Source organism: Carex rostrata, chromosome 6 (genome assembly GCF_964058835.1).
Source record: "Carex rostrata chromosome 6, lpCarRost1.2, whole genome shotgun sequence".
Classification (NCBI taxonomy): Eukaryota; Viridiplantae; Streptophyta; class Magnoliopsida; order Poales; family Cyperaceae; genus Carex; species Carex rostrata.
The window spans coordinates 9,548,932-9,621,020 of NC_135923.1; the positions used below are offsets into that span (position 1 = coordinate 9,548,932).

General features: G+C 36.1%; 5 protein-coding genes, 1 long non-coding RNA gene and 1 other non-coding gene across 10 annotated transcripts in view; 4 read left to right on the forward strand and 3 right to left on the reverse strand.

The window, feature by feature from the left end:
* The first annotated feature begins 31,400 nt into the window (after positions 1–31,400).
* Positions 31,401–34,085, forward strand: LOC144555169 (pyruvate decarboxylase 2-like). The gene is made up of 6 exons (XM_078303405.1): positions 31,401–32,101; positions 32,218–32,381; positions 32,484–33,134; positions 33,243–33,360; positions 33,459–33,647; positions 33,756–34,085. Exons 1-6 carry the CDS (start codon positions 31,580–31,582, stop codon positions 33,924–33,926), a joined length of 1,815 nt encoding a protein of 604 aa, XP_078159531.1. The 5' UTR covers positions 31,401–31,579; the 3' UTR covers positions 33,927–34,085.
* A 1,784-nt stretch (positions 34,086–35,869) lies between these two features.
* On the forward strand, positions 35,870–36,821 carry LOC144555759 (uncharacterized). Of its 2 annotated transcripts, none has more exons than XR_013512100.1 (3): positions 35,870–36,015; positions 36,124–36,278; positions 36,605–36,821. It is a non-coding gene; the product is annotated as an uncharacterized LOC144555759 (long non-coding RNA). The 2 variants fall into 2 exon arrangements; XR_013512101.1 differs by having other exon boundaries at positions 36,614–36,821.
* Positions 36,822–39,244: 2,423 nt separating this feature from the next.
* Positions 39,245–43,339, reverse strand: APTX (APRATAXIN-like protein). Of its 2 annotated transcripts, none has more exons than XM_078304244.1 (6): positions 43,175–43,339; positions 42,972–43,090; positions 41,912–42,741; positions 41,289–41,802; positions 40,524–40,694; positions 39,245–39,754 (listed from the first exon to the last, which is right to left on the reverse strand). In XM_078304244.1, exons 1-6 carry the CDS (start codon positions 43,215–43,217, stop codon positions 39,416–39,418), a joined length of 2,016 nt encoding a protein of 671 aa, XP_078160370.1. In that variant the 5' UTR covers positions 43,218–43,339; the 3' UTR covers positions 39,245–39,415. The 2 variants fall into 2 exon arrangements, with proteins under 2 accessions (XP_078160370.1, XP_078160371.1); XM_078304245.1 differs by having other exon boundaries at positions 43,182–43,306.
* Positions 43,340–43,439: 100 nt separating this feature from the next.
* On the reverse strand, positions 43,440–43,511 carry TRNAH-GUG (transfer RNA histidin (anticodon GUG)). The gene has a single exon. It is a non-coding gene; the product is annotated as a tRNA-His (tRNA).
* Positions 43,512–46,648: 3,137 nt separating this feature from the next.
* LOC144555722 (uncharacterized) lies at positions 46,649–47,694 on the forward strand. The gene has a single exon (XM_078304128.1). The coding sequence runs from the start codon at positions 47,097–47,099 to the stop codon at positions 47,523–47,525; it is 429 nt and encodes a 142-aa protein (XP_078160254.1). The 5' UTR covers positions 46,649–47,096; the 3' UTR covers positions 47,526–47,694.
* A 20,219-nt stretch (positions 47,695–67,913) lies between these two features.
* ATERDJ3A (DNAJ heat shock N-terminal domain-containing protein) lies at positions 67,914–71,086 on the reverse strand. Its single transcript, XM_078303406.1, has 6 exons — positions 70,890–71,086; positions 70,167–70,222; positions 70,010–70,083; positions 69,019–69,881; positions 68,535–68,894; positions 67,914–68,282 (listed from the first exon to the last, which is right to left on the reverse strand). The coding sequence occupies exons 1-6, from the start codon at positions 70,971–70,973 to the stop codon at positions 68,010–68,012; spliced, it is 1,710 nt and encodes a 569-aa protein (XP_078159532.1). The 5' UTR covers positions 70,974–71,086; the 3' UTR covers positions 67,914–68,009.
* A 524-nt stretch (positions 71,087–71,610) lies between these two features.
* The window catches only part of LOC144555105 (ARM repeat superfamily protein), an 8,415-nt gene continuing 7,936 nt past the window's right edge, over positions 71,611–72,089 (forward strand). Inside the window, exons 1-2 of one of the 2 annotated variants that reach the window (XM_078303325.1) lie at positions 71,611–71,941; positions 72,060–72,089. The exon at positions 72,060–72,089 is cut by the window's right edge and continues 80 nt beyond it. In XM_078303325.1, coding sequence (XP_078159451.1) covers positions 71,801–71,941; positions 72,060–72,089 — 171 coding nt within the window. In that variant the 5' untranslated portion in view covers positions 71,611–71,800. The remainder of the gene's footprint in view (positions 71,942–72,059) is intronic. The other variant, XM_078303326.1, reaches the window with a different exon arrangement.

Sequence of the window (72,089 nt, forward strand, 5' to 3'; positions counted from 1 at the left end):
TATCATGTTACAAAAAAAAAGCTTCAGTTCAATTAAATTATCAAAAGAAACAGAATATTTCATAGCATCATAAAAATGCGAGACAATATATGGAATATCATTATCAAAAACTGCATTCATGCATGTTCAAGATTAATAGTTCACAGCCAACCTCACTGCTTTGACATATCCACGGTCAAACTTAAAAGTCTGCTCAAATTTAAGAAGTAAATAAGATGAACAAATAAAAGAAGGCTTCTGCACATATGGCATTCACCGGCAGCTTGTAGTAAGCAACTCCCTGTGAAAAAACTACCGGGTTTGATCTTCAAGGCCAGACGCTAGGGGTGCCACATGAGCCTCTTTGAAAATTGGGCAACGGACCCTTCTCGCGATCTCCTTCCACCGGATCAGCTCTGACATATCTGGTGTCCAGCCATCCTCACTGGATTTGTCCAGTGCACCCACCTGGTGCACCTCACGACCAAAGAACTTCTTCATCCAACAGCTCTTCTTCTTTTGACTCGAGGATGACTTAATTATTCTTTCACAGTGTGATGATCCCATGAATCGGCTCCTGATGGTGTTTTTCACCTCTTTAAACGCGTCAGATATGGCACCATGAACGGATGCTACGTTATTTTTCTCCGTCTTGGAATCCGATTCCACTTGCACCTCACCAGTAATACCACTATCACTGTTCTTTCTCTGTGTGATGAACCCTATGCACTTCATTGTTCTTTCTCTGTGTGGTGGGCCCATGAGTCGGCTCCTGACTGTTTTTTTCACCTCTTTAAACATACCAGATATAGCTCCATGCACAGATTCCAGGTTATCTTTCTTTGTCTTGGAATCCGATTCCACTTGCACCTCGCCAGGAAGACTAATGTCAGGATTATTTATCTTCAAACTTGACAGGTTAGTTGCTTGATTTGTCTTGGAGGTATTGTGCTGGGGGACGAGTGTGGAGATAGATGCCCGGCTCGAGCTTGGGTTAGAGGATCCAAGCTTGAGTTTGGTTAAAGGGATAATGGGTATTTCCAAAGGGTTGGGCCGGTGATAAACTGTCTTAGATAAACGTGTGCGTCTCAGCCAAGAGTTCGGATCGTCTTTGTATAGGTCCTCCATTGATCAAGTTCTCTGTCACAGGTTAATGCTCAAATCAGATGGGAATGGAGAAAAAGGGTTGAAGAGAAGATTCCCTCCTGAAATTTACAAAAATGATCAAATCAAGAATCAGCAGCTTGTATTCATATTTTTTACTCTTGTATAGGGTACCATGAATCTAAAAAATTCCTCCATTTTCACTTAACAGAAAAAATTTCAAAGCAAGCTAGAAAAATTCTCCTTCAAACAATGTTAAAATCAATCTTTTCCCACCGCAGATTCGATAGGGACCATAATTTATCAGATGCCTGATATTAAATTTCTGAAAAATTGAAGCAAAAGGATGGAGACAGAAGCAAACCTGACAACCAGTTAAGAAGAGGAATTGCTGTGCTAGTACGGTGAATAGAGAAGAGAAAAACCTAGCTTTCTCTCTGTGCTATTTATATTGGCTCTGGCAACGGAGCTATTTTTTGACGTTCCAAAAAAAGGAGAACTATTTTATATATGAAGTTCAACCGCCTTTCCTTATTTATCTCTCTGTTTAATCTCCATTCCTCTGAATAGAAAGAGATTTCTTAGCGTTCAAGTTTGTTTCCAAAACTAATAACGTTCCACACAATTTTTGCATGTCTACTCCTCGTTTTGGTAATAACTGAATTTAGTCCCACGTTATGAATCTAAGAATTGCAGGTAATATACATAATTACCATGCAATTGGATGAGACACTGAAAAAATAGTAAAACAATAACAAAGTATAGAATACCAATTAAAAACTTTTAACTAATTAGCAAACTTACTCGAACATTATTAATTATGGGTCATGGCATGGGCAAATGAAAGAATATACATATACATATATATATGTCAGATAATATCTCCTGAAGCTGATGTCAGATAATATATATATGTCAAACATTAATTATTTCTACTAATATAGTTAAAGACACTACGCAAATTTGTTATAATAAAATATTATATCAGCACAAATATGATAAAAATTGGAAGTGATCCATCCCCATAGATCAATATTTGGATTTTTTTTTTCTTCTACGGTTTAATTTAAGAAGCAAGGCGCGGTTGTCTAACTGGTCAAAACCCTATTACCAAGCTGGTCAGAGCAGTGTAAAGAACAAGAATCCATTTTTTAGTATTAGAAAAAATTATGATACGATAAATGTTGTCGTTTTACACTTTTATTCCCCAAAGTGCACCTCCAACAATGTAGATACTTTTTGCGAGAGAAAAAGCAAATTTATGACGGTACTCCCTCGCGAAAAGTACCGTCGCAAAAAGAAAAAACTAAAGAATGAGAGTAGTCCGTCGCAAAAAGTCACTTTTTTATCCTCGCGAAAGATGTCTCATTCTTGTGCACAATGCATCACTAGTCACAGCCCCAAAATGCATTAATTTTATATCTGAAAATAACCCCCTAGCTGTGTAGAGACAGATTGTACAAACAATCTATATGGTTCAGAAATCAGAAAAGCTAAAAGAACTACGTAATACAATTGCGAATATTTATGCAGAAAACACAGGTAAACCTGTGGATGTTATACAGAAAGATATGGAAAGAGACTATGACTATTTTATGTCGGCAACAGAAGCTCAAGATTATAGTATTATTGATCGAATAGCAAAATTAAAAAAAAGAAAACGAATAAAATCTGAATGATTTTTTGTAAATCTATTTCAAAGTCTAATTTTCCTTTTTTGAATATGGAATACTCCATATTCAAAAAAGGAAAATTGAGAAAAATAACATCTGATCAAAAGAAAGAAATTGGATTCTGTATAGATATATACACAATATGCCAACTATATACACAACTTCTTAAAAACATAAGACAGCCAAAAAAATGGTAAGAAATCTCCCGCTGGATGTCAGGACTTTATAAATTGCTTCGGCACAGAACAAGAAACGATCTCTCCAACGCATAAATGGTTGTGAGTTTACGATTCCAAAATTATATGGGTAAAAAGGGAACACTAACATGAGAAAGAGAAGGTTATAGAAACATTAACATGAATAAAAAATACATATCTTATTGAAAAACTCAAAACATAACGCATAAGACAGTATCCTCAAATTAAGTCATGAAACGAGAGATATTTTAAAGAACAACTTCAACATATATAGACATAATTACCAAAATTAAAGGTCCGGGCTTGGTACGTAAAGAGAAAATGGAAATGAGAGGCACTTCACTAATTATGTCCACTATATTGGAAGCTGGAAGAATTAAGCGTCTGTGATAGAGTTGTAAAATAGAAAGACTATAATATGAATCTTTATTTCTTTATTCGCTCAACATCTCTGTTACACTGCCTTGATATATAGGCATATGCTTAAAGCTCAATTACAACAGTGGTTAGTCTAACTAGCTTAACTAATTCTGTTACATGAGTTGACTAATCATAACAGAATATCTCTAACAGTATTCAGTTATTACCCCCCCTCAAGCTGAGCATAGGGGTGTATCTATGTGAAGCTTGTTGCGGAGCAAGTGAAGTCTTGGAGCCGGGAGAGCTTTGGTGAAGATGTCAGCAAGCATATCCTTTGAACAAATGAATTGGACAGCAAGCTTCTTAGAGAGGACCTTCTCACGAATGAAGTGGAAATCAATTTCAATATGTTTCGTTCGCGCATGAAAAACCGGGTTTGAAGCTAGAAACGTAGCTCCAAGGTTGTCGCACCACAAAATCGGTGGTGAAGAGAGAGGTACCCGAAGTTCCTGAAGAAGTTTTTGAATCCACATGAGCTCCATGCAAGCAATTGCCATACCACAGTATTCAGCTTCGGTACTAGACCGGGACACGGTGTGTTGTTTTTTGGAGCTCCAAGATAGAAGATTTGAGCCTAAAAACACGCAAAACCCCGAGGTAGAGCGGCGGTCATCGGGGCACCCGGCCCAATCGGAATCCGTGTAGGCATGAAGTTGGAGCGAGGATCCTTTGTTGATATGAATGCCATGATTGATTGTGCCTTTAAGATACCTCAAAATGCGCTTTACAACATTCCAATGATCCTCGGTTGGAGAATGCATAAATTGAGAGGCTTTGTTTACGGCATAGGTAATATCGGGCCGTGTAATGGTGGCATATTGAAGGGCCCCAACCGTACTTCGATATAGGTAAGGATCGGCCATGGGAGTGCCTTGGTGTTTAGAGAGAGTCTCACCGGTTGCAATAGGAGAACCACATGGTTTTGCACCATCCATTTTGGCACGAACAAGAAGGTTGTGAAGATAGCTAGGTTGAGAGAGATGGAGGCCATGTTGAGTGGAAGTAACTTGAATCCCTAAGAAGTAGTTAAGAGATCCAAGATCTTTAAGAGAGAATTGAGAGGCAAGAGAAGAAATAAGGGAAGTGACCATAGAAGAATGAGAACCCGTGATGATAATATCATCAACATACACGAGTATAATGGTGATAGATGAAGAAGTAATAGAGATAAAGAGAGACGGATCAGATTGTGATGCTTGAAACCCGAGAGTAGAAAGGGCGGTAGCAAGTTTGTGGAACCATGCGCGCGGAGCTTGTTTGAGACCATACAAGGCCTTTTTGAGACGGCACACATGTGAAGGGTGTTGCGAATCCGAGAAGCCCGGTGGTTGAGCCATGTAAACACATTCTTCAAGATCACCATGAAGAAACGCGTTGTTGACATCTGTTGGAAAGGCAAGCTGGCACAGTAGAATTATACGAGATCTTTCAGAGAAGGAAAACTGAGGTAAAGATAGGCAACCGAGATATGTATCCAGAGGCATATACTTGGGGATGAAGGCGCCTAGATCTCACCTGTATCTCTGGCTGAACTTCTAAATATAGCTGATTATTTGTTTCTTTATTTAGAGATATGTAAAAGATCTTAATATAGTTCTATAAGTAATGCTAGCATAGAGGAAATTGTATAACAGAGAAGATAGTTGTGTAATACTGTTTTTTCCAATGAAATAAAGAAAGGGAGGGAGGTTTGGGGAGTCTTGTGTTATTTAGATTAATATTTTGTTATGGTATCAGAGCCAGATTTCGGTTCTCTAGTCTGCTGATGGCTATGCCGAAGGTGGACTAGTGGGCTTATCCTGTATTATCTTCCCCATTCCAAGGCACTCTTTGCTTAACTCATAAAACCTGTAGATTAGTTCAATCATGTCAGAAACAGGTCCAATAACTCCTGAGGCTAGTGGTGAATCCAATTCCACTACGGCCTTGCTAGAAAAACTTACTCAAATGATTAGTCTACAACAGACTCAAATCCTTGCACTGCAACACTCCTCACAACCATCACCTATTACCCATGAAGGGCATGTCCATCCAAACCCAATTGATGTAAAGTTCGACGGCACTAATTTTGGGTTGTGGTCCCAAACCGTTGAACTCTATGTCAAGGGCAAAGAACGAACAAGGCATCTCACAGGGGCGCCTCCACCACCACTCCCAACAGACCCAACATACCGGAAGTGGGAGACCGACGACACAATTGTGAAGGGTTGGTTGATAAACTCACTCGAGACACGATTGAGAGGAAGCTTCATCAGAAATCCCACTGCTAGAGATGTCTGGAAAGCGGTTGCCACAACCTTCTACGACGGCAACGATGCCGCTCAGGTACTAGCATTAAATAGAAAGGTATTCCGTACAAAACAAATAGGAAGGTCAGTAGAAGATTACTACAATGAATTGCAAGGGTTATGGCAAGAAATTGATTTCCGACGGCCTAATCCTATGGTATATCCCGAAGAGATTGAGAAATTTAATAAATTTATACAAGAAACTAGGGTATATATGTTTCTAGATGGACTGGATGATAGGCTTGACCGAGTGCGAGCGGATGTAGTGCAAACTGTTCCGTTTCCCACGGTTGAACAAGCATATGCAAGAGTTAGACAAGAAGCAACACGGCAAGGTGTAATGTTGAAGGGCGGAGATGAAGCATCTCAACCATCGGTGGCAATGATTTCAAAGGGATATAAGCAACCCGAGGTAAAACTAAACTTAAACAGAAATTTTTCTAATCAGGATGGAAAGCAGGGTTGTACTCACTGTGGAGGACAGAAGCACACAAAGGAGAATTGTTTTCATATTATTGGGTTCCCAGAATGGTGGAAGAAGAAGCCACATGATGGAAGGAAGGGAAAAGGTGCAGCCCATATAATATCATCTCAAAACAGCTACTCGGCCTCAGCCCCACACGCAGTCCAAAACAACCTCTACTCGGCCTCAGCCCAAAATAGTGCTGCTGCACCCACATACCAGCGAACCACACCCCAATTAAATCTGGAACCTATTCAAACCAACGCCACCCAGGAAGCTGCTGCTGCACACGCTGTAGCAAGTCATGAAAATTCCAACCGGTGGGTAGCTGGGTCCAATTCTGGATCCGGAGGTAAGGTAAATGGTCAAGGTAACAATTCAATCCCTATGAAAATTTGTGATTTATCTTCTAAAAATATAGACATGCAAAAATGGGTAATTGACTCTGGGGCAACGGACCATATGACAAACTCGGAAAGTGAGCTTATTCACCTAGACAAACCAAATAAATCTGGGATTATAAATGCTAATGGGGACACTTATCCAGTTGAGAAAATGGGACATGTACAAGTTTCAGAAACAATGACTCTCAGAAATACCTTGTTGGTTCCTTCTTTATCCACCAAGTTAATCTCAGTGGGTAAGCTTACAGAAGACTTAAATTGCGTTATTCTAATGTTTCCGGATTTTTGTGTTGTTCAGGATATCCTAACGGGGGAGACCCTTGGGCGTGGTTCTAAGAGAGACGGATTGTATTATTTGGACAATGTGTTGGGAAATGCATACTCTACGAGAAGTGATTCAGCAAAAATAAGAGAAAAAGTATGGTTATGGCATAAGCGATTGGGGCATCCGTCGTTTGGGTATATGAGGAAGTTATCTCCAACTTTATTTTTCGGTTTAGAGAATGAAAATTTTGTGTGTGAAACGTGTATTAAAGCGAAAAGCCATAGAACTACATACCTCCTAAGTACTAATAAATGTCTTCATCCATTTGATCTTGTTCATTCTGATGTATGGGGTCCTTCCCCGATTGTCTCTAAATCTGGGTGTAGATGGTTCGTACTTTTTACTGATGATTGTACTAGGATGACCTGGCTATACTTGCTTAAAACCAAAGATGAGGTATCAAATATTTTCCAAAATTTCTATAAAATGGTTAGAACCCAGTTTGAAAGAACCATAAAAGTAGTAAGAAGTGATAATGGGAAAGAATATATAAACCGAAATTTGCAAGATTTTTTCATAGAAAATGGTATTATTCATGAAACTTCATGCGTGGGAACACCACAGCAGAATGGAGTCGCCGAACGGAAAAATAGGCAAATTCTCGAAACTGCAAGGTCATTATTATTTGAAAATCAAGTTCCCCAATTGTTTTGGGACAATGCTATCTCAACCGCTGTATATTTATTAAACCGGGTTCCATCAAAAGCCAATGATTTCAAAACACCTTTACAAGCACTTGCTACACATGTTAATATTCCCTCACACCTAAATCTCCCACCAAAAATCTTTGGGTGTGTAGTCTATGTACATGTTCAGAAAAAATTTCGTTCTAAAACCGAACCATGTGCGGAAAAATGTGTCTTTCTAGGTTTTGGATCACATCAAAAAGGTTATAAATGTTATAATCCAAAAAATCGAAAATTTTATACAACAATGGATGTAACCTTTATAGAAAGTGAATCATATTTTGTGAACACCCAAGTTAATGTTCAGGGGGAGACTACAGATATAGATGAACATGAACTTGTTTTTTCTAACCCAATAAATGGAGACTACACGAGTTACCCAACGAGTGAAGAAAATGAATTGCATACACATGGCCCACATGGCCCAACAAGTGAAGAAAATTCACCTCCAGGCAATAGCGAAAATCAAGGCCTAAACTTAAACCAACCTGATGATAGGGATTTGAGCCCCATTCGGTCAAACTTGGACCGATCTGAAAATTTGGCAGAACCATCCAGACAAGGAATTAATCCTGAACATTCGGATATAGAATTCTGGATTGAAGCTGAGGAAAGGAACGAAGAAATAATACAATCTGATTCTCGACCACATGGCCCGAACTCTCCTGAGGATACTCCTGAGGTACGTTCTCTAGACCAAAATTATGATTCTCCGTTCAAATTACCTGTTAGGAATAACCGAGGTGTGCCACCGAAACGGTACATTCCTGAAGAAGGAATAAGTAAAAGGATAAATTATCCGATTACAAACTACACAAAGGCCAACAATTTTTCTGAACCTTTAAAAAATTTTGTACTACATGTATCATCTGTTGTTGTACCAACTAGAGTAGAGGATGCAATCCAAGATAAAAATTGGGTAGAGGCAATGAAATCTGAAATGGAGGCACTTGAAAAAAACCGAACTTGGAAATTAATGGACCTTCCTAAAGGGAAAAAAACTGTAGGATGTAAGTGGGTTTACTCTATTAAGTATGATGCAGAAGGGAAAATTGAAAGGTACAAAGCACGACTTGTGGCAAAAGGGTACACCCAAACCCACGGGATAGATTTTCAAGAAACTTTCTCACCTGTTGCAAAACTAAATACTGTACGAGTCTTGTTATCTCTTGCAGTAAATCTTGATTGGCCACTACATCAATTTGATGTGAAGAACGCTTTTCTACACGGCGACCTTAAGGAAGAAATTTACATGGATATTCCACCAGGGTATCATTGTCACGAAACTGAGAAAAAGGTATGTAAATTGGAGAGATCACTCTACGGATTGAAACAATCTCCAAGAGCTTGGTTTGGGAGATTCTGTAATGCTATGAAGGGATATGGGTACACTCAAAGCAACTCCGATCATACATTATTCTACAAACAAAACCAAGGTAAAATTGCTGTTTTAATCATTTATGTGGATGATATGATTATTACAGGAGATGACCATAAAGAAATACAAACGCTTGAAATAAGGTTATCCAAAGAGTTTGAAATGAAAAACTTAGGTGGTTTGAGATATTTCTTGGGTATTGAAGTAGCTAGGAACAAGGAAACTATTTTTTTATCTCAAAGGAAATATGTGCTTGACTTACTTGCTGAAGTTGGATTGTTAGAATGCAAGCCGGTTGATACACCGGTTATACAAAACCAAAAACTGAGAACAGATCCAAACCAAACACCTACTGATCGAGAAAGATATCAAAGGTTGGTCGGAAAACTGATTTATTTATCTCACACGAGACCTGACATAGCCTATGCAGTAAGTGTCGTTAGTCAGTTTATGCATTCTCCTAGTGAAGAGCATATGGAAGCTGTGATAAGAATTCTCAAGTATCTAAAAGGTGCTCCTGGACGAGGTCTAATGTTCCGGAAGAATGGTCATCTCAAGGTAACTGGTTATACTGATGCCGATTGGGCAGGTTGCATAGACGATCGAAGATCGACTGCTGGATACTTCACCTTTGTGGGAGGTAATCTAGTCACCTGGAGAAGTAAAAAACAGAATGTTGTTGCCTTGTCAAGTGCTGAGGCAGAATTTCGAGGATTGGTAAAGGGTATTTGTGAACTTTTGTGGATACGAAAGGTGCTCACCGAACTCGGGTTTGAACCAAATAATGAGATGAAATTATTTTGCGATAACAAAGCCGCAATAGACATATCTCATAATCCGGTACAACACGACAGGACGAAACATATTGAGGTGGATAAACATTTTATTCGGGAAAAAATTGATTCAAAGGTGATTGAAATTCCATTTGTAAGGTCAAGTGAACAAATAGCAGATATGTTAACCAAAGCCGTTTCTAATAAAGTGTTCAACCATCTATTGGAGCAATTAGGAATGGGGGATATCTACATGTCCGCTTGAGGGGGAATGTTGGAAAGGCAAGCTGGCACAGTAGAATTATACGAGATCTTTCAGAGAAGGAAAACTGAGGTAAAGATAGGCAACCGAGATATGTATCCAGAGGCATATACTTGGGGATGAAGGCGCCTAGATCTCACCTGTATCTCTGGCTGAACTTCTAAATATAGCTGATTATTTGTTTCTTTATTTAGAGATATGTAAAAGATCTTAATATAGTTCTATAAGTAATGCTAGCATAGAGGAAATTGTATAACAGAGAAGATAGTTGTGTAATACTGTTTTTTCCAATGAAATAAAGAAAGGGAGGGAGGTTTGGGGAGTCTTGTGTTATTTAGATTAATATTTTGTTAACATCTAATTGGCGAATAGACCATCCATGAGTTACGGCTAAGGAGAGAACCAATCGAATAGTAGTCGGTTTAACAACGGGACTAAACGTCTCATGATAGTCAATGCCCTCCTCTTGAGTGTAGCCTTTTGCAACGAGACGAGCCTTAAACCGCTCAATAGAACCATCCGCTCTCTTTTTAATTTTATAAATCCATTTACATCCAATAACATGTCGATCGGACGGCAAAGGAACAAGATCCCAAGTTTTATTATGAGCTAAGGCATTGAGTTCATTAGCCATAGCTTGCCTCCATTCTAAGTGTTTGTTTGCCTCTGTAAAACAAGAAGGTTCGGTCAGAGCAGATGCTGGAAGAGGGTGTTTTGTGGCCAAGCAGCTGACATGATCTGGAAACAACTTAGGCCGAGCTGAATTTGTTTTTGACCGGGTTTGCATGTGATGTTGAATAGGAGGCCGAATGAGAGGTGTAGCAGCTGACTGTCTCTCATGCATAGAATTTGGGTGAGGCCCCAAAACCGAAATAGGCTGATGAATAGGAGAACTTGGCGGCCCAGAAGATAGCTGCTGATTGGAAGCAACTGGAGGCGGCCTAGAAGAAGGTGGATGGTGATTGGTATTATCTTGAGGCAGCCCAGAAGTATTTGTCAATTCAATAGGTTGAATGTTCAAGTCAGGTGCTTGAATAACAGGCTGCGCAATAAATGGAATTGGGGCTGGCAGAGAGTAAAACTGGTCCAAATTAGCTGGCAGAGAGGTGGAGGTTTGAGAAAATGGGAAAACACCTTCATTAAATCGTACATTTCGGTTCACATAAATTTTTCCGGTTGGTACATGAAGGCATTTGTATCCTTTTTGGGTTTGACAATAACCTAAGAATACACAAGGTAGAGACCGAAATTGTAGTTTGTGAGAAGAGTAGGGACGAAGAAAAGGGAAGCATAAACATCCAATAACCCGCAAAAATCGATAATCGGGAATTTTGTTGAAGAGGGTATGGTAGGGAGAGTCATGAGAAGAGGTAGAGGAAGGGATGCGATTTATAAGAAAAACCACACTTTGAAAGACATGATCCCATAGGTCAAGTGGTAAAGAGGCTTGAGAGATTATAGAAAGGCTTAGCTCAATAATGTGGCGGTGCTTGCGTTCGGCAATCCCGTTTTGTTGAGGTGTGTGAGGGCACGAGGTTTGATGCACTATTTGGGGATAAAGCCGAGTAATCGGCTTATACTCGGTACCACCATCGGTTTGAAGAATCTTGATTTTTGAGCTAAATAAATTTTCTACAAGAGCTTTGAACTTAGTAAAAATAGTCACCACTTCATCTTTAGAGTGAAGAAAATAAATCCAAGAAAAACGAGAAAACTCATCTATAAAATGCACATAATATCTATAGCCATTCTTTGATACAATTGACCTATGGGATCATGTCTTTCAAAGTGTGGTTTTTCTTATAAATCGCATCCCTTCCTCTACCTCTTCTCATGACTCTCCCTACCATACCCTCTTCAACAAAATTCCCGATTATCGATTTTTGCGGGTTATTGGATGTTTATGCTTCCCTTTTCTTCGTCCCTACTCTTCTCACAAACTACAATTTCGGTCTCTACCTTGTGTATTCTTAGGTTATTGTCAAACCCAAAAAGGATACAAATGCCTTCATGTACCAACCGGAAAAATTTATGTGAACCGAAATGTACGATTTAATGAAGGTGTTTTCCCATTTTCTCAATTACAACAGTGGTTAGTCTAACTAGCTTAACTAATTCTGTTACATGAGTTGACTAATCATAACAGAATATCTCTAACAGTATTCAGTTATTAGTCTGTAATATTTTTTAAGGACGCTAATTAATGTTATCGAAAACTGATTACATCGGTTCGAATTTGATATTTGATACTTTTTCAATGCTTAAATGGAAAAGGTTCGGAATTTTATTTTTGGTATTTCTTTTATTGTTTTTGCTGCCTTTGATGATGAAATGGCTCAATTATTGTTGGAGAGATGGCAGCTCCTTCCATTGTTGACAGCGACAATGTTTTTGTTTCTCTTGATCTAAATATTTAGCTGGCCTCATTGACTCATTCAACAATGTTTTTTTATAGTATTGACTGAAATTTAATTTCGATATAATAATTATTTTAAGCTTTTTAGTAGTTCATGATGTAGCTTGTGATTTAGCCGTGCTTTACAATTTTGTATGAGAAATATGATAATTATATATAATGAGATATGCTAGGATTTTTGGAAGATATATTGAGGTAAGAGAGAGAAAATAAATTTATGAGAAAGAGAAATTGCATGTATTCTAACTTGACTTGAATTATGTAGGGTACACATAACTTATTTTACAATACAGATTAAATAGACAAAATGACAAGATAAACTCTTAAAATATTATAGGTACCAAATATAGAAAACTATCCTTCTTAATTGAGCTTGTCAAATTCTTTGTCTAACTTTAATTAGCCTGACAAATTCTAAACCAACAGTAACAGCCTGTCAATGAGATGAGAACTGTGCGATTAGTGTAATGTCATAACTCTTTGTCTCTCTTTTAGAGACGCATGTTCAATTTTTTAGAATAGCATTTATAAAAGACATGTGGATGTAGGATACATGAATGGAATATATTAGATTAATTCTTAAGAATAACATCTAAAAGTCAGAGATGGATATAGGGTATATAAATGAGAGTCATAGACTCATAATTGACCCCCATTATTTTTTTGATTTTTTTTGTATTATATATAATTTTATATATAATTTATAGTAAAATGTCGTGGATGCTGTAAATTAACTCTAATTTTTAACATAAAAATTTATATGATTGATTTTCATTATGTGTTTGATCGTCATATATAGCTCGAAGTATGACTCTGCTCCTGCTATAAGATGCTGGGGTATACCGAGCCTTTAATAAAAAAAATAAAAATAAAAACAGAGAGAGAAGAAGATGATAAGATGAAAGACAAATAACAAGATCAGGTAGTATCCTAACAAGATAGCGGCGACTCTGTTAGTTGCTTGTATTTTTTTTAAGTTGTACCATGTCTTTGTTTTAGTCGCAATAAATCCTTGTTATTGCATTATTATTATTATTATTATTGTTTTCTTGAATTTGTATCAATTCCAGTTATTTCTAATTTGGTAAATTTTTTAAATGATAATGTGGGGCAATCTTGAAATTTTGTTAATTTGTGTAAGAAAATAGACGGAACTTTCTATGTTTAATGTAGAGATTGTGATGGACTTTAATGGAGAGAATTATATGATATATGAGATCATAAATTGCAAGCCATATGAACGTCGTGGGAAGATATATGATAGAATTTGTTGAGTAAATAATCAAATTTCCCCGCCTCTCCAGGTTGGCTTAGTCTCCTGGACTTTATTAGGCTGGGTCTAAATCTTTTTCTCAAACTAAGCCTATTTTGGGATGTATATATTCCGGGCCGCTCTATTATTGAGCTGGATCTAAGAGGTTGTACGGTTGTAGCCGAATTTTTTTATTAATAGAAAAAAAAAATATATCGATAATGGAGAAGGAAATGACGTAAAATTGAGATTTAGAAAAATGTGATAGTCTGGACGTTACAAACAATCATAGCCTGGTTAAACTGCTCTAATTACTCTCTAATTAAACCGCGGAAAAAAAAATGTTCTGGACTTTATAGACTATCACAGCCAGAGAATACTTGAATTTCATAGACTATCACGGCCAGAGAGGCAGGTATTATCTGGCCAATTAGGTTTAATTTTGTGAAATTGCACCCGATTAAGTTTAATTTTGTAAATTAGCACACATGATTAGGTTTAGTTTTGTTAATTACCGTTTAATTTTATAAATTAGTTTTAATTTTGTGAACTTGCACCACTTGCATTAACTTTTTGAATTCGGTTTAATTTTGTGAATAATTCAACTTTAATGATAACAATAGAGGGGCTCTTTACAAATTGGCTTGTAACAGTTAGTTTATTACCACCACATGCATCATGAATTTTTAAGTTTATTTTTTAGGTTTGATTAAAAATCTAACAAATAGGTTCTTAAAACAAAAGGTATACCTCAAAAAATCTTAAAATCATATATTCTTTGGCTGTGATAGTCTATGAAATCCAGGTATAATCTGGTCGTGATAGTTTATGAAGTCTAGAAAAAAAAATTTTGTGGTTTAATTAGAGAGTAATTAAAATAGACTAACCAGACCATGGTAGTTTATAACATCTTATCACGTTTTTTCTAGATCTCAATTTTACGTCATTTTCTTCTGATATTTATTTTTTTATTTTTCTATGAGTGAGTCTATGGTACTATGCATATTACGATTTGGCACCGTGCTACGGCTCTATATTCGAGTTTTCAAATCCTAACGGTCGATCCGAACCGTTCATCTTGTTCTCCATATTAATGTGTTTGGAGACCAAATTTTATATTTTTTGAAATTTTTTTACTAGTTTTTGAAATTTATTGAAAATCACTGTTTTTGGATGGTCCAGAATTTTCAGATCAAGTGATTTTCTAAATATCTAAAAAAATAGTAAATTTTTTTTTAAAAATGTAAAATTTGATCTCCAAATACATATTAATATGGAAAACAAGATGAACAGTTTGGATCGACCGTTAGAATTTGAAAATTCGAATATAGAGCCGTAACACGATGCCAAATCGTAATATGCATAGTACCATAGACTCACTCTTTTTCTATTCATAAAATTTTCGGCCGTTGTAGTGTACTTGAAGAAGTAATGACAGGCGGGCGGCGGCTCGAATAAAGCAGACCTAATGGTCTCAGCAACCGTTCAACCGAGCATTTCTACTCTTATAAAATGAAAACTATATGGTCGAAAATACACGAGGTTTGGGATTTAATTCTCAAAGATTTCGTCTTCTCATTTTTATTGAGCATGACATACCATAAGAAATGAAAAAAAAAAAAAAGTGAAACCATGGGAATTTGAATTAGACATCGTTTTATCTCACGCATGACAATGCTCAAACAAACATCAGTCATTGATGCAACAACAAATATAATATTATTTGTGTAAGAGATCGTAACTTCAAAACTCTAAAAAAAAATTGTATAAATATTAAACTAATTAGGTAGTTTGGCTCTTAACTTTAATAAAAAAATATTACAAAGATGCTTCGAACACTTTTTTTTATCTATATTCAAAAAATCAAGTAATGACTTTTTTTTATGCCGAATAAGTGTTTTTTTAGAAATATAAGTTTGCAAAACTTATTGCAAAGTATTTTTAATAAATGTGAGTATTTATTACAAATAGTGGCTAATGGTTTAGTGATTAATTAAAAAAAAGTTCGTTCTACTGCGAGTATCATATTCAAATTGACGAACAAGGAATGACACTTTCATACGAACAAGGATGTAGAAAACAAGTAGGTAATATAAATAAATCTTTTAAGAGATCAACCATTTTTTAAGAGACTAAAGTCAATTTATTGACCTTTGTATTATATTAGAACTATTTATTCAAATTCTTCCGAAATAAAAAAATATTAAATCAAGGCATATTTGTTAAATCTTTTTTTTTTTTAGAGTATTAATGAAAATGACAGAGTATATACCAGTATAACATGGGACCGTTTAAAGCCGTGCTAACTTTTGACACGCACTAACCAGTGCGAGAATCTTTGATCTTCCTTTTCATATGATATGTGATCCAAATCTATTTTTTTTTCCTCGCTCATTGGTATCTCCAAGAACAAATTATATATCCCCTTCTGAGTTTCATTCTTGCTCTATCCGAATCCCAATTTCATCATATATAGGTGAGTGCCTGCCAGTATGGAGGAAAATCGACATTTGTTTGAATTTGGGTATCTACGGTCGTTCGAGATAAGTCCATATGTAGGGGGGTGTTAGAGATCGAATCGTCTGTTCCTCTAGAGTAGGAAATTCCTGTTCCCAGAGTCACTGTTGGTGGGTCCCTATTTTAAAAGGTAACAGTGACTGGCCCCCTTTAACAGTGACCGGTCCCACCCGCAGTGACTGAGAGGGCAGGATTTTCATGCACCCCAGGGGGCAGGTGATCTGTTTCCAGGATCTTATCTATATTTTGATTTGTTGTATGACTTGTATCACTGATGGTCCGATTCCGATGCATTATTATATTACTGTGTAATCAATTATACATATTTTATATATTGATAAATATTTTTATTAAAACATTAAACAATTATAGCTTATCTAATTAAATTTGACAAAATTAAATAATTGATTTAATAATTAAAAATGTTTGACGACTTTAATATGTCTTAATGTTTTTGAAACTCAACACTTTTACGGAGCATCAATAAGGACTATTTTTTCGATTTTGCACCGAAATTAAAATACGTATTAAAATAATGTTCGATTGAGAAGAAAAACTATTAGATAGAATGCAATAGAATTAAATAAATACAAATTTCAACAGTTGATTGAAAATAATTGATGAGTTCATATGCTTCAAGGTCTTCAAACTCAACCATCTTTATAAAATATCAATTTATTTTTTAAAAATAAACTAAAATTTTACAATACTTGATACACTTTTAAAATTGGAAGAATTGCAAGTATAGTCTCAAAAAATTTGAAATTAGATATCCCCCATATGTAATTCATAATATTATATTTACCATTCTAAATATAAAAAAATCACAACTTTACCCGGATGCATTGAATTTTCTATAAAAACTCATTTTAAGTTTATAAAGTATCAATTTTATCTTTTATTTAAAAATTCGTAGTTTATTTAAGAATAAATATTATGTCTTCTAACTGATCAATTTCTGAGGACAAATAGGTTTTTTTTCGCTTGTGACGCATATACATTAGCATTCATGAATATGCTTGTTTGTGTGTCACAAGTAAGAAAATTAACTATTTGTTATTAGAACCGACCAATTAAAGATTATATATTTCTCTTAAATATGTTACATATTTTTTTAAAAAGAATAAAATAATTATTTTATAACTTTAAAATGAGTTTTTAAAGGTCAATAAATTGAATAAATGTATGATTTTTATTTATTTTAGAAGGTTAAATATGATATTATGAATTTCAAAGGGTGTATCCAGTGTGAGAAGCTCTCTCACACATTGGGACTGTGTGAGGTCTAGAGAAGGTAACTTATATACCGTCTCTCTCTTGCATTCTACAAAGAGATTGATTCGAACCAGGGTCTCTCTAGAACACAAGTGAATTTTATAGGAGGAAATACGAATTTCGAGATCCCCGCTTTAAAATTTTATAAAGAAAACTGTGGGGCAGGAAATACGAACACAGTGTGCCAAGGAAGCCTTTGTAAAGAAAACTGTGGCCCAGTCTGAACTTGATGCTTCGTTTGGAGACCGAATCTCCTGCACTCTGGGGGACAAGAAATTCCTATCTTTAAAGTCACTGTCGGTGGATTCAAGGTGGGTCTCATATCAAATGTTTAAATATTAAAAGTGACCCCAACTCCACCCGGCAGTGACTTTATTTTTTTTGATGGTTGACGGCAATTGTCGTCAACAAATATATTAATAAAAGATGATTTACAAAAGTATTTTTGAAATGAGAGAGACCGTAGCCATTCTCATAATTACAGTAATAGCCACAGTAACCCTTACTCTTCACCCCTCCCCCCTATATTGTACTAAAAAATAATTACAAACTATTTCTCCACCTCTCAATTTCCATAGTTGTGTCATTAATCAGGTAATGTACAGCTCTTCTTTTATTTGAGAAGAACCTTTTGTTCCTCTCTCTCCATAATGCCCAAGCTCCTGTAGCCCATAGTATATTTCAGAGTATTTTTTGTGATTTTGAAAGTTGTCTGCCAGTTTCAAACCACACTCGTTGTATGTCAACTCCTCCTAATGCCCTTAGGTTGTACTGTGCCAGCAACCCCCTCCAAAACCTCACTGCATACGTACACTCCCACATAATATGGTCTCTCGTTTCCATTAGGTCCACCTCGCAAAGATGGCACCCCGATTGCACATTACAGCCTCTGTAAGTTAAAACATCCTGAGTTAAAATTTTCCTATCCAGCATCAACCAGATAAAAATTCTGACTTTCAATGGGACCTTTATCTTCCATAATGATCTGTGATACGGAGATAAGATCCCCGTATTGTGCAACCCTCTATATGCAGAGGCACAAGAAAAGATTCCGGAGTTCGTCCATCTCCATTTTGTAACTCCTCCTTGCATATTTATCGAGCCTGAGTAGAAATGTTTCAGGTGTGTCAATTCTTTGATGAAAAAAGAAGCCATGTTTCCCAAAGCCTCTAACTGTGAAGCTGCAGTGACTCCATACAACGAGTCCATTGTTTTCGCCCAGAGCCCAGCCGGATTATTGTCAATAGCCTACAACCATTTGATCAATAATACGTCATTCTGACAGCTGAGATCAATTATGTCCAAGCCCCCATTTTCTTTTACCCGGCAGTGACTTTAGAAACATAAATTTCCTGCACCCCTGAGGACAGATGATCTTGTTCCCTTGATTTGTCTCTGATGTTTGAACATGGGACCAATCAACAGAGCCGAAAACCCTTTAATATCTATATCGTACTAAGGCTTTCGGTTTAATAAATTTGATAATTTATGTCTATTTTCAAAATTTATATTTAATAATCTTGGTTAAACTTATGAATTCAGATAGTTAAAAAAAAATTTAATTTATTTTTCAAGAACAATAACAGGAAGACTAAATTTAAAGCTCTAACGTATATATTTGGAATGAGTTGAGAATACAACGCTGAAGATCAACACGACTTAAAATCTTTGCGTTAATAAGTGGGCATAGCATTGTTGAAAATTCTTAAATAAAAATTTATTATTTACGATTCTTAAAACAGGAACCAATTTATTTTTCCCGCTGGGAGGTATGGCCGAAATTTTTATTAATAGAAAAAAAAAAAAAAATATATATATATATATATATATAGAGATAGGCTAATGTGCTTTCGGTAGCATATGGGCCGAAATACACACGGTCCAAATTTGAAATTTCAAAATCCAAACGGTCGATCCGAACCATTCATCTTATTCTCCATATTAATATCTGTTTGGAGACCAAATTTTACATTTTTCTGAATTTTTTTACTATTTATTAAGCCACTTTGAAAATCACTAATCCAACGGTTTTACTGTTTTGTGCAGCCACCGTTGGATCAACAATTTTGTAAAATACTTAATAAATAGTAAAAAAATTCAGAAAAATGTAAAATTTGGTCTCCAAGCAGATATTAATATGGAGAAGAAGATGAACGGTTCAGATCGACCGTTTGGATTTTGAAATTTCAAATTTGGACCGTGTGTATTTCGGCCCATATGCTACCGAAAGCACATTAGCCTATCTCTCTCTCTCTCTCTATATATATATATATATATATACACACACACACATATATAGAGGAGGGTTCAAATGCCTCCATTTTTTGTGCCTCCACTATGCCTCCATTTTTTAAAACGTTAATAACTCAAAATTTAAATCATAAATTTCAAAATAAAATCGTTAGATGTGATCTATACTATTATATCTATGTGGTCAAATTTTTTTATTACATTTTGGTATTCTTTTTATGTGAATCAATTAGCTGAAAAATCAACGTCTAGAAATTATCCACATTAGTGCGTTCTTACAAGCTCTTGATGACAACCAAAACAAAGTTGAAATGTCATAATATTTTACAAGTGCATAAATAAAATGATGTAGATCATACCCAACGGTTTTATTTTGACTTTTAAGTTTTAAATTTTGAGTTATTAGCGTTTTAAAAAATGGAGGTATGATGGAGGCACCAAAAATGGAGGCATTTGAACTCTCCTTATATATATATATATATATATATATTGGGGAAGAGATTCAGACAAATTCGACATATAAGAAAAATCTGATTGTATGTAAAGTCCAGAGGATGTTATAGATCAAAACGTCTAAATTAGCGAAATCGCATTAACTACTAATTAGCTATTTATGCTGGCCGTTTTAGTCTACCACGTCTAGACATTTTGAAAAAAAATAAAAAATTTATGGACGTTAGTTTGTACAACGTCCTTGTAAAATTGGAGCTAAATGGTGTTATTTATGCACTCCTAACAAGTCAAAGAATAGATTATAGGATAAATACAAGCTACATATAACTTAAAAGATGCAAATTAATCAATTTTAAGGGAATTTACGAGACAATCAATATTTGAATGTTGTGAATTAATTAGCTTTACTTGTTAATTGATGAAATAATCTATTTTTTTACCCCAGCTTGTATTTAATCTACAGATGATAAGACAATTAAATCGATCAATAACACCACAAAGTTCTAATTTCACAAGTAAAGGATGTTGTACTAATTAACATCCGGAAATATATATATTTTTTTTACAATATATGGACATGGTCACGTGGTAGATCAAAATCGTCAGAATAAACTGTTAATTAGTGGTTAATGTGATTTCACTAATTCGGATGTTTTGATCTATAACATCATCTGAATGTTACCGACTATTACGTTTTCAAAATTTTTTGAATTCTTTTTTTATTGTCGATATTTATTTATTTATTTTTCTATTAATAAAAATTTCGGAAGGTATGACGTTAGCATGTCGAGCTCTGACGAGGAGCGTGTGGCAGGAAGCGGGATGGCACATGACAATAATTTATGGAATTATGAAAACGGGAGTCAGTACCTGGGCATGTGGGAGTGCGTATCCTCTGAGATGTCTCAACTTTTGCGTGATCGACGTGTCCGGTACCTATTCGGGGGTGATGTAGGGGGCCAGTATTATGTGTGCTTTGAGATTCGTGCAGTACGTATTTAAACGGTTGGGATTTTTCATAAAGTCACGCAAAGTTTGAGATATCTCAGAGGATACGAATTCGGCATGTGGTAGGTGTGTATAGCATTTTTTCTTTTTTATGAAAATAAGGCCGGTAGTCATTATTTAGAAAATGGAGGAGCAAGTGGGACGCTGATATTTTTCCGAATTTTTTATTAATAGAAAATAAATAAATAAAATATAAAAAAGGATGATTTTTGAATTTTATCGATATATAGGTAAATCGGAATGGACGGGACTAATTATTCCGTCCGGCTTTAATCGTAATTAACAGAAGCTTAGTGGAGTAAAAAAAAGAGGGGAACAATACTATTATTCTCGTCCAGGATTATAAAAAAAAAAAAAAAGATGGGACGGGTTTGTTTACACCGTCCGGTGCCAAAAAAAAAATCACAATTAAAACATGTGGTGTATGCCATTTGCACCAAACGTCCCGTCTTTTTTTTGTGATTTTTTTTAATTTGGTTGATAATTAAAAAGTTGACATGTAGTTGGTACATCATTTGCACCAAATGTCCCATCTTTTTTCTTTTTCTTTTTTAAACCAGACGGGAATAAGAGTACCGTCCCATCTTCTTCTTCTTTTTTATAATTTCACACGGGAATAATTGTACTGTCTCATCATCTTTTTTTTTCTTCGCTCCGCTCAGCTTAGAGGCTGTTAATTGTGATTAAAGCCGGACGGGATAATTGGTCACATTCGTTAGATGGACATATTCGTCCCAATCTACCTATATCTCGATAAAATTCAAAAGCCATTCATTTTTTCAATATTTAATTTATTTATTTTCTATTAATAAAAAATTCGGGATATTTTCAGGCGTTTATTTAGGGAAGCGTTTAAGAGTACGTTTTCTGGATTCAAAATTAATCTTTGCAATAGTTTGACTTTCGAATATCTGTGCAATGGTTTTTTCTTTATCAAATTTGTTCATTTTTTTTTCGAAAAAAGGCTTGATTATTACATTGTTGGGAGGTTTACTGAATTAATTTCAGTTCAATCATAATTCGACCGTTGCGTCCCCTCTAGATGTTTTTTTTTTATCATAGGCAGATTCTGCCATAATTTATTGAATTACGTCCCCTCTAGATGTTAATATGGCAATTTCTAACGACATGTTTCTAATTTTCTTCCTTTAATTTACCTTGATTCTTTTGTTAAACAAGTCATGGGCAAGTGTTTCAACTGATATATAAGATATATCTAAGATATATACGAATTTTGAGTTGCAACGATATATTTTATTCAGGATTGTTTGGCAACATATTTTTGTACTCACTATTTCATATAGAAATATTAGTTTAGACAAAAGATTATAGAAAATGAAATTTTATTATTTGATAGAGAAAGAATGGAGAAAACATTTAGCAAGTGCTACAACTGATATGTAAGATAATATTTATTTTGAATATTCTCACAGATAAGAGAAATAAATTATTTAAATTAGAAATTATGATGTATGTCTAGTGATTGCACATATGAATATCACATGAATAATCATCATTGTAATTTAATACCATTATTAAATATATTTTAAGAATTGTAAATGAATATATATTAAGTAAAATTGGTTAAACATTTTATAAGCATGATGTTTTCATTAAAATTTAAACTAGTTGATAAGTATTAGTAACATAAATCACATAATTATTTATCTTTTGTAAGAATATGCACACAAAAGCAAGTACTTTAATTTTTTTTCATTTTATGTACAATATAATTGATTGCTGAATGCATCAGTCCCATGTTTAAGATTTACACGCACCGGGACAAAAAGGAGGCGCCATTTGGAATTCCCACCGAATTCGTGCTCTTGTTTAGTTGTTTGATACGAGACAAAAAGTCATTTTCAAGGAGCGATCAAGTCCCAAAATCGTTATACTTAATACATGTCAACTTGCCAAAACAATGTAAACATGCCCACTAGATTTCAACTTTTCTTTAATTTTAGGGCCAATTCAACGGAGTACTGACTGAATTTTTTTTTTCACATTAATAGTAAAAAACTGTTCAAAATTTTTGCCAATCCAATTCCATTCGACTCTTACGGTGCAAGTTTAGTAATGATAAAATAATATAGCGTTTAGCATCATAATTAAACGACACTGCATGACTGCATCACTAATTTTCAAATGTTGTCAAACTAATACATCCTAATACAGACATGAATATAAATAATTAATATCATTAATTTCATAAGAAAAATTCGTTACTAAACAATCTATAACATTGCTTAACTCATGGAAAATTATTTTGTTAATCTAACATCGATAATATTTATATCTAAAACATTAGTAAGATATCTACAATATTTTCAATTGTCGGCGAGATCTACGTACTACAAGAATAGAACAGTATACGTGAAGATAAAAGTTTTTTTGGTTGATGATATCGTCACGAATACTCCTATCGGTAATACTGATACGTTCAAAAATAACACGTTTCTGTCAGTATATTCTCAGCAATAGTGTTTTTTTTTGTACCTTCGTGGATATTGTCCCCTTCATGTAGTATACACAGTTAATCTGTAATACTTATAACTTAATTTAAAACACGTTAAATAAAAAATCCTAAACTAAAAAGTATTATTTATAATTTCCGTCCGACTCGGATCCGAAATATGACTCGACCTCATCGCGGATCATATTCAACTCATCCAAAACCCGGTACCGCTTTGACGCCTGGTAATCCCGTCACGGGCAGACGAGTTCACGGTCTAGGACCCACCACGAGAAATCCGGATGCACCACATCACGTCACCAGTATTATATCGTACTTCGTAAACCGCACCAGATCCAACACAACGCGGAACGCCTGATGTTTGGCTCTAAGAAGTGCCCAGTTTTGACCTAAACTGATTCTGTGATTTGACGAAATTAATACGGCGAGCATTATACACGTGATGAGCGACACACCTTGGCACCTTGCTCACTGAAAGTTCGGGCGGAATTCATATCACTTGGCTGAGGTAACTGAAATTTTGCGTTTAGATCAGGACTGTCCGATCTGCCTTGGGACGAATTTTAAAGTTGTTCCATGCATCCCATCTCAAATCTGATTGACCCAGATTTTGATCGGACAGTGTGGAAGTAAACTCAAATATTTTGTTACCTCAGAGAATGTGGACTTGTTGGGCCGAACGTCGGAAGAGAAAAATCCACTTTGGTTTGAACCAATGATAGTTGTGATTTGTGATGATACGCCAGCAAGTGCTCTATATGTTTATTGAATGAAAGTAGATCTACACAAACAAGCGTTAACTTAATTCTAGAAATAAAACAATATGCATCCTCTGTTCCTTCACTTCCTTTTTGATGTGAAACCCGTAGGTATATATTTGACTGTTCCTCCACTTGAATAGTCTTGGATCGATCCATCGGCTGCTACCAGAGTATTGAACATTATTTTGTTCATTGTTGAGTGTTGATGAGAATTGAACATTATTCTGTTCATTTATCCCTCCTTTTCTGAAAGACATTGATATTTGGAATATTAAACATTTTAATTTCATGTTTGATTTTTCAACACATACATTTAGCCGCTTTGACTGAAAACATAAACTGCTGAATATTGAGAAAAAAAAAAAATCAAGTACGCGATAAGGGAGAAAAATTGAAAGCGTTTATTATGTTAAATTGTAAATGAATGCGTGAATAATAAAGGTACGGTATTATGTTTTTAACATGTTATCTCGAAACACGCAATAGTCGTTCGATGTAACGATAGTCACAATTGTCATATTCATTAAATCTCATAACAAGGTTAGGACCAAGGTTCAACCAGGTCCAACAGCTGATAAAAACAGAAGTACCGTCGTCACGTAAAAGGGGAACAAAACCCCTTCATTCAAAGAATTTGCGTTGACAAGCAATTTGGTACCTAGATTAAAAAAAATTAAAATAGGCTCGGATGAGGGTGGTAAAACAAAAATCGCAGCTTATTGATGACTGTGACTCGCTCGTTAACAGCTCATTTGTTAGTGAACCAAGCTGCTAATGAGCTAGTTCGCCACTAATTTGATTTAGAATTAACGAATTTGAGTTGGATCTAATTTGCCCGCGAGCTGACGAGTTAGCTCGGATCAGGTATGAACTTGTTAATTTATGTGAATTTAATATGTACAAATTTATTTTGTAAATTATATTTGCATAAATTTGAAATTTTGATAATTTGATATGTATAAATTTAGTTGTAATTGAATTAAGTGTACTACTTAAGCTATGAAAATGAATATCTGATCTATCTGATGCAAACTATACAAACATGTTTGATGGGCTTTATTATTATTATTTTTTTAATTTGTATGATGGTAGTCTAATAAAATCCAGCGAGCTAACGAGCCAGTTCGGTTCAACTCTGAACTGGTCTGTAATGATTATGAGCTAAAATTCTAGTTCGAATTCTTAATCTCAACTCAATCAGCTCATTTCGTAGCTATAGTAAGCCAATCATGCATTGGATCCAGCTCGTGCTGAGCATTGCCACCTCTAGCTCGGATTGTCCTCATTAAAGCACACCTCAGTTAAATATTTTATTTTGCATGCAGAATCGAAATACTTAATTAGCAGTATTCTTCGAGGGAGCAGAGTCAGATCTTCAAATTATGGGAGTCAGATGTAAATAGAAGTAATCATATAAATTTTTTGTATTGTAAATGAAAATCAATTTACATTATCTATAGTATTTTATTTTAAATTATATAAAAAATAATATATAAATATAATTTTTTTGAAAATAAATGTAGTGAATTGACTTCATTTTCATGATGTGCCTCCGCCTCTGGTATTCGTTTTCAAGTTTTGAGTTCTGAATGGGAAAAAAAATGGTGGTATCGTATTAAATTGGAAAGGTAATCTTGATATTTTTCAACTTTTTCGGGCTAATTAGCGCCAGAGGAAAGAGCACTAGAGGCCAGAGCAGCCAGTAATATATTAGTATTAGTATTTGATGAAAGGGACATCTGTGTGGTGTGGACGGGGGGAGTTGCTAGGCGTTGGGGACGTCAGAGTTTCTTGTTCTTTTCAACTCAGAAAAAGGATGATGCATGCTAGTATATACTTAAGAATATGCTAGCATGTTATGTATAGCATAGAATTCCTTCATGTAACGGCTTGGATTTCGAGTTTTCAAAATTTTAATAGTCGATTCGAACTGTCCATCTTGTTCTTCATATTAATATGTGTTTGGAGATCAAATTTTTACTATTTCTTTAGATTTATTGAAAATCGCTGTTTTTTTATGGTCCAGATTTGCTAAAAACAGTGATTTTCAATAAATCTAAAGAAATAGTAAAAAAATTCAAAAAAAATGTAAAATTTGGTCTCCAAACACATATTAATATGGAGAACAAGATGAACGGTTCGGATCGACCATTAGGATTTTGAAAACTCGAAATCCAAGCCGTTGCATGGAGGGGTTCTATGCTATGCATAGTATGCTAGCATATTCCTATATATATATATATATATATATATATATATAGGGTTTGTCTAAATTGCTGCTGGCAGCATTTCAGCAGAGGTGCTGCCGGGGCTATATTTAGCCGTGTGATGTCCAAACAACAAATCCAAACCGTTAGATGTTTAATCTATATTATAATCTACTTGGAGACCAAATTTTACATTTTTTGGAATTTTTTTACTATATATTAAGCTGGTTTGAAAACCGCTGATTTCAGTAAATTTCTGCAGCATTGAAATCAGCGGTTTTCAAACCAGCTTAATATATAGTAAAAAAATTCCAAAAAATGTAAAATTTGGTCTCCAAGTAGATTATAATATAGATTAAACATCTAACGGTTTGGATTTGTCGTTTGGACATCAAAAAATAGAAAAAACAGTGGCAGCACCGCCGGCAGAAATGCTGCCGGCAGAAAATTAGCCACAGCCATATATATATATATATATAGAGGTTGGCTAAGATCAAATGGTAGTTCTTGAGCTTTGGTGCTACCAATTCGTTTTTTAATTTTCAAAGTTCAAAACGTCGATCCAAACCGTTCAAGTTGATCTCTATATTAAAATATGATTGGAGACCAAATTTTATATTTTTCAGATTTTTTTTTACTATTTATTAAGCCACTTTGAAAATTGTTGATCCAACGGTGGCTTCTGATTTTACTATTTTGTTAATCCACCATTGGATCAATGATTTTCAAAGTGGCTTAATAATAGTAAAAAAATTTAGAAAAATGTAAAATTTGGTCTCCAAGCACATTTTAATATAGAGATCAACTTGAACGGTTCAGATCGACATTTTGAACTTTTTAAATTGAAAAATGAATTGGTAACATCAAAGCTGAGGAACTACCACTTTGATCTTAGCCAACCTCTATATATATATATATATATAGAGAGAGAGAGAGAGAGAGAGAGAGAGAGATGGGCTATGGTGCATTGCAATGCACGAACCCCCTTATGCATTGCACTATAATCACAGATTTAAAGTCCAAACGAACTATCCGAACCGTTAGATGTTTAATCCATATTGAAATGTGCTTGGAGACAAAATTTTATATTTTTTGGAATTTTTTTACTATTTATTAAGCATTTTTGAAAATTGCTGTTTTGCTGTGAACAGTAAAAAACAGTAAAATTTTCTGGACCATCAGATCAGCGACTTTCAAAGTGGCTTAATAAATAGTAAAAAAATTCCAAAAAATGTAAAATTTGGTCCCCAAGCACATATTAATATGAAGAACAAGATGAACGGTTCGGATCGGTCGTTTGGACTTTAAATCCATGATTTATAGTGCAATGCACCATAGCCCATCTCTCTCTCTCTATATATATATGAGTAGAGCTAGGGTGCTCTTAAGCTCACCAAAGTGTTTGGTGAGCTTGACTCTAAAACCCATCAAATCAATTTCAAATGTTGAATCCGAACCGTTGAAACCCGCATACCTTACGTGTGATGCGTCTACATGTGAAATTTTTAAACATTCGAATTAATTTAGTATAAAGTCAAGCGGTCAAAAAACGTTCAAAAAATGAATGCACTAAAATTAATTTATTGACCTTCTAATTTTGACCGATTGACTTTATACTAAACTAATTTGAATGTTTAAAAATTTCACATGTAGACGCATCACACGTAAAGTAGGCGGGTTCTAACGGTTCAGATTCGTCATTTGAAATTGATTTGATGGGTTTTAGAGTCAAGCTCACCAAACACTTTGGTGAGCTTAAGAGCACCCTAGTTCTACTATATATATATATATATATATATATATATATAGAGTCCGACTAATATCATAACGTTATAATTTTAACTTAAGTTATAACAAGTCAGTTTTTGAGATTTCAAAGTCCAAATAGCTGATCTAAACGTTCATCTTGTTCTCCATATTAATATGTGCTTGGAGACCATATTAATATGTTCTCCATACATACGGTCCAAATTTCTAAGTATTGTACATATAAAATTTGGTCTCCAAGCACATATTAATATGGAGAACAAGATGAACGGTTCAGATCGACTGTTTGGATTTTGAAAAGTCGAATTTGGACCGTATGTATTTCGGCCCATATACATTCGAATGCACATTAGTCTCTCTCTCTCTCTCTCTATATATATATATATATATATATCTTCTCCTTATTAAGGAGCTTAATGTCTAGATCCTGCAAGGGTCCTCATTTTCTGTGTTTTTTTTCGGAATGATGCTCAGCCATTGAATTTCCAGATCGCACGTAGATGAATTTTTCAAATTATGAGCTTCAACACTTAAGTATGCATTGGTCGCGCCGCATATGATCCCAGTGCTCGTAGACCGCGCGCCGCACCTGTGGACCGCGCCTCTGAACCACGCACGGCACCTGAGGACCGAGCCTGTGCACCGCACACCCTTTTTCTTTTTTTTTCTGCTAAAGGCGGGATTCGAACCCAGTTGGGTTCTGTTGGTGCCAAAATTCTTACCACTACACTAGAGTTCACATGTGTTATTTTGTAGATAAATATAGTATTTAAGTATTTTTCTCTACAAATTTGATTTAAATTATCTCTCCTCCTTATTAAGGAGCTTAATGTTTTCTACTACATAATTTGCTCCCGTTGCTGTGCACGGGCACGATTACTATATATATAGGAAGAAGAGGATTCAAATGCCTCCATTTTTTGTGCCTCCACCATGCCTTCATTTTTTAAAACTTTAATAACTCAAAATTTAAAACTTAGAAGTCAAAATAAAACCGTTAGATGTGATCTATATTATTTTCTCTATGTGCTCATAAAAAATCATTACATTTCAATTTTGTTTTTATGTGAATCAATAAGCTCAAAAATCAACGTCTAGAAATCATCCACATTAGTGCATTTTTTAGAAGCTCTTGATGACAATCAAAATAAAATTGACATGCTATAATTTTTTGCACGTGCATAAATAAAATGATGTAGATCACATCCAATGGTTTTATTTTGACTTTTAAGTTTTGAATTTTGAATTATTAAAGTTTTAAAAAATGGAAGTATGGCGGAGGCACAAAAAATGGAGGCATTTGAACCCTCCTCATATAGGAATATGCTAGCATGCTACGCGTAACATAGCTCTCCTCCGTGCAACGGCTCAATATTCGACTTTTCAAAATCCTAACGGTCGATCCGAACCGTTCATCTTGTTCTTCATATTAATATGTGTTTGGAGACCAAATTTTACATTTTTTGAAATTTTTTTACTATTTTTTTAGATTTATTGAAAATCGCTGTTTTTTTATGGTCCAGATTTGTTGAAAACAGCGATTTCAATAAATCTAGAAAAATACTAAAATTTTTTTCAAAAAATGTAAAATTTGGTCTCCAAATACATATTAATATGGAGAACAAGATGAACAGTTTAGATCGACCGTTAGAATTTTGAAAAGTTGAATATTGAGCCGTTGTACGGAAGGGAGCTATGCTACGCGAAAGAAATGTTGCAAAAATGAACTTTTATATAATTTTAGTTAGACAGATATATTATAATAAATTTTTTTTTTATCCGTAAAACAACCGATATGAAATTATGTCGAACTCCTAAATAAAATTTATAAACGTCTGTTTATCGTTCAAATAACTATGTATTGATTTTGGTGTAATTAAGAATTATTAATCAAGTAATTAAACACTAATAAAATTCAATATTTTTCGTTAGTTGAAAATATTCAATAGTTTGACTTATAATTAAGTATTTAATTACGCGGGCACATCTAACCAAGGAAGAATACTTAACGATATATTTAAATTTCGATAATATTTCTTTAAAACATAATTAGAGCATATTCCTCAGTGTACGTGCCGACCGTCCATCTAAGTACTATTCATTAAGACATTAAATTTCTGAATGTTTGAAAATTTGAATGACATTTTTTATAAGGTTTGTTATTTAAGTTACAGCATTTAATGATGAATTTTACAGGATTGGTGCAAGTGAAATGACAGATTTTTGTTGAACAGATGATGGATGTATGTATAGATTTAGAAATTTTACAGTATACATGATTCTTTGCAGGTTGTAGTTTAAGCTGAAATGTAGCATTTTTTACATTTTATCTTACAGTATACATGGTATTATTTTATGATTTAGATTTAGAAATTTTACAGTATACAAGATTCAATTGAAAATTTACAGTATTATTTGAAAATTTTACTGTATACAAGATTCAATTTTACAGTATACAAGATTTAATCGAAAATTTTACAGTATACAAGATTCAATTTTACAGTATACGAGATTCAACCCAGTGCAGACGCTAATAACTAACTCTAACTGCCAATAACCGCTAATAACCACTAATAACTAACTCTAACTGCCAATAAGTTCCTATAACTGCAATTTCCGAAAGTACAGTTTGAAAGTATATTTCTTTTCTCGTTGCAATCTTTTTCTAACTATCATGGGATCACTTCAAATAGTTGCTGGATATTTTGTGATTAACTGATATATTTTATGTGATATATTGTATAATTATATAGTATGTAGAAGTAATTTTACAGTATTAGTGCAAGTCAAAGCTGTTGACAAATGATGGACAAAAGACTGTGGATAATTAGACGCTTCTTGTTTAAATTTCGATAATATTTCTTTAAAACATAATTAGAGCATATTCCTCAGTGTACGTGCCGACCGTCCATCCAAATACTATTCATTAAGACATTAATTGTCATTTACCAAAAACCGCTGCAGCCTGCTGGCTCCCGCCAGCCAAGTTTTCCGTGGTTTTCTCCCCAAGACAAAACATGGGGATGGGATACGAATTAAATTAGCCTTCCTCCTTTGACTCACACACTTGACTCTTTTCGTCCGTTATATATTAGCTCGCCGCTCTTTTCCTTTCCATCCAACACAACTCCAAAGACCAAAGCTATTACAAAGATTCCAAGCAATTCCATTAATAAATCAAAAAGTTATACACAATTGTTCTTCTCTTCTGACTTCTTTTTTAGTGCTGCTTTCTCTACTCACTCTCCATGGACACTAAGATCAACTCCATCGACTCTTTTACCGAGGCAACAGCCAACGGTGCGGTGGGCTGTCCTCCGGCGACCTTCTGCCACACGATCTCACCCGCCCCACTGACCACCGCATCTGAGGCAACCCTCGGACGCCACCTTGCTCGCCGACTGGTCCAAGTTGGTGTCACCGATGTCTTCTCCGTTCCCGGTGACTTCAACCTAACCTTGCTCGATCACCTCATTGCCGAGCCCGAGCTTCGCCTGATCGGCTGTTGCAACGAACTTAACGCTGGATATGCCGCTGATGGATACGCGAGGTCTCGCGGTGTTGGCGCCTGTGCGGTCACCTTCACCGTCGGTGGGCTCAGTGTGTTGAATGCCATCGCCGGTGCGTACAGTGAGAACCTGCCGTTGATTTGCATCGTAGGTGGCCCCAACTCGAACGATTATGGCACGAGCCGGGTTCTGCATCACACTATCGGGTTGCCTGATTTCTCCCAGGAGTTGCGGTGCTTCCAGACCGTCACCTGTTACCAGGTAAATTTAATTAGATAATATACAGAGGTAAAAAAAATGCTTGCCTATTCGATGCTTTTTTTTTTTCTTCTTTTAATGTTTCAATTTGTATCTTGTGTGTTGGTTCTTCAAATTAGGCGGTGGTGAACAACTTGGAAGATGCACACGAGCAGATCGACACGGCAATTTCAACGGCTCTTAAGGAGAGCAAGCCAGTTTATATTAGCATCAGTTGCAACCTTCCTGCCATCTCTCATCCCACCTTCAGTGGCGAGCCAGTCCCTTTCTTTCTCAACCCCAAGTAATGATTCTGGCCTTTTCTTTCGTAATTTTTTTATTGGTACTGTTCCAGTAAAATAAATTGGTGATTGTTAACCACCTGTACTTTTTTTGCATAAATCAGAGTGAGCAACCAGATGGGCCTAGAGGCGGCAGTTGAGGCGACCATGCAGGTCCTAAATAAGGCTGTTAAACCGGTTATGGTAGGTGGACCTAAGATCCGTGTGGCGAAGGCTAGAGATGCTTTTGTCGAGCTAGCTGATATTTCGGGTTTCCCGGTGGCGGTCATGCCATCAGCAAAGGGTCTTGTTCCAGAGCAGCACCCACACTTTATCGGTACATACTGGGGTGCTGTCAGTACCGCCTTCTGTGCTGAAATTGTGGAATCTGCCGATGCGTACATCTTTGTGGGCCCCATTTTCAATGACTATAGCTCAGTTGGCTACTCTCTCCTTTTGAAGAAAGAGAAGGCGATCATTGTGCAACCTGAGCAAGTAATAGTTGCCAATGGGCCAGCCTTTGGTTGCATCCTCATGAAAGATTTCCTTCATGCTCTTGCAAAGAGGATTACGAAGAACACAACTGCTTTTGAGAATTACAAGAGGATCTTCGTGCCAGAGGGACAACTACTCAAGTGTATTCCCAAGGAGCCCCTGAGGGTTAATGTCATGTTTAAGCATGTACAGCAAATGCTTTCTGGTAATACTGCAGTGATTGCTGAGACTGGTGACTCATGGTTCAATTGCCAGAAACTTAAGCTTCCCGAGGGTTGTGGGTATGATATCCTCTCACCAAACTTTTATTTTGGTAATAGTATAGTAGTTGCAAATTATGTGGATGTTGAACTTATCATTTTAATTACAGATTGTTACTGACTTTGTAGGTATGAGTTCCAAATGCAGTATGGATCAATCGGCTGGTCTGTGGGGGCAACCCTTGGCTATGCACAAGCAGCTACTGATAAGCGTGTGATTGCTTTCATTGGCGATGGTAGTTTTCAGGTAGACTATCTTATTGATCTAATCCTCATTTTTAAATATGTTAGTTGTTCGAGATGTTGAATATATAGCTGATATTCAAAAATTGTGGAATATCTCAGGTGACAGCTCAGGATGTGTCAACTATGATTCGTTGTGGCCAGAAAACCATTATATTCCTGATAAACAATGGTGGCTACACAATTGAAGTGGAAATCCATGACGGCCCGTACAATGTGATCAAGAACTGGAATTACACCGGACTCGTGGATGCCATCCACAATGGCGAGGGCAAATGCTGGACTACTAAGGTTTGTTTTGTTTCATACTAAAATTCCGATGCTCAACAAAAAAAATACATTTCAAATTTTAAAATTTTATACTAAAAAATAATTATTTATTGGGGGCAACTAACGCAGGTTACATGCGAGGAAGAACTGACTGATGCTATAGAGACAGCTTTGGGACCAAAGCAGGATTGTTTGTGCTTCATAGAGGTGATTTTGCACAAGGATGACACCAGCAAAGAGCTGCTTGAGTGGGGGTCCCGCGTGTCAGCTGCAAATAGCAGGCCCCCAAATCCTCAGTAAACTCTGAGCTGTTAGATCGTTGGGAATAATTTTGGTTTAATCTACTTGAAGTACTTTGGTTGTTTAGTATGTTCATTGGGAGCTTTGTTGTTTGCCTTTTATTTTCTGAATTATGTTATTGAATCATTGTGTATAAAGACCACTTTGATATCGTCACTATTTTCCTTTAATGCTTACTGTGGAAGGTACATTTCCAAGTGGTTTTGCCAGAGACGTGGATGTAATCACTTTAATGTTTAATCCAGTCGTTTATTTTCAAATCGGAAGTCTTGACGTTTGGGAACGGCAGCAACTTTTTCAAAAGAACAAGAAAAAAAAATTAAGAGGTCACAATCTTCATGTGGTTTGTAAGTCCTGGGAAATGTTTTAGAAAGTTAATTTAAAATACAGGTGATGATTCTGTTTCGAAAAAACAAAACCATTGACGACATTTTTTATTTTTTATTTTTGAGGAAGTTCAGGTTATTCGGAGTAGCTTACAATCTAACATCTACCTGGCTTTTCCGCAATTAAAACCTGTACAAATTAGCCCGTCAATTCAACAACAAATATATATATATGAGAGAATTATTAATTATTTATTTATCATCGGAAACTGCGAACTTATTCAACGGCAACACCCATAGTATTCAAGTTCAATCTTATTAATTAAAAGTTCAATCTTAACGTGAAGTCAAAAACATAAACGGGTAGGAAATCTCTCCAGAACTGCACAGCGCAGCGCGAGGATGTCTGCTGTTGGCTGTCTATATGTAGGGATGGCAGAAAAGCCCGATTAGCCCGGAGGCCCGTTAATATCCGCCCGGCCCGCCCTTTACCCGGTCGGCCCGGAGCTGTGATGGGCCAGGTAAGGCCGGGCCTAAAGACGGGTCAGGTCAGGCCTGGGCTTAACTCTAAGCCCAACGGGCTGCCCGTGGGCTTATATTTTAATACAACAAATTGAATTTTAGGGTTTTTACTGCTGAGCCGCTGAGACTGTCCCTCATTCTCTCAATCTCTCTCGATCTCACCTATCCCTCTCCTCTCCGTCTGAGAGACTGAGACGGCTCCTCTCTCAGTCGCTCTCTCTGTCCACCAGGTGCCGCCACTAGTCACCGCTACCACCACCAGATCTCTCTCCGTCTATCAGCCACCAGATCGCCCTTTCTCCACCACCAGTTCTCACTTCTCCTCCGTCAGCACCGCACCAGACTACTCCTCCGCCAGCACCGCCACCACTACTCCTCCGCCACAGTGCCACTACTCCTCCAGTCACATATACGGTTAGTTTCCTCTCTCTTCTCACATATACGGTTCTCTAACTGTTGAAAGACTGCACCCAATTAATTTCGCAATAAATCCAACTTGTTATTATTGTTGTTGTTCTATTCTCTTCGTTAGCTGATTTGATTACTGTTCTATTTTTTGTAGATGAAATTTGTACCAACATTTTTTTATTAATTTGATGTTATTGAAAAATTGAATGATCTCTAGATATTTGATGAAATGAAACCAACATTTTTGTTGATGAACTGAGTATATGGTTTCCCTTTTGAAAAATTATAATGCTAATTATAAAAGAAGGTAGCATTTCGGAAAAATTGCTAAAAAAGATTGTGCCTATAGTTGGTTCTGTGCCTATATGGTATTAGATATTGAGAAAATAATTGGATTTGAGAGGTTTATCTGGACTGCCTTCTATGCCTCCTATATACCAATTTCGTTTCATATATTTTTTTCTAAAAAATATTATTATGTTTTTATTTGCAGCAGAAGGAAAGATGATATAGGTAGCTGTGATTTTATTTAATCTTGCAAGATATAAAAGAAAGTGAATCAAGGTAAATAAATTTCTTTTTGATGATTTTAGAGTAACCCAGCAACTGGGATCTTTTTCATTATTTTAGTTTGTTTCCAGTTGATGGTCATATTTGAACCCTTTTGCAACATGTGAAGTTGAATTTCCATGCGTTTATCTTTTCTGCTTCAAATTTTTATATAGAGTGGTTTTGATTTGATGATGCAGGAATGTCCATTGCTAACTGATGGTAGGTTCTCTGGTGGGTCTCATGGATTTGTTGTTGGCCACATTTGCCCTGAAGCACAGGTAGTTAGTTATAACTTGTCTTCAATAGTTCAATCTTAATTACCTTTGATTTTTTCAGTTGAAATTGACCAATCAGATTATCAAAAATTATAAATCTCAATTTGCAGGAAGGAGGTCCTATTGGCTTAATACAAACAGGTGATCAAATCACCATAGATGTTGCTAAGAAAAGAATAGATGTTAATCTGACTGAAGAGCAGTTGGAAGAGAGATGAAAAAGGTGGACCTCACCATCTTACAAAGCCAACCGAAGTGTTCTTTATAAGGTACCTGGTTTAGCTCAATCCAAAATTTACTATGGTTTGCTATGTTAGAACCTGCTGGCACCAACAAACAACCAAGGCCAAAGTTATTGTTCAACCAATACCATATCACCTTGTATCACGATGTACCTGCCAGTACCAAGGAAACATGGTACACTAGATCACAATTTCACAGCTGAAAACTAAAACAAGGAACTAAAGTAAAAAGACAACTAAAACCAAGAACAGAAAATTATGGCTCCAATATTGGCGCAAAGGGATTTTATATTAAGATGTAATGTTGGCTCTAAATCTTGATATGTTTTTTTTTCTGAATTTAATCTGCACAGTATATAAAGAGTGTGCAATCAGCGTCACAAGGATGCGTCACAGACGAGTAATGAAGGGAATAATTTAAGTGCATGATAATTAATTATTGGGGCATTTAAGAGTGAAATGCTCTTGAAGCATCAAGTGGATGTCTGATGATGATCTGCGTTGGCTTGAACAAAATAAAATGTAATAATTGAACTAGACAATTTTGTGAATCCAATTTTTGTAGTGGAACCAGTCTGGTCTACTTGTTATTTTTCTGTCGTCATGTCAAGCTTATGGTGCTATTTCCATGATTGTAGAGCTAGAAGTTGTGTAAGGCTGCTTATGGGCCTCTGTCTTGTCTCTAATTTTCTCGTCGTAAAAATTATCTTTACAGTTATACTTGTATTTGGAATTAATGCAACAGCCAACAGGCTATAGTTTCTGAAAAAGAAAATAAAAAGTTGGAGAAATTTGGCCTCAAAAAATGAATTGGGCATGGCCGGGCCGGGCCAGGCAAGGCAGCCCATGGGCACAGGCAGGCAGGCACGGGCAGGCCTGGGCCTGGAGAAAAAGCCTATGGGCAGGCTGGGCCTAGATTTTCAAGCCCGTCAGACTGGGTCAGGCAGGCGGGCCATTAATTTTTTACGGGCAGGTCAGGCCTGGGCTTGACAAAATACCCGTGGGCTAGGCCCATTGCCATCCCTATCTATATGGGGCTCTTTTTCCGAATCTTAAAAAACAAGTACGCAATACAAAGAAAAGTTAACCATCCAATTATTCTGCATCGTATCCAGCACAGTACTGAATACGAAGCCCAAATAAACACCTAGTTAAAGAAAACAAACCAATAAACACGACTAATTTGATTAAATACCTAATTCTCTGCCTTCGAAGTCTTCCCACCGTCCTTTTCGTTCCTCCTTCGTATGGCTTCTTATTTCTCCATCCCAACGTATCAAAAAGCAAACATCAATAATAATAATAATAATAAAAATACAAAAATTTCATTAGAAAAATGTTTATTGTTGAGAACATTGTTTAGGCCGTCCCACGAAATCTAATCACTTCGCTAGCTCAAAAGTAATGTCATATTATTTAAACATCAATTATTTGGCCTAGATTTTTTTTTTACCAGCTGGGGATTCAAAGGCATAATACACCAATAATTAAAGTTTCAAAAAAGTAACAGACTAAAGGTGGTAGTGAATAAATAAAACGATGCACATGAGCAAATTGACATGGCTATTTCAAATTTTCAATGGCTCTCGAGAAGAGCAAGACGGTGTACATTATCATCAGTTGTAACATCAGTGATTTCCTAAGATCGCGAAAATTAACAGATAATATTCAATATTTATTGTCTAAATGCTCATAAATTATTTGTGAAAAAATTAAATAGATACATTAAATATGATATCAATTTCTTCTAACATGTATTTATAGTGTGATGTGTGTTTCTGTTGATGTTTAATTTGAATCAATTTTGACCACATATATAATTCTAAAATCATTAAAATTGACAAATAATACCAAATATACATGTCTTTTTTTTTTTTAAATGCTAACAGTGGCTGTCAGACCAAATGTATATGTCATTTATATGATGCTCATAAGTTTTTTTGCAACAATCAAACTGATGCATCAAATATTCAAATATGATGCATAAAATTATGTTAAAATGCATCTTACAATGCGTTATGTGTGGTTGTTAATGTTTTCAATCAAATTTTGTCACATTTGTATTTTAAGATCACGAAAACTAATGGATAATATCCAATATTTGTCCTCTAAAAGCTCAGAAAATTATTTGTGCAAAAATCAAACAAATTTGACTCATCAAATTTCTTTAAAACTACATTTACGTTGTGTTGTTTGTCTATTGATGTTTGTAATCAATTTTCTTCACATTTATAATCCTAATATCACAAAAAACCGACGGATAATATTTAATATGTCCTCTACATGCTTATGAATTTATTTGAGTAAAAATTAAACAAATACATCAAATATGACACATAATTATTTTAAAATGCATTTACATTGCCTTTTGTATGTCTGATGACGTTTTAAATAATTTTTGTCACATGTAAAATTTCAAGATCATGAAAATGACAGATAATATCCAGTATATTTCAGCTCCATGTTCATAATTTTTTTTTCTTTTTTGCAATATTCAAACGAATATATCAACGTATAAAGTATTTCTAAAATTCATTTCCTTCTATGGGTTGATATTTTAATAATATTAGCTCATGTTAGATTGGCGGCATTTTTTTTTTTTTTTTTTTGACAAAAATGATATTTTATCATCAGTTTCATTACGAAACGAAAGACTTCATACAATAGGTCCAAAATAAAGGGTTAGCATACAATCAATCCATGAATACTAACAACCAAAAAAAGTCTAACCAAAAATCAAGATCGGCGGCATTGTTTGGTCTCATGAAATTTCAGTTCTGCAAATGTGCGCGCATTTTCCTTTTCGGTGGTGTGGCATTCCAATTTCAACTACTTTGTTAGACCAAGAGAATAGAGATCCAATCAGAAAGTGCGAAGTTCCATGGTACAAAAAATGAAGTTTAATTGACATTAAACGAAAACACTCGCAAGCTTGCTTGCGAGTTGTGAGCAATTTTTCAAAACTTCCTGATTAAGTAAATCCAAAAAAAAAATACATATTTAAAAGAGTACTCCAGAGAGCCATTTGTTTTGTACTACCAGGAAAGTAAGCACCGATAAGCATTCACACAACAGGAAACCTGCCAAAAGAGTAACAACTCCTGTACAAACCATGACAAAACAAAACAAAATTTCTCTTTCATGCACCTTTTCTTTCTTCTCTTTTAACTAATTTGTTCCAAAATGTCATTGTTTGAAGCTGAAAGAAGCCGGTTGTTTTGAAGCAGATGTGGAGGAAAAGAAGCTCTACACTTGACAATGTGTGATTTCAACTTGGGTATATTAGGATGCGCGCTCTTACATCTGTGGCACCGCAATTCCATTTCTAACAATTTCTCATCAGTTAACTTTGCTGACCCATGTTCTTCAATTTCATCCATAACATCAACCGAATCACGAAAGAAGGCGGTGGTAAATGAATTCCAATGTTTTTTGTTTTTTAAAGATGGTGAGTCAAAATCCTGGCTTATGACATGGAGGTGGAGTTGCCGCATTGATGGAACCTGAATTAATAACAAAACAAAATGTAGTTCATCAGATCTTAAATCTGTTATGCAACTGAATAAATATGATATGATGTAATCGAAACCACATAACCTTCCAAAACAATGGTTTATGAAAGTTAATCAAATCAAAACTTCAAGTAAAGAAAACTTAGTTAATTTCATTAGAATGAATCACAAAATGTTTTTCCCTTAGGGTGTGCTCCAGAGAGGGGTAAAAGACCTTTATTAAAGGGAAGGAATGGGAAAGTTTGAAAACGACGAAATGCTCACGTCGTTTACTTGCTCCATAAGAGCAGAAATGGAGAGGGAGAGGAGGGGAGGAGTTACTGTTCGGAGGGGAGAAGAGAGAGGCGCAGCTTATATTTTTGGTGAAATCTGTCACCCCCGATTTAGGGTGTAGGATTTACTGTTCGGAGGGGAATCCCTCGTTTCTCTTCCTCTCCGTCCCTTCCCCTTCCTCTACGGACGGTAGTTCTGGAGCACACCCTTAGTATCACATCAAAACTTCAGTTGGTGTCTAGGAGGAAAATAACATAGAGAACCCTCCAAAGATAATTTCAGTCAAATTAAATCTTTCAATGACAATATTACCCCTCGATTTAACTTTTCTTGTACTGGACAAGAGGTGTGCCCCCGTCAACAAAAGGGAAGTCTGAAATGCAGAATTGGAATAATTTCTGGAGGACAAACACCAATATTTTTCCTTTATTTGGAAGGTAAATTTGATAATTCAGAGTTCTGCATAAAACAGCAACAGGTTACTAACCGAATGATATCCTAGTCTAAAGTACAGAGAAGGGTCTTCACTGAGGAACTTATTGACCCATTTCACACCAGCAGAATGCATAGATCGTAACATGGGAAGGTGTTCCCTCTTTGCATCTTCAAGACAATCTAGGCCGTTCAGTCTTGACAGCACAAGCACATGCTTTTTAGCCTAAAAGTATTTTTTAAGAAACAATAAGAGAAGATATAAATACTGAGGGCCTTTTTCCCAAATGGGACCCAATAACAAACAACTGCCAATAAGCTATTTTAACAGAAAACAAGCAAAGGCAAATTATGTATTGTGCTTTCATTGTTTCAAGAATTGCTTATAAAGCAATTGGGCTAAGTAGGTTGAATTTATACAAAGTCAAAGGTAATTTAGTTAATGTTTACTTATTTAAGGTTGGTTTTTTTGCAAATGAACAAAACATATAATACGGGTTTCAGGATTGGGATTTTTTGGATACTTTTCATTTGCATGATTTTTTGCAAATGAACAAAACATATAAGGTTGAATTTATACAAAGTCAAAGGTAATTTAGTTAATGTTTACTTATTTAAGGTTGGTTTTTTTGCAAATGAACAAAACATATAATACGGGTTTCATGATTGGGATTGTTTGGATACTTTTCATTTGCATGATTTTTTGCAAATGAACAAAACATACAATACGGGTTTCAGGATTGGGATTTTTTGGATACTTTTCATTTGCAAATCATGCAAAAGTAAAAGAGGTTGAAAAATATAGAGTTCTATAGCAAACCTTGGGATATAAATCATTCAATACTATAAGGTTATCTGATATCTCCAATAAACCATCTTTATGTTTCTCAGGATCCTTAGCCGTGTTATGAAGTGCAAGTGCCCATGACCCCCAATTCCTTTGTTTAACCTCCTCCCGTTTCTCATTATTTTTAGATTCTCCACTAGTTTTCTCCTTTGATTCCACAAGCTTTTGCTTCTTGTTCCTCTCGAGACAGGCAACAGATGCGAAACTCTCAAAGAGAGAAGAGTATGTGTCACGAAGGATCTTGCAACCTTTAGTGTAGTCATTTTCAAGGTAGTTTGGTCTCTGTGGATTCATGTTAGGTCCAAGTACATGTATCACATGAGTTACGCCTTCTCTTTGGTACAGAGGAGAGGTAGAAGGAAGTGGTACCGCAACTGCATTGCCTGGATTTAGGGTCCCGGCCCGTTCCTTTGTCGCCACTTCCAAAACCTCTCCTGCTGCTTTGAATATTGCTGCATTTACTCCACCACCTCCAGGTCTTAGCCTCCTGGCAAATAGAAATAAAAGATTATCCTTTTTAAGTAGCAATCTTTTCTCAGGGAAGAGGTAATTATAAAGAAACATTAACAGCACTAACCAAATTCAATTAGGCTTACCAGTTGGCAGCATTTGCAATGACTGTACATCTCAATCCTCCTTTTGAATACAATTGAGTAATGTCTCCCACAAAAGTTATAAACCGGCTTGAATCAATCCCCTTTTTCACTGCTTTTTCTCTAACCAGAGATAAAATTCTTGACTTATTGCTCAAATCCACCAATGCTAGTCTCACGTTATCTACTCTTTTCAGGAAATCTTGTGCCAACTCAAGTATGATATCTGATGCCTTATCTAAGTCAAACTGAAAATCAGATGTCGAAATAGATGGAAACGCAAGAGTAGGAAATTCATTACCAGAAACATTTCCTGACGAGTTGTTTCCTTCTTTCTCCTTTTGTCTGTTATCTTCTCTGGCTGATTTCTTAAAAAAAGTCATGATACTTGGTTGTACACTTTCCTTTTTACTCTTCTGACCAAACTCGCCAGAGGAGAGCTTATCAGAAGGGCCCAAATCACTATAAGTTTTTATAGCCTCTTTCACGTCCTTGTCATTCTGACAGAATGTGATACGAGAGAAACCTTCGTTCATGTTTGGAGCCTCCTTGTTTTGTAGCATTTTGTTTACAACTGCAGCAGCTTGACCGCCCTGCAAGTTGCCTTCGTGGCCGGTTCGGTTGACGCAACGGGAAATGCACACTTTAGCAGGGAGGTCGAGCACAACTGCATGTATATCAGTGTGGGAGCTGCAGAGCTTCATGAAATCAGTTCGTTGTTCTTTTGCTAAGTTGCACCTGTCAATGAAGACACTTTTTCCTTTGATTAGTGCATCAGCCGCTGCTTCCAGACTCTGCACCTTTGTTCCAGTTTTGCCATTGTTAATTGTGTCCTGTACAGATAGTGCAATTTTATTACAAAGGAACACAATTATATACAGCTTTTTTTCACAGAAATGTAGGCTAAAGTTTTTCAGAATGAATCACATTTTTGGTGAAAAGTTGACAATTTTAATGCCACGAATACAGAAAAAGTCAATAAGAACCAGGAGCTCAAAATTTTGCAAAGTAATAGTCCTCAATTTTAATTAATTAAAAAACATTGAAAGAACAGAAATGAGACCTGGCAGACTCGAACCCAGGGTCGCTTTGAAGCAGTTATGACAGCTTCACAGAAGGTGCTCTTGCCACTGCCAGGCGGGCCCACCAAGATCACCATGACGATTCCATTTGGCTCTTCTTCTAAAGAGAATTGAGATGGATGTTCTCAATTAAGACCTAAGAAAAGAAAAATAACTAAAATTGTAGAGCAAAAATAGAGCTTGCCGTTGACCGGAGTTTGCGACTGAGACGGGGTACCTCCGTCCATCTCTCCACCTGCTCTCTCGTCGAGGAATCGGTAAGTGAAGTCGCGGAGAATGAGGTTTTGCTCTGGCAGAACGGTGGGCTGGATTAAGATCGCTTCCAACTTATGGCCCAAAGGCCGTAAGCAGCCCGTCTTGTAGCCCATCGCGCGAGCATGGATTTGCCCCAGGGTGGCCGGTTTGAAATGAAGAACTAAACGGAAAAAATTGCAAAAAATCTAAAAACATGTGGCTGCTGGGATTCGAGCCCAGGTCTCCACGGCCACAACGTGGAATTCTCACCACTAAACTACAGCCACTTTGTTGAAATTAATTCGAACATAATAATATAAAACTCAATACCATTCCATACACTACCTTACAATGACATGAACCGGTTGTACGGGTTGTGTTGACATTTCACACCCACAATATTTTTTCCTTAGGTCTTATTCGGCAGTAATTCCGAAAGTATTGTTCACGTGAGAAAAAAAAAATTCACTCAGACTGAATTTTTTTTGTTCCATGTAAACAGTAAAATCCAGTTCAAAATTTTCAATTCCTATTCCCAATTGGCCTGCCGAACAGGCTCTTTGAGTATCTTGGTCGATGAGATAGACTTTGCCGGCTACGCATTCCCATAATTATTTGATTATAAAATTTATAGCATGCAAAACTTTGAAAGTCAAACAGCTATAGCTTCCCAAAGTCAAATTGTTATCACGGACTCTCTCCTGGGCACCTTCGAACTAGATGTCATGTGAAATTGTGTGGTACTGCACACTGCAAGTATCCCAAATATGAGAGAGCATGTTGACATTTTTACAAACACATAACGGCCACATGAAATTGATCCGCTATTATTGAACAAAACCATAATTCATTAACGTGGCTATTTTTCTTAGGTAAGTCTCCTCGGAGAGAGTCAGAGTCAGTCAGACTATATGAAAATCAAATGTAAATGAAAATTAATTAATATAAATTTTTCATGCAGTGAATGAAAATTAATTTTATAGTATTCATATTATTTTAGTAAAATATATTATTGGTTTTGTCCTCTAATCATGCTTCACATTCTTATCTATGTTTATAAAGTCTGAACAGTCGATCTAAACTGGTCAACGTGATATTAATATTACAATGTGCTTGGAGGTCAAATTTTACATTTTTTTATTTTTTTTTAACAATTTTTGTTTGATAGGTACAAAATCATTGTTTTCATATGATCATGGACCGTTCAAAACAGTGATTTTGTATATATCTAAAAAAGATTAAAAAAAAATTCAATAAATAATTAAATATAAATTTGGTCTTCAAACACATTTTTGTATGGAGATTATGTTGAGCATGATTGGAGCACAAAATCAATAGTCCATTTTAACCTTACTCTTTTACTAAATTATGTATAAAATTATATAGGGGCAGAAGCTGGGGCAGTAATAGTGTAGCACGCACAAGGAGACAAGGGCAGAGCCAGACCTTCAAACTATGGGGGACAAGACGTGAATGGCGGTCAAGTATATAAAAAATATATACTACAAATGAGAATCAATTTGACAATTCCATAATATTCTCTAATAAATTATATATAAATTTATCAATAAATACAAAATTTCTGAAATTAAATGAAGGTCAATTGACTCTCATTTACACTGAGTATCTCCGCTTCTACAAAGAGATATAACTCTTATGCTTGGTACACAGAGCTCCTTGAGGCTTGGCAAGAATAGTTGTCTATCTCATTTGTGTGTATTTTGGATATCTTAGTACTTTGTTTATCTTTTGAAGCTATAAGAGGTTTTGGCTGTATTAATCTAGGGTAGCTGTCTAGCTGATTTGTGGTGAAACTGAATGTAATATGATAGGTTGTATGTCTGTATATATATGTCACTTTCTCTAGCTGGCAGGAGTTAGTAGGAGTTGAACTCTTTGATTTCTAAATGAAATTTGTGGAATTTATCCCACTTTTTTTTTTTTTTTAAATGTATAAAATTATAAATTTTGAAAAAAAAAAGATGAAGGTTAATTTACTCTTATTCATTGCAAGCGGTTCCACTATTTAGTGTCGTGACAGATAGGGTAAAGAGATATGAGAGTTAATTGACTTTATTACTCTTTTTTTCTCAAATTTTATATTAATGTGTTGTATTTTACAGAAAATAGTACAAATATGCATATTTGACTCCGTAATTACTAATAAAGTTTTCAAAACTGACCCCATACTTTTTCAAAAATAAAAAAATAATAACTTAGCGTGTATATATAGAGAGAGATGAGCTAACTTGCTTTTGAAATTAGAGATGGTGTTTTACTTTCTGTTCATATCTTCATTTTTCAAAGTTTAAATAGTTGATTCGAACCTTCCAACATGTTCTTCACATTAAAATGTCTTTGGAGACCAAATTTTACATTTTTTGAAATTGTTTTACTATTTTTTCTAGAGTTTTTGAATATCATTGCTTTGTTGAATATTTTTTTAATTTTTTTATTTAATGAAAAGTTGTGATTTTAAAAAAATTCTGAAAAAATAGTAAAAAGTCTCAAAACATGTAAAATTTGGTCTTCAAGCACATTTTAAGATGAAGATTATGATGGAAGATTTGAATCGACTATTAATTTGAATTTTAAAAATAAAAATATGAATAAGAAGTAAAACATCATCTTTAATTCCCAAAGCAAGTTAATCTATCTCTCTCTTTGTGTGTGTGCGTGTGTGTATATATTGATTAAAATTTAGTATATATATTAGTTTGTAATTCGAGTGGAAGAATATTTTATAAATATTAAATTATTAAATAATTTGATCTTCCTTTACTTAAACAAATTTAATTTATATATTGACTCCCATAAAATACCACGTTTGCCTCTCATTATTGTGGCTATCCTCGGTGCAAGGCAGCAAGAAATCTCAATCCTTATTCCAAATGACATAGACGATGCAAATAATCACCGAGGACTACTTGATCCATATTACAACTCAATAAGTCAATTAGGCTCCTCTTCTTTCTTTAATAATTTGTTAGGTTTTTTAATCAAAAAGGGATAATTTGTTAGGTTTTATTTTCTTCTAGTTAGATTGTAATAGGAAGAAAGAAGGAATAGAATGAAGAAAATGGAGCAGGCGCCAATAGTAAAATGGAGGCAGCAAGGAAAAATAAATGAAAATAAAAAGGGACTCTCAATTAAAAATAATGAAAAAAAAAAGCCGTCTCAAATTACGAAAAAGAAAAAATATATACAAAAGATCTAGAGGCACTTGGTCATTGGTGAAGAACTAGTTTGGCTTAATTAGTCGTTAGACCCTGGTCAAATTGAGCAGTAATATTTATAGCCGACTTTGAAGTCAAACTATTGTGTCTTTGGCTAGATTAATTCTCTTATCTTTTCTTGAAGATCTCATCAATGACAATCAGAGAATCGTCGTAAAGACCTCGTCAAATCTTATGTTTCGGGTTGATTCGAGGTACAATTTATTTACCCATTACAATTTTTTTTCTACAGGGAGCAAAGCACGCTTCCTGCAACTATTACATAGGAGTATAACTAAATATTTAGCAACCGTATTCACTCTAATTTTAGAATATAAGCAGTCAGACAAAGGCAGTTCCAAATAATTACCCCCTGCAAAGGGGTTACCGTTTGACAATTTCCCAAGGTGTCTTCACCGTGCTTGCTTTGATTTCAGACTAAGAATAGGATGACCAACTCATTCCCTCATTTTGTGCAAATAAAAAGGACCAAGCCAACGCAACTCCCTTCCGGCCATCCCTATATATGTAGAAATACTTACCTTGTATGCAAAGCGGCATCCGAAAAAACTATCGTCTCTCCGAAGCCATCTCAATAGCCATAGCCCGGGCCTAATTAATTACTTCATATATTCAAGGGGCTCTCACACTTCGGCAATGGCGTCCACGTCCTCAACTTTCTTAAAGGTCTTCAACCGCTTCGATGCAGATGGAGACGGCAAGATCTCACCGACCGAGCTAGTGGCAGCCATGCAAACAATTGGCCAACAACTAAGCGTCAAGGATGCCGAAGCTGTGGTTGAGTCTGTTGACTCTGACGGGGATGGCATGTTGAGCATGGAGGAGTTCAAGAAACTAATGGAAGAAGGGGAGGATGTCGGCAAGGAGAAAGAGCTCAGAGAGGCGTTCGAGATGTACGAGATGGAAGGAGAGGGGTGCATCACCGCAAAGAGCTTGAAAAGAATGTTGAGTCGCCTCGGCTCATCACGAAACGTCGAGGAGTGCACGGTGATGATCCGCCAGTTTGACCTTGACGGGGATGGAGTGCTTAGCTTCGAGGAGTTCAGGGCTATGATGACGGCTTGAAACTATTGTTTAAGATGCATGTTTTGATGCTCAAGCAAAATTCTGTTTATATTGAGTATATCTATTTTCTTTGCTTTTGTTTTTGGTTTGTAGTCCAATTGAATATATGTTTTACAAGGACAACTAATTGTACTTAACAATTAGAATTCCAGTTTGAATCCAATATAAACATACTGATCAAGATTGTTGTCCTCACAATTTTCATTGCTTTGTGCTTCTTTAATGTGTATTAAAGTGAGTCACGAATTAGTAGCAAGAACATTGAGAAAATTTACAGTAACAGCCGTCTCTAATACAAACAATATAGCAACCTGGCTTGGCAATTAGGCACCAAGATTCTTCAAGTGCATAGTGAACAAATCAAAAGATCAGCCAGCTTGTTTCTACTGTAGTGTTTACCTGGATTCTTTTAATGGACTATGGCTTGATTGAGGCAGTGAAAATTACATTTTAGCCGAAAGATTAGTCATGGACGCACTTTCAAGCATTTGGTATTTGTATCAAGTAGAGAGCTCAATTTATCAGCAATAGAAAGAAGTTCAAAACTACACAAGCTACCCAATTTATCATTACACGACCTCAAAAACCTAAATAAAATCATCTCTTCCCCTTACAATCATATAGCAAAAGGCAAATACTTACAATTAGTACTCATTAAAATGTATAGCACCAACCTTCCAGACAAGATAAGTGGTGCCAAACATAATTGTGGTAATTAAAAGAAAAGAAATCACAACTGCAAGCACATCGGCACCAAAAGGGTTACTAATGGTCCATTTTCCCTGAGGCAACCCCCGTTTACTATCATCAAACAAGTTTGTCGGTGCTTCCGGGAGACATGATCCCCTTTTCTTTCCTTTATCAGTCTCTCTGATAGCTTCCAAAACTTTACTTCCAAATTCAGATTTTGGGGGCTTAGGATTCGACTCAACATACTTTGAGAGTACACGTGCAGCTCGTAACCTCTCACGCGCAATTAAAGGAGGCCTCTTGCTGTCCACGCTTGGAAGGGCATTTTCGTCAATGTTTTGTGGCTTTTCTTCTGTGTTTGCTTGCTCTTATATTTTTGGCTTGGTGACTGGTAGGCCATTTCCATCAGTTGTTGCCGAGATCATAGTGCATCTGTTCTTCTTTGGTGCATAGAAATAAAATGCATTTTGTTTATACTGTCTGATGCTAAGGCAGGATTGATTAGACCATGGTCCAATCCTCAACAGTCTGCCTAGCTTTACCTACAGAATATCAAATCAGAGTTAACTGTTAATAGTTGTTTGTCATTCCTCAAATTAAAGACAAAGGGAAGTTGGTTCCAGGAACGAACTCTCCCAAGATAAATATTTCTGCTAACTCTGACTGCTATTTTAGCAATAGCAAATGTCACTGGAAGAGAAACTGCCCGGAGTATCTTGGAGATATGAAGTTTGAGAATGTCTCAAAAGTCTCAGTCTCAAGTATTTATGTTATTGAAATTAATGTTGCGACCTCTCTTAATGATTGGGTACTGGATACCGGATCATGTGCTCATATTTGCACGAATATGCACGCACTAAGAGGAAGTTACGCAATAAGGAAGTACAACTCCGAGTTGGAAACGGAGCACAAGTTGCAGCCGTTACAGTCGGTAGGATAGAATTGTACTTGCCTAGCGGGTTTATTCTGGAACTAGAAAATGTCTATTTTGTTCCTACCATTTCTAGAAATATCATATCAATCTCGTGTTTAGAGATGAATGGTTTCTCGTTTGTTATAAAGGACAATAGATGTTCTATTTATAAAAATGAGACATATTATGGATCATCTTACTTGTTAAATGATCTTTATATGCTAGAAATGGAAAACCCCGTGTTTAACATCAATAACAAAAGACTCAAAACGTTTCATGAAAGTATTGACTTACATGAGACATAAGTCTGAATCCTTTGACGAGTTCAAGGAATTTAAGACTAAAGTAGAAAATCAATTGAATAAAAGTATTAAGGCATTACGGTAGGACCGTGGAGGCGAATACTTGAGTTATGGTTTTCAAAACGTACTTAAAGGAATGTGAGATAGTCTCACAACTCACACCTCTAGGGACACCGCTATGTTACGGTGTTGCCAAGAAAATGAAACAAACCATGCTGGACATGATTCGTTCCATGATGAGTAACGCCACCCTTCCAAAATCATTTTGGGGACACGCACTAGATACTGCCGCACTAACGATAAATATGGTTCCATCCAAGTCAGTTGAAAAGACTCCATACGAGTTATGGTTTGGAAAATCCCAAATATGTCTTATCTTAAAAATGGGGTTGCGAAGTATTTGTCAAACGTCTGACGTCTGACAAACTTGGTCCCAAATCTGACAAGTGCTTTTTCGTAGAGTATCCTAAGGAAACGAAAGGATATTACTTCTATTACCAGTCCGAGAACAAATTAGTTGTTGCTCGTCATGGTATACTTTTGGAGAACAAGTTTCTCGCAAAAGGAAGTAGTGGGAGTAATGTAATACTTGAAGAAATTCAAGATACATCACACAATAATACATCTGAACTAGATCAGATATACCCACCACTTGATACTTTGGCTCATGAGCATCTGGAAGAACCAAATCCACAAGTAGCTGTGGAAGAGGTTCTAGTCCCGAGCTCAAGTTCTTCAACGCAAGTTGAAGAAGAACTAAATCCGCACACTGTTGTGGATGAAGTTCGACAACCAGAAGAACAAGTGCTACGTAGGTCAGCAAAGATAGTCCATGCACCCGAGAGGTACATGGGACTGCACGAAATCTCAGTTTTTGACACTGAAGATCCTCTGACCTATGCGGAAGCAATGGATAGGCCTAACTCTGATAAATGGCTGGAGGCCATGAGATCCGAAATACAGTCCATGTATGACAACACGGTCTGGAACCTAGTTGTACCACTTGATGAGGTGAAACCCATAGCTAACAAGTGGGTTTTCAAAAAAAAATAGACATGGATGACAATATGACTATTTACAAAGCACGGCTAGTAGCGAAAAGGTTTCAAACAAATTCTGGGAATTGATGAAACTTTTTCACCCGTGGCTATGTTTAAGTCAATTCGGATACTCCTAGCAATTGCCGCATTTCATGATGATGAAATATGGCAAATGGATGTCAAAACCGCATTCTTAAATGAAAATTTAAGAAGAGGATGTGTACATGACACAGCCTACGGGTTTTGAAGATCCAGAGAATGCTGGGAAGGTATGCAAACTTCTTGAATCCATTTATGGATTGAAGCATGCATCACGGAGTTGGAATCTTCGATTTGGCGAAGAAGTCAAAAGCTTGACTTCGTCAGATGCGAAGAAGAATCTTATGTGTACAGAAAAACTAGTGGGAGTGTCATCGCCTTTCTTAAATCTTATATGTAGATAACATACTCTTAATAGGAAATGATATTCCTCTATTGCAATTAGCCAAGTCTTCATTAAAGAAAAGTTTTCTCGATGAAGGACTTGGGCGAGGATGTCTATATACTAGGCATAAAGATCTACTGAGGTAGATCGAAGAAACTTATAGGATTAAGTCAAAGCACGTACATTGACAAAGTGCTGAATCGGTTCAGCATGCAGGATTCTAAGAGAGGATTCCTGCCAATGAATCATGGTACACAGCTTAGCAAGACTCAGTGTCTTTCGACAACTGATGAGCAAAGCACTATGAGTAGAGTACCATACGCTTCGGCTATTGGCTCTATCATATGCGCCATGTTGTGCACTCGCCCAGATGTCTCGTATGCTTTGAGTATGACGAGTAGATATTAGGCTAATCCAGGCATAAGGCACTGGAATGCTGTAAAGAATATCCTTAAGTTCTTGAGGAGAACTAAGGATATGTTTCTCGTCTACAACGTTATCACCTAATACGAGAGATCGTAAACATCATAAGATGCTTATAATTAATTATAAAAGATATAATTAATATAAAGGTGATGTAAAGATAAGTAGAGTTGACACAGTCAGCAACACAGCTGATCCACTCACAAAATCTCTTCCTCAAGCCAAGCACGAGATGCTTAATGCTTCTATGGGTCTGGAACACATAGAAGATTGGCTGTGAGATTTTCTCAGGATCTACGAGATCTTAGAGAATAAAGAGTTTTGTATATAAGTAGGGTCTACGATGATTGACTCCTAGCTTAAGTGGGAGATTGTTAGTTTGTAATAATCTAGAAGTCAATAATACGATAATTTATCATAAAGCTTTGTTCATGAATTGAATGTTTATTTATATAGCATTTTGTTGCCTTGAGTATTATTGAATTTATGGATCATTTCGAGTTCATGACTGAAATTGTGAAACTCCATAATATAGATGATATATACTCTTAAAAGGTCACTGACCAAGGTAATTAGCAGGAACACTAATTACCGCGATAAGGTTAGTATGTGGATTAAAAGATGGTTAAGTTTTACAAACCACCTGACACGAGATGTCATTTTAATCACATAGATACATGTTCTAGAAACATGGTATTTGACAGACCCCGAATGAAACATTAAATAGAATTGTGTTCGTGTCATTTATGTTTTCATTCAGTGTCACGTTCTACAGTATGAGGTATTTATCGTTCCCACTGAGAAATATGTACGTGTGATTGTTATCCACCGCTGTCCGTAAAAAGCAGTCATAACGGTAGCTTTTCCATATGTATAGCTTAGCTGAAGAAGTGATAGTTTACCAAGAATACTATTTGTCCCTCGTATCTCTATACGAGCTATAGCATCACTGGGCCCCTTGATAGAGTAAGATTATCTGCTAGCGGTATAATTACAAGAGTAATTATATTTGATAATCTGCTCAAGATCAAGAAAAGATTAAGTTAGCAAGGATGACACACATCTACCTTGAAACTAATCTGATAGCTATGAGACAGAAGAACAGACACAAGTAAATTGTTTACTGGATCGTGATATTGTACAGTACAGCATCATCTGTGTAATTGGATGGTCATGATGTGTTGCCAGATGCCACCCATGACTAACAGAAGTTAAAACAGTTTTAACTCTGTTTACCAACATAACACAGATCCTATTGGGTCACACCATATAGGAGCTACTCGGAGAATCTTACTGATTAATTATAAATTGATTATAATTAATATTAAGATGGTTATAATTAATTATACGTGTTATAATTAAATTATAAATGTTATGTAAAAATAACAAGCAAAAACATTGGTTAATTTATAAACGTGTATGACACGTTGTATAAAAGTTAACCGGTTAATTTATAAATGTGCAGGACACATTGTATAAATTATCGAAACAACAAATAACCGCAAGAAAAATATATATAATTATTCAGAATAATTATACGAATATTATTTGTGTTCGGGCCGAGGGCATTCGAGTCTTTTCAGATTCATCCTTATCCGCATGACACGTCATCGATCCTATCCAGATGACACGTCATCGATACCGAAACAAATAACCGAAAGAAAAATATATATATAATTGTTCAGAATAATTATACGAATATTATTTGTGTTCGGGCCGAGGGCATTCGGGTCTTTTCAGATTCGTGCTTATTCGCATGACACGTCATTGATCCTATCCAGATGACATGTCATCAATCCTATCCACAAGGGCAAAATGGTCATTTCACACCTATGCCACCTTGCATGTGTAGAAGCATGGAGAAGAATGTGGAAGGGTGTGGAAGGGGTATTTTGGTCATTTCACATATAAAAGGATGAGGTGTCAATGGCATATCTTGTAAATAGGCCGAACTTGGAGGGCATTTTGGTCTTTTGCAACCGAATCTAAACACTATAAATAGGGGTGGAGGGGTAGAGAGAGAAAGATATATTCACATATATATATATGCACATTCACATGTATCTTTTCGTGCAGAAACGAATCGGTATTTTCTCTCTTTCTCGGTTTCTCTCCCAAATAGTGTTTCGGTTGAGAAAAGAAAGTTATACGTACTTGACGTATAATCTTGCGGGTTGTTGTGGAGTATATTTACGGGATCGATGAATAGTGTTTTACCGAATTTAGCGGTATGTCAGTTTTGCATATTGATGAAACTGAGTAACCGAAAATTCGTGTTTACGGGTTTTCGTCTTTTCCCCGTGAATAGTGTTTTTGCATAATTCCGCGGTTTACGGTATTTCTGGCAGAAGAAATAAACCGCTCTCTGGTTAGTCCTGGTGGATAACCGATAGAGGTATCACACGTGTGATACTCCGAGTCGATTCCTTCCCTGGTGAGGCTCTACTCGCTCGGTCTGCATTCCAACTGTGATTTGGAAACAAGGTATAAATATGTTATATTAATCTATTTAATTTGTAAGTAGATTAAAGTTTTAGAAATCAATCATGGAGTAGATCTGTAAAAGGATTAAATTGGGTTTTGATGCCAAAGGAATACTGAAGGTGGACCGCCTTGGAAAGTTTCCTGACATACCCCGTTTAATCCTGAGCTTAAGTTGGCTGTAGAAATTTTTGTTCTACGGTCATTCCGCACCTTAAGCCTAAAAGGGGTTTTGGATTAGCACCGAGGAAACCCCAACAAATACCTCATACTGTAGAACGTGACACTGAATGAAAACATAAATGACACGAACACAATTCTATTTAATGTTTCATTCGGGGTCTGTCAAATACCATGTTTCTAAAACATGTATCTATGTGATTAAAATGACATCTCATGTCAGGTGGTTTGTAAAACTTAACCATCTTTTAATCCACATACTAACCTTATCGCGGTAATTAGTGTTCCTGCTAATTACCTTGGTCAGTGACCTTTTAAGAGTATATATCATCTATATTATGGAGTTTCACAATTTCAGTCATGAACTCGAAATGATCCATAAATTCAATAATACTCAAGGCAACAAAATGCTATATAAATAAACATTCAATTCATGAACAAAGCTTTATGATAAATTATCGTATTATTGACTTCTAGATTATTACAAACTAACAATCTCTCACTTAAGCTAGGAGTCAATCATCGTAGACCCTACTTATATACAAAACTCTTTATTCTCTAAGATCTCGTAGATCCTGAGAAAATCTCACAGCCAATCTTCTATGTGTTCCAGACCCATAGAAGCATTAAGCATCTCGTGCTTGACTTGAGGAAGAGATTTTGTGAGTGGATCAGCTGTGTTGCTGACTGTGTCAACTCTACTTATCTTTACATCACCTTTATATTAATTATATCTTTTATAATTAATTATAAGCATCTTATGATGTTTACGATCTCTAGTATTAGGTGATAACGTTGTAGACGAGAAACATATCCTTAGTTCTCCTCAAGAACTTAAGGATATTTTTTACAGCATTCCAGTGCCTTATGCCTGGATTAGCCTAATATCTACTCGTCATACTCAAAGCATACGAGACATCTGGGCGAGTGCACAACATGGTGTTTATGATAGAGCCAATAGCCGAAGCGTGTGGTACTCTTCTCATAGTGCTTTGCTCATCAGTTGTCGAAGGACACTGAGTCTTGCTAAGCAGTGCACCATGATTCATTGGCAGGAATTCTCTCTTAGAATCCTGCATGCTGAACCTATTCAGCACTTTGTCAATGTACGTGCTTTGACTTAATCCTATAAGTCTCTTGGATCTACCTCAGTAGATCTTTATGCCTAGTATATAGACATTCTCGCCCAAGTCCTTCATCGAGAAAACTTTTCTTTAATGAAGACTTGGCTAATTGCAATAGAGGAATATCGTTTCCTATTAAGAGTATGTTATCTACATATAAGATCAAAGAAAGACGATGGCACTCCCACTAGTTTTTCTGTACACATAAGATTCTTCTTTGCATCTGACGAAGTCAAGCTTTTTGACTTCTTCACCAAATCAAAGATTCCAACTCCGTGATGCATGCTTCAATCCATAAATGGATTCAAGAAGCTTGCATACCTTCCCAGCTTTCTCTGGATCTTCAAAACCCGTAGGTTGTGTCATGTACACATCCTCTTCTTAAATTTTCATTTAAGAATGCGGTTTTGACATCCATTTGCCATATTTCATCATCATGAAATGCGGCAATTGCTAGGAGTATCCGAATTGACTTAAACATAGCCACGGGTGAAAAAGTTTCATCAATTCCCAGAATTTGTTTGAAACCTTTTCGCTACTAGCCGTGCTTTGTAAATAGTCATATTGTCATCCATGTCTATTTTTTTTTGAAAACCCACTTGTTAGCTATGGGTTTCACCTCATCAAGTGGTACAACTAGGTTCCAGACCGTGTTGTCATACATGGACTGTATTTCGGATCTCATGGCCTCCAGCCATTTATCAGAGTCGGGTCTATCCATTGCTTCCGCATAGGTCAGAGGATCTTCAGTGTCAAAACGGAGACCTCGTGCAGTCCCAAGTACCTCTCGGGTGCATGGATTGTTCTCATTGACCTACGTAGCACTTGTTCTTCAGGCTGTCGAACTTGATCCACAACGATCTGCGGATCTAGTTCTTCTTCAACTTGCGTTGAAGTACTTGAGCTCGGGACTAGAACCTCATCCACAGCTACTTGTGGATTTGGTTCTTCCAGATGCTCATCAGCCGAAGTATCAAGTGGTGGGTATATCTGATCTAGTTCAGATGTATTATTGTGTGATGTATCTTGAATTTCTTCAAGTATTACATTACTCCCACTACTTCCTTTTGCAAGAAACTCGTTCTCCAAAAGTATACCATGACGAGCAACAACTAATTTGTTCTCGGACTGGTAATAGAAGTAATATCCTTTCGTTTCCTTAGGATACCCTACGAAAAAGCACTTGTCAGATTTGGGACCAAGTTTGTCAGACGTCAGACGTTTGACAAATACTTCGCAACCCCATTTTTAAGATAAGACATATTTGGGATTTCCCAAACCATAACTCGTATGGAGTCTTTTCAACTGACTTGGATGGAACCATATTTATCGTTAGTGCGGCAGTATCTAGTGCGTGTCCCCAAAATGATTTTGGAAGGGTGGCGTTACTCATCATGGAACGAATCATGTCCAGCATGGTTTGTTTCATTTTCTTGGCAACACCGTAACATAGCGGTGTCCCTAGAGGTGTGAGTTGTGAGACTATCTCACATTCCTTTAAGTACTTTTTGAAAACCATAACTCAAGTATTCGCCTCCACGGTCCTACCGTAATGCCTTAATACTTTTGTTCAGTTGATTTTCTACTTTAGTCTTAAATTCCTTGAACTCGTCAAAGAATTCAGACTTATGTCTCATGTAAGTCAATACTTTCATGAAACGTTTTGAGTCTTTTGTTATTGATGTTAAACACGGGGTTTTCCATTTCTAGCATATAAAGACCATTTAACAAGTAAGATGATCCATAATATGTCTCATTTTTATAAATAGAACATCTATTGTCCTTTATAACAAACGAGAAACCATTCATCTCTAAACACGAGATTGATATGATATTTCTAGAAATGGTAGGAACAAAATAGACATTTTCTAGTTCCAGAATAAACCCGCTAGGCAAGTACAATTCTATCCTACCGACTGTAACGGCTGCAACTTGTGCTCCGTTTCCAACTCGGAGTTGTACTTCCTTATTGCGTAACTTCCTCTTAGTGCGTGCATATTCGTGCAAATATGAGCACATGATTCGGTATCCAGTACCCAATCATTAAGAGAGGTCGCAACATTAATTTCAATAACATAAATACTTGAGACTGAGATTTTTGAGACATTTTCAAACTTCATATCTCCAAGATACTCCGGGCAGTTTCTCTTCCAGTGACCTTTGCTATTGCTAAAATAGCAGTCAGAGTTAGCAGAAACATTTATCTTGGGAGAGTTCGTTCCCGGAACCAACTTCCCTTTGCCTTTGTACTTAATTGCCGTTTTTCCCTTTTGCTTTCTTGATCTTCCTCCCACCTTCTTGGATCATGAGGACATGAGAGCTATTCTCGATGTCTTTATCAGTGATCCTCAGCATCCCTTGGGGCTCCCGCAAGCTTTTATCCAACTCTTGCTTATGGGAGTTCACAATGAACTCCGAATAACTGGGAGGAAATGAGTTCAGGATAACTTCCGTGGCCAACTCGTGGCTCCACGGACAGTTAAGCTTCTCCAGTTTCTCATCATCGCTTGTCATACGAAGCGTGTGAGTACTGACAGAGCTGCTCTCTACTATTTCAGCAGGGACCGGTGTATTTAGGATATATTCCTTTTTCTCATGTATGTCTACCTTTTCGAGTAGGTAGCGTAAAGATAAAGACGTTTCTTTAGCCATATTTCTACAACGTTTTAAAGTAAAGATTTTAGCTTTGTTCATGTAATGTTTTATTCAATAATAAAACTCCCACTGCAAATTTGTTCTATTCCCGTTTGCAGTAGGACCAAGATCCATATTTTCACTAATAACCAAGGCAGTGTATACATATCATGGCTGTTAGTTATCTTAGGTAAGCAAACTTACTAATCACATCTCTTTGTGATTCTTGGTTTCGTTAAAACATCACGTGTATTTAACGAAGACTTTGCCCCGAGCCCAAAACTGTTTTGGAAATCATCGGTAAGTAACCTCACTCTATTTGGTTTGATATGTCGGACATAACCCTCGACCACCAAAGGTAAAAGGCGATGTCTACTGAGTAGTTTACCCATCAACCAATGAACAATGGTTTGAGGAGGATAGAGTGGGAAGGGCATACTACTTAATATTTAATGGGTTGGTGTTTATGCTTAACAGTACCAACAATATTTAAAAGGAGGTTTGCTAGAAAAAACGACTAATGTGATTTTATTCGTATCTAAAGAGACCTCTTTCATATGCTTCATTAAGCAGTCGTGGAAAGGAAGTCTAGAAAGAATACTGAATGTGATCCCCATTACTTTCTATCCTTAGCAGTACCATTTCGCCAGAAAGAACGACTAATGTGATTCTATTCGTATTTAAAGAGACCTCTTTCATATGCTTCATTAAGCAGTCGTGGAAAGGAAGTCTAGAAAGAATACCGAATATGATCCCCATTACTTTCTATTCTTAGCAGTACCTTTTTCATATGCTTTGACTTGGTTAAGCAGTCAGTTCTTGAAACTGACTCTAGCTACCGTCTATCTTGTAGAGGTAGTTTTTATGGTTTCTTATAAAAACGGTAAATCTAATCTATACGTTTTTATATGATAGCAGTAAATCTGATTTACCTATATATGTGACCGAGTCACGTATATTTCTTTCAGTTCGTAATGTTGACCTTGGTCAGCGTTACGGACACGTGAAAGTTGCTTGTCAGAAAAATACCGATTGTGATTCAATTCCTATCTTCCTGAGAGACCTCTTTCATATGCTTCAGTAAGCAGTCGTGGAAAGGAAGTCAGACAGAAAGAATAGTGAATATGATCGCATTTTCATTTTCTTAAAAGACCTCTTTCATATGCTTCAGCAAGCAGTCGTGGAAAGGAAGTCAGAAAGAAAACAATGCCAAATGTGATCCCACATTCGTATTTTTCTTCAAAGAAAGTTTTCTTTCACGGTTCCTTAGAAAGACGGTAAATCTAGTTTTACCCATTTCATCTCAAAGTAGTAAATCTAATTTACTTATATACGGGACCAAGTCGGGTATAGAATCTATCAGTTACCAATTCTTTATTTTGCAGCTATGCTCAGTTCTTATTTATACCATTTAAAGCACATAAACAATTTATATGTTTTAAAATCAGATATTCTTTTCGGTCCATAAAGCAATTTGGTAACGTGACAAAGTTCCTTTTGGGCCAGTCATTAGGACACGTGAAAGGGGCTCCCAGGAAAGATTGGGGTCACGAGGACCGCTTAGACTCAATCTTTCCTAGACAGAACCATCTCTTTCTTGTGTGGAAATGACAGTTCTTACTCAGGTACTTTATCACATTCTTCGATGAACTTTATTTATCCGAAGGTTTTCGAAAAGGCGAAAAACTTACACTAAATTTTGCCATTTCAAAAGCGTTAAAGCAATTTGGTAACGTGACAAAGTCCCCTTTGGGCCAGCTATCAGGACACGTAAAAGAGGGTTAGACGAAAAGCCGAGACTTTTCTTGTCATTAACCTTGTCTTTTACGGGTGGAGATTAACAGCTCTTACTCAGGTACTTTATTGCTTCATCACATTCTTAGATGAACTTTAACGCAATCAAAAGTTTTGAAAACGAAAACATAAAGAAAGCATAAAATCCTATTTTATCTTTCTCGGTCGGAAAACCAATCCAAGAAATGTAAAAGTTTACATTTCATAAGAAAGCATAAAGAAAGCTTAAATCTAATTTAACTTTCTTAGTCGGTAGAACCGATCCAAGAAAATCTCATTTCTAATCGGTTTTGGACTTAAGCTGCAAATGTAAGAATTAAACTGATATGCGGTATATGCACCTAATTTGCATAAGTTATAACTTTTAGAAAATCAATCAGCGGGAGAGCCTTGTGCTCTGATACCACTGTTGGGGTTTCGCGCGGTGTGCTAACCAAAACCCCTTTTAGGCTTAAGTTGCGGAATGACCGTAGAACAAAAATTTCTACGGCCAACTTAAGCTCAGGATTAAACGGGGTATGTCAGGAAACTTTCCAAGGCGGTCCACCTTCAGTATTCCTTTGGCATCAAAACCCAATTTAATCCTTTTACAGATCTACTCCATGATTGATTTCTAAAAATTTAATCTACTTACAAATTAAATAGATTAATATAACATATTTATACCTTGTTTCCAAATCACAGTTGGAATGCAGACCGAGCGAGTAGAGCCTCACCAGGGAAGGAATCGACTCGGAGTATCACACGTGTGATACCTCTATCGGTTATCCACCAGGACTAACCAGAGAGCGGTTTATTTCTTCTGCCAGAAATACCGTAAACCGCGGAATTATGCAAAAACACTATTCACGGGGAAAAGACGAAAACCCGTAAACACGAATTTTCGGTTACTCAGTTTCATCAATATGCAAAACTGACATACCGCTAAATTCGGTAAAACACTATTCATCGATCCCGTAAATATACTCCACAACAACCCGCAAGATTATACGTCAAGTACGTATAACTTTCTTTTCTCAATCGAAACACTATTTGGGAGAGAAACCGAGAAAGAGAGAAAATACCGATTCGTTTCTGCACGAAAAGATACATGTGAATGTGCATATATATATATGTGAATATATCTTTCTCTCTCTACCCCTCCACCCCTATTTATAGTGTTTAGATTCGGTTGCAAAAGACCAAAATGCCCTCCAAGTTCGGCCTATTTACAAGATATGCCATTGACACCTCATCCTTTTATATGTGAAATGACCAAAATACCCCTTCCACACCCTTCCACATTCTTCTCCATGCTTCTACACATGCAAGGTGGCATAGGTGTGAAATGACCATTTTGCCCTTGTGGATAGGATTGATGACATGTCATCTGGATAGGATCAATGACGTGTCATGCGGATAAGCACGAATCTGAAAAGACCCGAATGCCCTCGGCCCGAACACAAATAATATTCGTATAATTATTCTGAACAATTATCTATATATTTTTCTTTCGGTTATTTGTTTCGGTATCGATGACGTGTCATCTGGATAGGATCGATGACGTGTCATGCGGATAAGGACGAATCTGAAAAGACTCGAATGCCCTCGGCCCGAACACAAATAATATTCGTATAATTATTCTGAATAATTATATATATTTTTCTTGCGGTTATTTGTTGTTTCGATAATTTATACAATGTGTCCTGCACATTTATAAATTAACCGGTTAACTTTTATACAACGTGTCATACACGTTTATAAATTAACCAATGTTTTTGCTTGTTATTTTTACATAACATTTATAATTTAATTATAACACGTATAATTAATTATAACCATCTTAATATTAATTATAATCAATTTATAATTAATCAGTAAGATTCTCCGAGTAGCTCCTATATGGTGTGACCCAATAGGATCTGTGTTATGTTGGTAAACAGAGTTAAAACTGTTTTAACTTCTGTTAGTCATGGGTGGCATCTGGCAACACATCATGACCATCCAATTACACAGATGATGCTGTACTGTACAATATCACGATCCAGTAAACAATTTACTTGTGTCTGTTCTTCTGTCTCATAGCTATCAGATTAGTTTCAAGGTAGATGTGTGTCATCCTTGCTAACTTAATCTTTTCTTGATCTTGAGCAGATTATCAAATATAATTACTCTTGTAATTATACCGCTAGCAGATAATCTTACTCTATCAAGGGGCCCAGTGATGCTATAGCTCGTATAGAGATACGAGGGACAAATAGTATTCTTGGTAAACTATCACTTCCTCAGCTAAGCTATACATATGGAAAAGCTACCGTTATGACTGCTTTTTACGGACAGCGGTGGATAACAATCACACATACATATTTCTCAGTGGGAACGATAAATACCTCATACTGTAGAACGTGACACTGAATGAAAACATAAATGACACGAACACAATTCTATTTAATGTTTCATTCGGGGTCTGTCAAATACCATGTTTCTAAAACATGTATCTATGTGATTAAAATGACATCTCGTGTCAGGTGGTTTGTAAAACTTAACCATCTTTTAATCCACATACTAACCTTATCGCGGTAATTAGTGTTCCTGCTAATTACCTTGGTCAGTGACCTTTTAAGAGTATATATCATCTATATTATGGAGTTTCACAATTTCAGTCATGAACTCGAAATGATCCATAAATTCAATAATACTCAAGGCAACAAAATGCTATATAAATAAACATTCAATTCATGAACAAAGCTTTATGATAAATTATCGTATTATTGACTTCTAGATTATTACAAACTAACAGTATCTATGTGATTAAAATGACATCTCGTGTCAGGTGGTTTGTAAAACTTAACCATCTTTTAATCCACATACTAACCTTATCGCGGTAATTAGAGTTCCTGCTAATTACCTTGGTCAGTGACTTTTTAAGAGTATATATCATCTATATTATGGAGTTTCACAATTTCAGTCATGAACTCGAAATGATCCATAAATTCAATAATACTCAAGGCAACAAAATAATATATAAATAAACATTCAATTCATGAACAAAGCTTTATGATAATTTATCGTATTATTGACTTCTAGATTATTACAAACTAACAGGGACATTACCTTTTTTTTTTTAATCTGATATATAGATGGAGAGTTGATACGTCCAAAGGGTATGGTAAAAAGCTTCAGTACAATTAGATGTACCTTTTATCCCTAAATACACTTTTTGGTTCGGATTGCAAGTATACAATCCTACCTTGTAGTATATTGTCGGGTATCGATCCACAGAGACTATGTTTAATTACTATGCTTAAACTTTAGTAATAAATTTCAGAAAATAAAATAAAGTAAAGTGCAATAAAAGTAAATTGGGGGGGGGGGTTTGTTCTAACAATTCCTAAATTTGGGTTCAATACCCGAATAGAGAGTTTTAAACAATAAAAGTAAATGAATGAAAGAAATATTGGTTTGCTTTCTAGTTTAGGAGATCTAGGGGCATTTGGTCTACAATCCCTTGCTAACTCTATCTATTCGGTATTTGTTTAAATTCATGTATGATTTGATGAGGTTTCTAACCTAAAGTGTTAAAAAGGATCACAGTCGTCAATTAATAACATGCCTAGATAATTTCAGACTTCACGGTCATTCTTCACCCTAATTATCTAGACTCATTTGTTAGTTTGTAATAATCTAGAAGTCAATAATACGATAATTTTGATTATATAAAGCTTTGTTCATGAATTGGATGATTAATATCATTTTGTTGCCTTGAGTATTATTGTATTTATGAATCATTTCGAGTTCATGACTGGAATTGTGAAACTTCATAATATAGATAATATATATACTCTAAAAAGGTCACTGACCAAGGTAATTAGTAGGAACACTAATTACCACGATAAGGTTAGTATGTGGATTAAATGATGGTCAAGTTTTACAGACCATAGACAAGGAGTTGTCATTTTAATCACATAGATATATGTTCCAGGAACATGATATCTGACAGACCCCGAATGAAACATTATACGGAATTGTGTTCGTGTCATTAATGCTTTCATTCAGTGTTAAGTTCTAAAGTATGAGGTATTCATCTTTCCTACTAAGAAATGTATATGTGTGATTGTTATCAAACGCTGTTGGTAAAATGCAGTTATAACGGTAACTCTTCGGTATACATGGCTTAGCTGAGGTAGTGATGGTTTACCAAAAGTACTATTGTCCCTCGTATCTCTATACGAGCTATAGCATCACTAGGCCCCTTGATAGAGTAAGATTATCACCGCGCAGTATGATTACAAGAGTAATCATATTTGATAATCTGCTCAAGATCAAGAAAAGATTAAGTTTACAAGGATGACACACACCTACCTTGAAACTAATCTGATAGCTATGTGACAAAAGAACTGACACAAGTAAATTGTTTACTGGATCGTGATATTGTACTGTACAGCATCATCTGTGTAATTGGATGGTCATGATGCGTTTTGCCAGATGCCTCTCATGATTATAGAAGTTAAAACAGTTTTAATTCTATTTACCAACATAACATAGATCCTATTGGGTCACCCCATATAGGAGTTAATCAGATAATCTTATTGTGATTGATTATAAATTGGTTATGATCAATAGTAAGATGGTTATAATTAATTATACGTGTTATAATTAAATTATAAATGTCATATAAGATGACAAGCAAAAACAAACGGTTAATTTATAAACGTACACGTTACGTTGTATAAAAGTTACCGAAACAACAACCACAAGAAATATAATTGTTCAGAATAATTAGATGGATATTGATTTCGGCCAATGGCATTTTTGTCTTTTCACATGTCATCCTTATCTGCATGACACGTCATCAGTCTTATCCGCATGACACGTCATCAGTCCTATAAATAGGGGTGGAGGGGTAGAGAGAAAAACCACTAATTCACTCGTATCGTTTCATGTCGAAACAAATCGGTATTTTCTCTCTTTCTCGGTTTCTCTCCCAAATAGTGTTTCGGTTGAAAAAAAAAAGTTATACGTAGTTGACGTATAATCTTGCGGGTTGTTGTGAAGTATATTTACGGGATCGGTGAATAGTGTTTTTTCGAATTTCGCGGTATGTCAGTTTTGCTTATTTGTGAAACTGAGTAGCTGAAAATTTGTGTTTACGGGTTTTCATCTTTTCCCTGTGAATAGTGTTTTTGCAGAATTCCGCGATTTATAGTATTTTTGGCAAAAGAAATAAACCGCTCTCTGGTTAGTCGTAGTGGATAACCTATAGAGGCACCATACGTTTGGTGCTCCGAGGAGAATCATTCCCGTGATGTAGCTCTACTCGCTCGGTCTGCATTCCAAATGTGATTTGGAAACAAGGTATAAATATGTTATATTAATATATTTAATTGGTAAGTAGATTCAAGTTTTAGAAATCAATCATGGAGTAGATCTGTAAAAGGATTAAATTGGGTTTTGATGCTAAAGAAATACTGAAGGTGGACCGCTTTGAAAAGTTTCCTGACATACCCCATTTAATCCTTGGCCTAAGTTAGAAGTAAAATTTTTGTTTTACGTTCTTTCCGCAGCTTAAGCCTAAACGGGTTTTGGTTACCCCGAAACCCCAACACCATTAAGCTCTTGTTAGCCTATATTGACTAATTATTGACACAAGTATTTTGGTAGGTTGGGTTAATGTTCCTCGAATTTTAGGTGTTGTCACCATCCTAAAGGGATATTTAACAATCACGTTTACACAAAATACGTATCAGTACTTAATCAATCTAGGTGTCCTAAGTAAGGGTTTGACTTCACGGTCGTTCTTCACCAAACCTTAACCCTTAATTTCTATAGTTCCAGTTATAGGCATCAAAGTACGGTCGCTTCTAACCTAAAACCTAAGATATTTGTGTTCATAATTTGGTACTCTCCTCTCATCCTACTTCTTTGGATCCTTTGCATAACAAAGCGATTCCAAAGCGGGACTACCGTGATTTTAAGTACTAAACTATGTAATCAACACAAATGATAAATCACAGAAATTAACAATCAAATCCCATAAAACAATCATAATAAAAACAAATAACCAAATAAAATAGAATTAAACAAGTTCATGCATTGACCTAAACCCCTAGAGAGAGATCTACTCCCTCATGGAGAGATCCATTACAAAAGTTGGCAAAAATAAGAAGAAATGAAAGAAAGAAATGATTACACCCTTTATTGAATCAAAATCCTCATTCTTGCCGACTTCTTGCTCGAATCTATTTCTTCTCCCTTCTAGAAAAGCTTCAGGAACTCCAGAAATTACCGCAGATTTATCGCTATATTTGATGGAAATGGACATGCACTAAGGGAGAGAGAGAAGGGAATGGATGATGGATGTCTGTTGTATGGAAATGAATCTCCTCTTTTATAGCCAAGGACCATGCCCAATTAAGAGGCTAGGAAGTGGAGTTAGTGGGTGCTATATTTAGATTGTTTCCCCAGGATGCCTTGTCTAAGTTTAGCTGTAAAAACGTGTCCTTAGTGCGCCAAAAATAGAAACCGTGTTGAAAACGTGTAAAAATTTCCTTTAGTGCGTCCAACTGACTCCAAATTTCCTTTTTTTAGTTTCTCATGTTATAGATCTTCTTTCTAGCTTTCCAAAAAGTGATCGTATGCCCAAAATAGAGTTACGAGTCAAAAGTTATGGCTATTTTAAGTTCAGGTTCCAGTTATGCGTTCTGCTACAGTGCGGCCAGGCCACCCGCACTGGGCTCGGATTTTTTCTGTGCGTCCAGATTTCATCCGCATCGATATCTGTGTGTCCGCACGGATTTTGACGAACAGCTTATTATATCTTTTTAAAATTGGCGCGCGTCCAGAAATCTATCTAAGTACTTAGTGCGGCCGTATCGTAAAGCGTGCGTCCGCACTGAGCATTTTTCTTCGTTTTTCATCATTTTTCTTCATTTTCTGCAAATTAAAACCAAACAAACGCAGTAACTTGATCCTAGGTGTATTTTATTAACTTTATATTTAAAATACAAGATATTTGATGTTATTTTGTGATAAAAATCAAATCGAATATGTATATAATTTAGGCCTATCAAGAGATAAAATATTTCTATTATATTAAAATTTTATGATTCTTTATCTATTTTTGTAAAATCTTTTTATATTTACTAGAAAAGAAAAAGAAAAAAAAAGACAAATTGGTTTAGATCGGTAGAATTCCTACCGATCCAAACTTTTTTATTTTTAAGATCGATAGAAATCCTACCGATCATTCTACCAATCAAAACTATAATGTACTCTTTTATTTCTCTCTTCCTTTTTCTTTAATTTCTACAGATAAAAAATTACCTGAGCCAGCCAATCGTACAGCCGTTCGAACACAATTAGATCCGTGCGAGACAGTACTTTTACGCAGATGAACGGTTGGAATTTTGTCCATGAAGCGGTTGGGTACTGAATGACCATATGAAAGTTGCCAATTTGCAGAAATTTTTTATTCAAATGTGCCAATTTTACTAAAGATCTAATATAAGAATTATCTCTATCTATGCATCAAATTAAAAATAAATAAATTTGGATCGGTATAATTCCCACCGTTTTAAACTTTTTTATTTTTAAGATCGATAGAAATCCTACTGATCTTTCTACCAGTAAAAAATATAATGTACACTTTTCTTAATTTCTACATATCAAATCTTTTCGCAAGACTGTATAATAGGAACGCCGTGAATAATAGCAAATTAGGAGAATCATTGGTTTATATGGGCCGTAATTCGATCAAAGGCATGCTAGATCTACTCAGGCCCAAAAGCGGCCTCACTTACTGTAAAACGACATCTTCCCGCTAGAGTGAAAAGAGATCAAATATTATCCGACTGAATCCGGATTCGTATTCGAAACTTAGATACGGATATCTAATATTCAAATATCCATGCAAATAGTGATACGAATATAGTATTAAATTTTAACTATTCATATTTAATAGATAAATATATACTATATAGTTTAATATATATTACAAAAATATTTATGAAAATATCTATGTATATATCTATGAAATATAGTTTTACCAGTCTAGGCCCTACTTCTAACTCGTTCCAATTTTGTGTGCCCAATTTCAAAACAAGAGAAGTGAGTTTGGTATTTGTTGAGATTTAGCTATTTCAGCGGGAACAAAACTCCGAAAAGAGAAGTCAGATGGTAGTACAACTTATTAGAAACAGTACTGTTAATTAGAATTAGAAATGTGTACGTAAATAAATACACAACTGGGATAAAAGCTGAAAAATGCTCTCTCCAGAAAAAAGAAAAAGAAAATAAGAGCACTCTTTTTAACTAACTGTTGTAGATTTCTCTTCGGAAAAAAAAAAATAAATAAAAGAAGAAGGAAGAACGACAAAGGCACCTTGAATCAATTGTTACACAATTGCCATTTCCTCACTAATCTACCTTGAATCGATACGAATTGCTTGTTTATTTACAAAGATTTTCCAAAACTTAATAAGACCCGATATGCTATACAAATTTATCTTAGAGCTGGTTTCTGCCTGACATTTGAAAATCGAACATCTCCGTTTAGAACGGAGCCCACAAATTTCTCAGCTTCCTCCATTGTCAGATTTTGTGTCAAAGTCGCAAATTTGCCCCTTCTAGGCTTGTAAGCTACTAGAAGCTTGTCATAGGATTTAAACCCAGATTTATCCAATGATGAAAGAAACGCTGATTGTTTATTTGCATCCAGCAGAGCATACGTCACTGAACTTCCAGACTGCCGTCTCACCAAAGTCTTCTGAGAAATCTGAGATAAGAAAGGCAAAGAGGTGAGCAGCACTCTTAAATTCTGATTGCTCAACTTTGCCTTTATAAAATCAATAAAAGTGAAAGACTCTCTATCATAATTTCCACCCATACAAGGAACAATAAATGGTCTATCATTGTAAATCCAACCCGAACAAAACTGTCAATGAGTAATTCCACTTGAAGGAGTGTTGTCACAAATTCTTAAAAAATGAACTTGCCTTTGCTAGCTAAATAAACAAGAAGAAATTACCTCTGTCAAAATTTTCTCCAGCATTTCCTTGGATTTAGAAGACCTGAATACGCCAATGACACACACTGCAACCTTCTCACCACACACAATGTTGAAATTTGAAACGGATAGAAGAGGAACAGGAGCCACTGGCTCATCTGGCTGAGATTGCTTTTTGGGCTTGTATGAAGCCGCCACTTTCTTATTTTTTCTCTCAAAGCTTTCAAGCAGTGACTTGAGTTCATCGATGCCAGATTTCAAATCCCGGACAGAGATACCTGCCTTTATTACATGCTCTTTCCCATCTACTGTTCGGCCAATCAAGGCCGGGACGTTTGTCACGCCTAATCTTCTCATAATTGGATCTGATGCATCATGGACCTATATAAACATGACATTGTAAAAAAAAACACTTCATGTTTTACCATTTATATCCCTTTTTTCCGAAGATTTGATTATAAATCAGAACAACTGTAATTATTTCAAAAAATATTGAGTACTGTACCTGTGCATCATAAAACAAAAGGCGTTTCCTGTACAAACCACTGAGAGCACTCCACATCACCGGTGTATATTTCTTGGTTGAAAGTAAAAGCACCTGAGGAAGGTTCTCTACATTGTTCAAGGCAAAAGCAAATTGACTAATATCAATTCTTCTAGAAAACCTAGGCAAGTGCTCCTGACAGAATGTCTTCAAGCTCTTCGCATTGTACTCTCCAGTGTATTCAACCAAGGATCCTTTATCGCTAGAGGCATACGAGTATACAAACAAGCGTGCGGACCTACTACTAGTTAAACCGGCTTTCTGACACAAACTTTTCTCATTTGCACAGTTTATTTTCCCAGCCTTCAAGGCTCCATCTAACGAGCCAGCTACATCCTCTACTAGGGTTTCGAGAGCAAAGTATTGTCTCGAGCCAGGGGTGAAGAATATTAAAATCCAAGTCATCCCTTGATCAACAATTTGTTTATTATAATACTGAGAAGTAACATCTACAATTTCAGCAGAGGTAGCTGATCTGGAATTAGAATTTGACCCACCAAAGTTACCAAATCCACCAGATTGGGCTCCACTTCTGCCACCAAACAAATTGGAAAATATGTCACTGAATCCAGACCCACCACTGGGATCACCCCCACCAAAAGAGAAAGAGAATGTTCTGGAGTTCCCTTGACCTCCCATTGATTGCCATCCACTTGGGTCTGATCTGAAATAGTTACTACCAGGTCCTGCTCCACCACTAGTGAAGTAAGAGTAACCATCTTGATTTCCACCAAAATTACTATTCTCAAAACCTGGGTTAGGTGTGTCATGTCCGTAAAGATCATAGTTCTTTCTCTTTTCTTCATCTGAGAGAAGTTCATAAGCTGAAAACCATATTTTAAAAACACACTCTTAATCCTGATAAATGGTTGGCAAAACTACTTTTAAATGAACAAACAGTATAAAATACAACTAAAACACGAACGAGTAATTGCGCCAAATAACAAATTACCATTGTTTATCTCAGAAAACTTCTCTTGAGCCCCCTTGGCTTTGTTCTTATCAGGATGATACTTCAAAGAGAGCCTGGAATTGTTTCAAATAAATTAGCTGAAGAAATTTAACAACTAATACATATTACATAATGTTACACAAAAATTATTCCATACTTGTGAAAAGCTTTCTGGATATCGCGCTGGCTTGCATTTTTGTCAACTCCTAGGACCTGCAACAAAATAGAAGTTCAATTTTACAAACCTTCAACAATAGGGTGACGAAATTCGTGAAATTCAGATAAATTGGAATGTAGACAGTTAGATTAAAATAAACTTTCTGCTGTATTGAATTGTTACAAAGTCAATGGTGAGATCATATTGGTGGTCATTGAACAATTCATTTGTAATTTTCAGAAACAATCTGCTTGAAAATATCTTGTTATTAGTAAAGTGCATTATGATGGCAAGCATTGTTAACAATTAACTCAACCAATTAGATTTGTTTTTTTTACTTGAATTATTCCAATGGAAACCAGATTTGTTTTTTTTTTACTTGAATTATTCCAATGGAAACCATAAGACGTCCAGAAAAAGGCTTAAATTATTCCAGTGAAAGGCACTCGCTTAACAAACCGGTTTCAATTTGCAACTATATACAAAAGCTTCCAAAATTAAATTCGTCCTAATTCAGGAGAGGAACGAACAAAAAAAACTTGTCAGGAATAAATCAACCCAAATGGATACTTTTTCTGTTTAATGAGTATTCTCCTCAAACCATAAAATCATTAATGTCAAAAATCAAAAGTAGGCCACAGCCTCACTTCATTAAAACAAAAAATCGAAAATAAGCACAAAAGCCTGCAACTGAAAGGAAAGAAGGAATTGATTTCTCCTCACCTTATAGGGATCAAGGTTCTTCGCTGCGAGTAGAGGTAGCGCATTGAGCACGAAGAAAGAAACCAAGATAATTCGCCCTACCATGGCTGCACTTTTGTCGCACTTAAAGTCCGCTTGTTTTCTTCTCTCTTTTCTTTTTCGATAGCGGTGTCGTTTCTTCTAATCGGTAGGACTTCGGACTTAGGAGGAGGAGGTATGTTCCGGTTTTTATCAGTCGGTGGGAAATTGGCGAGGATTTTCCATTTTAACATAGAAGTTTCGCGGTGATGAGATTCGAGAAGTTTCATTCTGCCGGACACGCGGCAGAATCACCTTTTTCCACGAAATTGGACCAATGGGAATTCAGGATTTGGCGTGGCGAATTTGCCGGGATTAACGGTGAAATTAACTGTTTGGAATCTTCTCCAGTGAAACTGTGAAAGGCCTTCCGAACATCCTGTTCTTGTTTTCTAACAACGCCTGTTTCAGCCTTACAGATCGAGAGCGAACTGTCCAATCCAAGCCCATACGATCAACCCAGCTCTAAATGCAGCCCATAATGGATGGAGTTCTACCTCTATTTAAGGCTTAATTAGTCGGGAGCAGTGTTAAGTGACACGTCAACGCTCCGTCGGCTTCATACGATCAAATATGCACCTGGTTCAGAACCCAAAAAACAGACCATTATTCTAAAACGTGGGGCCCACATATTACATCCCAATCCGGCCACTGCATCTTCCCAGCGGTCCCACGAACCGGCCCTCTTTAACCTAAAAGCAACCCCCCTACAGCCAGGCAACGCCACCTCCAGTATCTCTCTTCGCAGTCGAGCAGTTCCCATTCCTTTTCCAGCCGAGTCACCCTTCTCTCTCTCTCTCTCTACCTCCGATCACTCTCGGCCGTCCGATCACTCTCCGTCGATTTCAGCGGCGATGGCGCTCTCCGCCGACGACGTACAGACCATGTATTCGCTCCTGTTGAACTCTCTAAGCTCAGAAGTGTCAATTCGCAAGCCCGCCGAGGATGCTCTCTCCCAATGCGAGAACCGACCTGGATTCTGTTCCTGCCTTCTTGTAATCCACTCCCTTTCAATTCCGCTACAATTTTGTTCGCATTTCTGACTGTTGTAATGAAATCTCATGACTGACACTGTCCCTCTGTCTCTTTCTCTCCTTTATGCGATAACTGTAGGAAATAATAACAAAAGGGGGAGCTGCTGGT

What these genes read in the sequence shown, in the direction of transcription:
- LOC144555169 (XM_078303405.1), top strand. Translation starts at nt 31,580, where the DNA reads ATGGACACTAAGATCAACTCCATCGACTCTTTTACCGAGGCAACAGCC. An exon ending in AGACCGTCACCTGTTACCAG is followed by an intron (nt 32,102 to 32,217) that starts GTAAATTTAATT and finishes TCTTCAAATTAG; the next exon opens with GCGGTGGTGAACAACTTGGA. An exon ending in GCAAATGCTGGACTACTAAG is followed by an intron (nt 33,648 to 33,755) that starts GTTTGTTTTGTT and finishes CAACTAACGCAG; the next exon opens with GTTACATGCGAGGAAGAACT.
- APTX (XM_078304244.1), bottom strand. Translation starts at nt 43,217, where the DNA reads ATGGACGGAGGTACCCCGTCTCAGTCGCAAACTCCGGTCAACG. An exon ending in CCTGGGTTCGAGTCTGCCAG is followed by an intron (nt 42,742 to 42,971) that starts GTCTCATTTCTG and finishes CTATCTGTACAG; the next exon opens with GACACAATTAACAATGGCAA. An exon ending in ATTGCAAATGCTGCCAACTG is followed by an intron (nt 41,803 to 41,911) that starts GTAAGCCTAATT and finishes TCTATTTGCCAG; the next exon opens with GAGGCTAAGACCTGGAGGTG.
- LOC144555722 (XM_078304128.1), top strand. Translation starts at nt 47,097, where the DNA reads ATGGCGTCCACGTCCTCAACTTTCTTAAAGGTCTTCAACCGCTTCGAT.
- ATERDJ3A (XM_078303406.1), bottom strand. Translation starts at nt 70,973, where the DNA reads ATGGTAGGGCGAATTATCTTGGTTTCTTTCTTCGTGCTCAATGCGCTA. An exon ending in AGAACCTTGATCCCTATAAG is followed by an intron (nt 70,223 to 70,889) that starts GTGAGGAGAAAT and finishes ATTTTGTTGCAG; the next exon opens with GTCCTAGGAGTTGACAAAAA. An exon ending in TGGAGAAAATTTTGACAGAG is followed by an intron (nt 68,283 to 68,534) that starts GTAATTTCTTCT and finishes TTCTTATCTCAG; the next exon opens with ATTTCTCAGAAGACTTTGGT.